General features: G+C 48.7%; 1 protein-coding gene across 1 annotated transcript; it reads right to left on the bottom strand.

Annotated features, from left to right (window-relative positions):
- Window positions 1-19266: 19266 nt before the first annotated feature.
- On the bottom strand, window positions 19267-68150 carry NMUR1 (neuromedin U receptor 1). Its single transcript, XM_053304675.1, has 3 exons — window positions 67993-68150; window positions 48113-49034; window positions 19267-19793 (listed from the first exon to the last, which is right to left on the bottom strand). The coding sequence occupies exons 2-3, from the start codon at window positions 49023-49025 to the stop codon at window positions 19381-19383; spliced, it is 1326 nt and encodes a 441-aa protein (XP_053160650.1). The 5' UTR covers window positions 49026-49034; window positions 67993-68150; the 3' UTR covers window positions 19267-19380.
- Window positions 68151-71595: the final 3445 nt, after the last annotated feature.

The raw sequence follows: 71595 nt of genomic DNA, 5'->3' as shown, positions 1-71595 counted from the left end.
GTCCCCGCGGGCCAGATCCGGTCCCTGGGCCTTATGTTGTGCAGGCCTGCTTTACACTCTCACATCAGCCTCTACCATCAGATGCAAGATACTGTATTTACCTGAATAAAAGGTAAATAAAAGGTCTGAATTTAAGACACCACCTGTAAGGAACATTATTTATTTATTTAACATATTTTTATACTGCCCACAACCTACATCTCTGGGCAGTTTACTACAAAACAAAATAAACGAGAACAGAAAAATTAAAACATTCGTTAAAATAAACAACAGCAAAAAAGTTAAAACATTACAATTTAAAATTTTAAAAGTGTTAAAACTATTAAAAGAGTATTTAATTAAAAGCCTGGGTGAACAGATGCATCTCTAAAGATTTTTTTTTTTTAATTGTCAGAGATGGAGAGGCTCTAATTTCAGGAGGGAGCGCATTCCAAAACCTCGGGGCAGCAACAGAGAAGGCCTTTCTCCGTAGAAAGGCCAATAGCCTTTCCACTTAGACCAGTTCACATGAGGGGCATGATCACTGAGTCATCCCCGCTGAGCTTCCTGGGTGGGCTCCTCATAAGACTATTCTATATATTTCTGGTAGATTACTTCGCTGCCACCAAGCACTCCAAATTTTTAGAGATTGGACTGCCTGGGCTAGAGTGCTGTAGTCCAGGGTTCTCTCTTTACCTTATTAGTGGGTAAACATATGTGTTGCAGAAAAAGTTGCAACAACTAAACTCTGCACTCTGTAACTGGAGTGGTCGCATCCTTGGTGCTTTGCTAGATAATCACAAAACCCCAACAACAGCTCTACCTGGCCAGCCTGCAGGCAGCATGGCTCTTGGTGTGTGTGTGTTTGGGGGGAGGGACAGAAAGAAGTAAACTGAGCTGCTTCTGAGAAGCAAAGGCAGCTGCTGTCTCTTCTGCCACCCAGTCCCCCTCTTTAGGGTGAGCTGTTCCTGGGCTAAGGCAATACCCGCGCATGTTGTTCACAGAGAGTGCAGGCAGGCGTACTGTCCCACTGGCTGCAGTGTGCTAAATATCACATTGAGGGGTGCACATGTGCAGCCACTGCATATCCACTCTGGTCAGCCAACGTGCTTGGAGACTGAACAGCAGCTGACACATGTCATTGGCTAATCGTCCAGGAGGCCAGAGAAGGTCTCTTTAAGAAAGCAAGTGGGAGAGACAGGCCATTGCTCATCAGTATTTCCGGTGGCACTACAGATTTGTTTGGAAAGGTGACTAGTTCATTCTTTCAGGGGAATGCAGGCTGCAGATCCCCCGGGAGAACCTCTTGTCCCTCCCACGCTCAGCTCTGCATGGCTGCTTGAATAGCAACTCTTGACATTTCACTGACATTTCAAAGCACACCTGCTGAATCGGCACTTGCTGTAGTGTGTGAGGGAGCAACCCGTAACTTGGGAAGCTGCAGTAGACAGAGCTGAATGGAGCTGATGCGGAGGGAGGTGCTTGTCTCCTAGGCCCACTTCTAATATCCCAGCCACCCAACTCTGCCTGCCTCACTATAGCTCTTACACTCCCCACTTCAGAAGCCCTTGAATACACATATCGGACTGGGCGTACGTGGGTGTACACAGCTTTTGGAAACCACAGGGATTAAGGAACTGCCCATATGGCACAGTGGGAAAATGATTTGATTAGCAAGCCTGAGGTTGCCAGTTCAAATCCCTGCTGGTATGGGAAACACCTATATCAGGCAGCAGCGATATAGGAAGATGCTGAAAGGCATCATCTCATGCTGAAGGTTCCACACACCTTCATTTTCATTCTCTTGTAATTTAATCTTTCCTGTTTTCTTTTCCTTCCCCTTTTTTCTGTTTTCTTTCATCTTTTCTTTTTCTTTCTTTTGATTCCTTTTCTTTTTTCCTTCATTTTCTCTCTCTCATTTTCTTCCCCCCTCTTTCACATTTTTCTTTTTGAAGATTTTCCTTCTAGAAATTCAAGGATTTGCCATTGCCTCAAGGGAGGAGGCAATGGTAAACCCCTCCTCCTGTATTCTACCAAAGACAACCACATTGCTCTGTGGTCACCAGGAGTCGACACCAATGGCACACTTTACCTTGTGGTAGCAAGCATGACTTGTCCCCTTAGCTAAGCAGGGTCCACCCTGGTTGCATATGAAAGAAAGACTAGAAGTGTGAGCACTGTAAGATATTCCCCTTAAGGGATGGAGCCACTCTGGGAAGAGCATCTAGGTTCCAAGTTCCCTCCCTGGCAGCATCTCCAAGATAGGGCTGAGAGAGATTCCTGCCTGCCACCTTGGAGAAGCCCCTGCCAGTCTGTGTAGATGATACTGAGCTAGATGGACCTATGGTGATATGGCAGCTTCCTATGGTCCTATAAAGTAAATTGTTCTGGCCTCACTCTGGTAACCCCTACGGCAGGTGGAGGGCTGGTTGACACACACACAATTCTGGCAGCCCTAGATATTGAGGGGACCCAGGAGAAGCAAGGCAGCTCCAGAGGTGGGCAGTGATGGAGAAATTCCGGGAATTCTGTTTAATGAGCAGAGGCCCTCACCATCCATTAGGTTCAAGCGTTATTGATCATGGCATGCCGGGTGTCTCTCTTCCAAGAGCACACACTCAGGCTTTTATACTGTTTACATACAGGCTATAGGACCTATCAGAAGCCAAAGTTTCATGGGATACACACCAATCATACTAGTTCAAGCAGAATAAAGCTTAGCCATTGGTAGACAAGGAGGTCATTCACACAACTGAAGACTGTGTTCTACCTGGATTTTGGAGCTGTGTGTACTCCCAATTTTTGGTTGTGTGGAAGCAAGGTTAGAGGAAAACCTGGGTAGAAGTGTTGTGTGGAAGCAAGGTAGGAGGAAAAGCTACCCATGTTTTCCTCCTACCTTGCTTCTACACTATCACTTCTACTCAGGCTTTCCTCCTATCTTGCTTCCACACAACCAAAAATTGGGGGCACACACAGCTTCCAAACCCATGTAGATGAACACAGTTTTCGATTGTATGAATGACCTCAAGGTGAACCAATTACAAGGCAGAAACCAGCAATAATGCACCCATCAGCTTTAGCTATGCTTATGCCTAGTAAGGCAAGGCAAGCTGTGGTCAACAGGTGTCTGTCTCTACTCAGGCGGGGCAGAGTATGGTTTCCAAGAAAAGGGGCCCTTGTAACAGCAGGGCGCAGAAACCTGTGACCTTTAGGACTTATGTAGGCCACACAGCTGGAGTTTTCCTTCATCAACAGGCATAGGACACAGGAAGCTGCCTTATACTGAGTCAGACCATTGGTCCATCTAGCTCAGTATTGTCAGTATTGCCTACCCAGACTGGCTGTGGCTTCTCCAAGGTTGCAGGCAGGAGTTTCTCCCAGCCCTGTCATGGAGATGCTGCCAGGGAGGGGACTTGGAGCTTTCTGCATGCAGGTGCTCTTCGCTGAGTGGCCCCATCCCTAAGGGGAATATCTTGCAGTGCTCTCATGTAGTCTCCCATTCAGATGCAAACAAAGGTGGACCCTGCTTAGCAAAGGGGACAAGTCATGCTTGCTACCACAAAGCCAGCTCTCCCCCAAGACCACTTGCCTCTCACCTACTCCCCCCCCCCATTTCTGTTTCAGAAATCTAACAGGTGGGACAGAGCTCACTCACCTAGAAATGCTCTTAGCCCTTTCTGTGTTCTCCTCCATTGGCTTTCTGGTGGTGCCGCCACTGAGGAGAAGGCCTGTTTTTTCTCCAGTTGCTGCAGCCTCAGATACGGAAAGAACGTGGTTGCATTGCCCTTGCTCTCTTCCTCTTCCTCCTTCCTGGCTCCCTCATTCAAAGCAGAGAAAACAAGGATCCCCCTCCTCATCAGCTGCTTCACTCCCCCCTTATGAAGACAGCAGGTTGTGCATGCACTCAGGAGTTCTCATGCCAAGCTGTACATGTGTAACCCCCACCATTACTACCAGTACTATTGGTAGGTTTCCTGAACCGGCAGCTAAAGGGTCCTTAGAATCTTCAAGAGTGTTCAAGCCCAGCAGAAAGCTCCTGAGCAGAGAAGGAAAGAGAGGTTTTGGAGATCTTCTATTCTTTTATGAACTTGCTTATATATTGCAGTTCTTCTTTGGGCAAAATTTGCACGTTGGTTTGATATTCTGGATGGGCCCACCTGACCTCTTTGCACCAGGTCTTCCGTCATTTCAGCTGCTCACCCACAGGAACGGGGGCTCTGCAGGAGCACTGAACTATAGTATGGGGACTATGCAGGAGTACTGTTGGGAGTGACTTTAGAAGAAAGAGACTGGGGTTTGGTTTGGGTTTTATTTAGTGGCCCTATGATGGTACTGTATGTATGTATGTTTTATGATTTTCTATTAATTTGTAATTGGGTATTTTAGGTTTACCTCTATGCATGCTTGGCAAATTCGGTTCTACAACGAAAACAAATGTAAATGTTTATAAACCCTTGAGTTTGGCATAAGAAATGATTTGTGTGTGTGTTCTCTTTCTCTTTCTTGCAACCACTGGGAAATACACTGTCTCAAAATATACAGATATATAAATATTTATTTATTTATTTATTTATTTATTTAATTGTTGCATTTATATACCGCCTTTCGTTAAGAAACAACCCCAAGGCGGTTTACAAAAGTTAAGACATACAATAAAAAGACAATAAAAATATTAAGCTAAAAAATATAAAAACAAACCAAACTTAAAATCTATAAAATACAAGCATAAAAACAATACAACAGGTAAAAACACATAGAAGCAGCAGTAAAAATGATTATGTAAAAGCCTGGGTAAAAAGCCAAATTTTAACAAGCTTCCTAAAAGCCATGATGGAGTCCAAGGAGCGAATGGCCACTGGGAGAGCATTCCAAAGTCTGGGGGCAGCAACAGAGAAGGCCCTGTCCCGAGTGCACGACAGCCGGGTCTCTCTCATTGTCGGCACCCGGAGCAGGGCCCCCTCAGATGAATAGAGACTTGAACCCCCAAACCCCATTTCCTGAGTAAGAGGGGGTTACATGTGCACTAGGTAGCTCTCATGGCAAGCTGTGCATTACGGGTGTGCATGGACCATGTGCGACAGTGCAACTGATGAACCAGCTCAAACCGGTTTGGAGTGGTTCACAATCAAACTGCTCGAACCAGTCCATGCTCAACCCTACTATCTATGTGCTCATAGCTCTTGTGACAAGCTGTACATGTGCTCAGTAGCTCTCATGGCAAGCTGTGCATGGGCTCAGTAGCTCTCCCAACTCCCTTGAGACTTTCAGAACTCATGGAGAGTCATCATGTGAACATAGGAACATAGGAAGCTGCCATATGCTGAGTCAGACCATTGGTCCATCTAGCTCACTATTGTCTTCACAGACTGACAGCAGCTTCTCCAAGGTTGCAGGCAGGAATCTCTCTCAGCCCTATCTTGGAGATGCTGCCAGGGAGGGAACTTGGAACCTTCTGCTCTTCCCTGAGAGGAAGATCTTGCAGTGCTCACACTTCTAGTCTCCCTTTCATATGCAACCAGGGTGGACCCTGCTTAGCTAAGGGGACAAGTCATGCTTGCTACCACCAGACCAGCTCTTTTCTGGTCTTGTGATTGCCATGGAAGCAGAGGCACCACCAGCCTTTGTGCCTGCAGGCAAGCAGCAGTTCCAAACAGAATTCCTTGAGTTTCCTCTCACTTGCACAAAACAGGAACTTGTGCATGCATGTGCACACACACACACACACACACACACACACACACACACACACACAGTGGTATTGCCCATACAAACCTGCAGTTCTCACTCTCCCAAGCCATCCCATGACGCCAAGCTCTGCTCTCTGGTTTGCACCTTCAATTTTCCTTCCCTTACAGTCTGTGGAGGATCTCTCAGCTTCTTGATTTGCAGTTGTGTCAGCTCTTCCCGCTATCAGGGATTTGAGACAAATCTTTCCCTTTCAAGCCTTCTTGAGGACTACTGGCAGGGTTAAGCACCATAAACCTCTTTCCCCAAGAGACCCTGCAGGCAGCTCCCATCACTGATTTCTCCACCTGCAATGCAAAAAGCAAGCTCCAAATCCCTCCCCCTGAACTGCCAACGGTTAGGTCAGCCTGAAAACCAGCCCAGTGCTGCTGCCAGCGGTAAGTAACTCAGAGACTCTGCCCTGCTCAGAGTTATCGCTGGCAGCAGCACTGGGCTGGTTTTCAGGCTGACCTAACCGTTGGCAGTTCAGGGGGAGGGCTTTGGAGCTTGCTTTTTGCAGCTCCAAACGGGGCCGCATGGCTCCGTTCGGGACCGAAATAATGCCACACACACACACACATACCCCCGCACACCTGATGTCAGATGGGGGGATTTCTGCAGCTGCACTCGCGGCCCCTGACTCGGCGTGGCCCGGGTTCTTTGAACCCATTCGCTCAATGCTGGCTCTGCCCCTGCCTCCGTCCCGGCTGGTTGAGTGAGACAGGTGATGGCTTTTCCAACTCTTGGGCCCTTAAAAGAAGGAAGGCTGTGCTGCAGCTGCAGCCATTGGGGCAGCCAAACCCGGCCGCCTTTGGGAGTGGCCTTCAGGGGTGGTGGGACTGAGGTCTATTTGTTTACCCTCTTGGACTCCTTCCTTATAGTGTCAGCTTCTCTGTATTGAACATAAGAACAGCCCTGCTGGATCAGGCCCAAGGCCCATCTAGTCCAGCATCCTGTTTCACACAGTGGGCCACCAGATGCCACTGGAAGCCTACAGGCCGGAGTTGAGGGCATGCCCTCTCTCCTGCTGTTACTCCCCTGCAACTGGTACCCAGAGGCATCCTGCCTTTGAGGTTGGAGGTGGCTTATAGCCCTCCAGCTAGTAGCCATTGATAGACCTCTCCTCCATGAAGTTATCCAAATCCCTCTTAAAGCCATCCAGCATGCTGGCTGTCACCACATCTTGTGGCAGAGAATTCCACAAGTTGAAGATGCATTGTGTGAAAAAGTACTTCAATTTTTGGCCCTAGATTTCCTGGCAACCAATTTCTAGTGTTATGTGAGAGGGAGAAGAATTTCTATCCTCTTTCTCCACAGCATGCATGATTTTATAGACCTCTGTCATGTCTCCCCTCAGTCTTCTGTTTTCTAAACTAAAAAGCCCCAGGTGTTGTAGCCTTGCCTCATAAGGAAGGTGCTCCAGGCCCTTGATCATCTTGGTTGCCCTCTTCTGCACCTTTTCCCAGTTCTACAATGATAGCACACTTGCACTCAGTCATGTTTTTCTACATCTCCTTAACCAAAACAAAACACGCCATCCTGCCTCTTGAAACCAAGGGAGGACAGACTATGGCATACACAGTCCAAGCTCCAAATGCAGATCGATTTAAGGATTTTAGAAGGGGCAGGGGAGGGGGGAAGAGTTATTAATCTCTCTTTGCAGTAGCAATAAAGAAGGAGGAATAGATAATGCCCCTGGAGACATATTTCACTTAGATCTGGAATAGTGGGCTGAGCCACTGGCATTTTTCAAAATGTGTTTAGATGAAACCAGAAAATTCCCTACTGACAGGATAAGTATTGCAGCAAATCTATATATTTTTAATGAAACCAAGACCATAACAAAGATATTGTGGCATGCACACCCGTCAGTCTCATCAATGAGGTTAAAGATGTATACCAAATGTATGTTTTGAAATAGATATTAATCTGGAGGGGGAAATAACATAGTGGTGGTGGACGGCCAAGCTGGTTTGAGTGAATGCACTTTTAACTTTAAAGAACTCCTCAATCCTCAATCATTTTGTATGCAGCTATACTATGAAAGGGGCCATAACTCAGTGGTTGAGCATTTGCTTTGCATTAGGGGTATGCACGAGCCATTTGGTGTGGTTCAAATTCAAATCTGACTTGGACTGAACCATAGGTATGTGAACCAGTTCAGTCAAACTGATCAGCTGGATCGGTTGGTTCGCCAAACTAGCTCAATCCAATTCAGAATCGAACCGCTCAAACCAGACTGGTTCGTGGAAGTCTGGTTCGCAGTCGAATCGGTTCTGCACATCCCGACTTTGCATGCAAAAGGTCCCAGGTTCAATCCCTGGCATCTCTTGCAAAATGGATCACAGGGAGCAGAAAAGATTTGCTTTGCCTGGGACTCTGGAGCACTGCTGTCAGCCAGAGCAGACAATACAGGGCTGGTGGGCTAAAGGTCTGAGACAGTAAGAGGCAGCTGTGTATTGTATACTTCTCCCAGGTGAAGCAAAATATTCGCAGAGTGCCATTAACGGGAAAGCAGTGTGATTTAATTGGCAGAGATCAACTTGGATCTAAAGCAGGGCTTCCTAATTTGCTACTCGTTCAGCCTGACACAGGTCAGTAATAGTATGGTACTCACTAAACCTCAGATTTTTGCTAATTGCCTGGGCTAGGATTACAAAACGGGGGGTGAGGGGGACATACTGAGGCTCTCCACACAAGCAATGTGGAAAACCTTACTGAGCTCTCTCCGCAGGCGAGCAGGAGCCGTCCCTGGGCGGCCGGATTGGCCACCCACATGATCACCGGCTCTATCACAGAACAAGTAGGGGGCAGCAGGGATAGGGGGCTGCCTGGCCCCCGGAAATCCCAGGATGCCCCACACGAGTGTGCGGGGCATCCTGGGGAGACCTCCAAGGCTGGGAGGCTTGTTTTAGCCTCCTGGCGTGGGTCTCCTTGTGAGTTGCTGCAGCGTGGAGCCACACCGTGGTGTCTCACAGTTGGGTAAATGGGGTGACCATGCTCCGCTAACCTCATTTAAGGGGTTCATTCTCAAGCACCTGGCAGCCCAGAAGACATAGCCCATTGACCGAATTTGGCTGGCTTGGTTTCAGCTTGGGTCTACAACAGGGGTTCCCAACCTGTGGTCCTCCAGATGTTGCTGAACTACAACTCCCATTGTCCCAGCCACAATAAAGAACCTCTGGTCTACAACGATGGACTCACCATTTGGACCCTTCAGGATCCAATGAACTCACCTAGATATGTGCATCCTGCAGAACATCTGATTTCATGCCTGATGAAAACAGGAAATGTCTTACCCATGTTTACGCTGATGTGTATGCACCTCTGTTGCCAGATTTGGCTTTTTAAAAGCCAAATTTTGGGTTATGGCCCATTTGGCTCACGAGTATACCCCTGAGGTTCTGGCCACCCAGGTATGCACTAGCGTTAGGTTTCTGCCCGATACTCAAGCAGGAATTGCATTACATATCAATGGCCTGGCTCCAGGGGCGTAGCTATAATTGAGCGAAAGGGTTCAAAGAACATGGGCCCCAGCTCCTGAGGGCCCTTCAGCTCCACCCCTTCCTATTTCCTTCACTATCTCCCTCACTCTAGGGGGCCGCTAGAGAGAGGGATGAACACAGGCCCCCTCTCCCCTAGCTACGCCCCTGCCTGGCTCACACCATTGTTCAAATCTAGTATTTGATCTAGATTTTCAAGCACATTCGCCCCAGCCCCACATTTGCAGCGAGGCCGGGAGAGGCTCTCCCTACTTTAAAAGACAGGGAGCTGCGTTCCCGGACGGGATGGGAAGCCAATGGGATGGAAAGCCAGGGACGCCCCCTGCTCCCTCCCTTGCTGCAAAAGCAGTGCTGGGGCGAATATGCTTGAAAATGGGGTGCATGGCTCCATTTGTGAGCATGCCACGCCCTCCTGCATCTGATGTCAGATGCAGGGGTGTGGCTGGAGGGGGGGGCACCCCAGCGAGCTGAACCAGGGCCACCGCCGGCTTCCCTACGCTCCTGAACAAACGTGTAGTTCTGTCTCAGATACCGAGCTTCTGAAGACAGGAGGGACCAGGACCTGAAGAACTACATGAACTGGGCTTCATTCTTTTTCAGCTGTTACATGAAGATCACAAAGTAATCTACATGACCTCTGTTAACTGAGCAAAGAGGCACCTTTTAAAAGTGGTAATATATTATTTATTTAATTGATTTATTTATAGGCAGTGTACATAATCCAAATACAATATAAAAATAAAATAAAAACAATCAGAACACGTTCACAGAAAAACAATTAAACCTAATTCACAGAATAAAACAGTTAAAGCAATTTCACAGAGTAAACAATCAAACAATTTAAAATTAGTTATAATTAAAAGCCTGAGAAAACAGGTGTGTCTTAAGGGTCTTTTTAAAAACACTCAGAGGTGAAGAACCTCTTATTTTGACAGGGAGTGCATTCCAAAGCCTTGGGGCAGCCACCAAGAAGGCCCAGCCAACCATAACTGGACCTCCCCAGATGATCGTAATGGGCAGCAGGGTTCATGACAAAGGAAATGCTCTCTTAAGTATCCTGGACCTAAGCTGTTCAGGGCTTTATAGGTAATAACCAGCACTTTGTATTTCACTCGGGCATATATTGGCAGCCAGTGCAATTATTTAAAAATTGATGTTATATGGTCCCTATGGGTTGTCCCAGAAACCATCCTGGCTGCTGCAGTCTGTACCAGTTGTAGTTTCTGGATTACGGACTAAAGCAGCCCCATGTAGAGTGCATTACAATAGTAAAGGCTGGAGATTACCAGCATGTGTACTACTGTTTCAAGGTCATTTACCTCCAGAAATGGGTGTAGCTGACATATCAGCCGAAGCTGATAAAAAGTGCTCCTGGCCACTGCCTCAATCTGAGAAACTAGAGAGAGTTTTGGATCCAGGAGCACGCTCAAGCTATGTACCTGATCTTTCATGTAACCCCACCGAGAACAGGCAGATCTAAACCAGCTCTAGGGTCTTGACCCCCGACAATCAGTACGTCTGCCTTACTTGGATTCAACTTCAGTTTGTTATCCCTCTTCCAGCCCATTACCGCCTCCAGGCAGGCATTTAGGGACTTTGTGCCATTTCCTGATACAGGGAGAAATAGATTTAGGTATCATCAGCATATTGATAACACCCTGCACCAATCCTCATGATCTCTCCCTGTGGTTGCATGTATATGTGAAAGAGCACTGGAGACAGTATGGAGCCTTGTGGAGCTCCACACTTTAGTTCTTGCTTTGCATTCCATTAGGCATCAGGTTGCACATGTGCCTCTCATTGGATCTCCAGCTTCCATGGTGCTGGGAAGTTAGCCTCTTTCCTCATTTGAGAGAGGAGAGAAGCGACCGAACTTCCCAGCGCCATGGGAGCTGGATACTAAATGAGAGGCAAGCACTTCTCATTTAGTATCCAGTTTGCACAGCACTGGGGAATTTGGTCACCACTCTCATCACTGGAAGGAGGGAAGCGACTGAACTTCTTGCTGCAAGTGCTGGATACCCAGCTGTGGTGTTTTGGGTTAATCCATTCCTTGATCCAGGCCAGCTTTTGAATGGGGCTTTAGTTACTTGTATTCCAGTCCTGGAGTACAGGCGGGGCTAACTAACAGCCAGCAGCAAGAGCACGGAAAAACAGTCTGCACTTGCCTCTCTGCACATCATATCTATTTCATTAAATATTAACACTCCTGATTCCACTCCACTGCCTTGTTCTTGCATACCACAACTCTTTCCCTAGGATTCCACACCAGTGGGGCAGGGGGTGGGGAGGAGTGGCAGAGGCAGCGAAGGAGGAGTATTGCTCACCCCCGGCCCTGAACCCTTTTAGGGACAGCCCTGCCAGAAGGATAACTTGGTCGATGGTATTGAATGCCATCGAGAGATCCAAAAGGATCAGCAGAGTAACACTCCTTCTGTCAATTTCTAATTGGAGATCATCCATCAGGCCGGACAAGGCATTCTCCACCCTCGAAAGCCAGATTGAAATGGGTCTAGATAATCTGTTTCTTCCAGGACTGTCGAGCTGGGAGGCAACCATCCTCTCAATCACCTTGCCTAACCATGGGAGATTAGAGACGGGCCTATAGTTGCCTAACTCTGAGGGGTTGTTGTTGTCATTTTCGCTGTCGTCAAAGCATCACAATTTGGTACCTGGTGGCGATTGTCTGGGTGGGTGATCCGTCCACCCAGAGGGAAGGACGTGCTCGTCTGCTGGGAGATAAGCTGTTTGAGTCTCCTCTCTACTAACCCTCTTGCCTTTTCTCACTGGTTGTGAGAAAGGGCTCCTTGTTTTACACAAGATGGAACTCATTTTAGCAATATATAAAGAGAGAGGTAAAGACCCTAAGTAGCTCAGTGGGGAAATGCTTGACTAAGAAGCAGAAGGTTGCCGGTTCGAATCCCTACTGCTACTATATCGGGCAGCAGTGATATAGGAAGATGCTGAAAGGCATCATCTCATACTGCACGGGAGGAGGCAATGGAAAACCCCTCCTGTATTCTACCAAAGACAACCACAGGGCTCTGTGGGCGCCAAGAGTCGAAATTGACTTGACGGCACACTTTACTGTTAAAGACCCTATACACAATTCTGGCTCCCTGAACTAATATTTATGCATGGTAATGGAGAGATTTTAAATAATGTTTTGAAAAGAAAACTTATGAATGTTTCAAATATCTATAACATGTGTCATTCATCTGGCAGGGTTCTTTCCCCCCCCTTTTCCCCTTCATACTTTGGAATTACCTGAAAATACTGCTACTACTTTGTATTATCTATATGCTGTATATAATTCTCTTAAACGCACCCATTGCTAATCCCATGTGTGGCAGCTCTCGCGAGAGTTTGCGAGTGAGCTGTCGGGGAAAAGAGAACAGGCAAGCTAATGGCCGGCCAGCCGGCCCAGAGAAAGTGGTGCTGGGGAAAGCAGGGGGAGACAGGAAAGCAGCGGCTGGAATGGGCTGAGAACGGAGGAAGAGCTGAGGGGGAGGGAAGGGGAGAAGATGGGGAGGGCCGAGAACAAGGGAGGGGGGCTGAGAAGGGAGGCGGAGAGCCAAGACGGATGGGGGAGGGCAAGAACGAGGGGGAGAACTAGAGGCACAGATGTTCTGCACCCGAGCCAGCTAGTACTATTATATTTTGTTGAATGTTTATTGTTTTGCAAAGTTTAATAAAAATGGGGGGGGGAACCCTGACCCTTTCATGCTTCAGAAGTGGAGCTGGGGGTGCAAAGAGGAGGGAAGTTTGCCAGCAGCCTCCTCTTCTCTCCTTGTGCTTCCTGCAAGCTTTGCAAGGAGTGTGAAGAAAGGCACTCCTTGCAAAGCTGGCCAGGGTTAAATCAGTCCAAAAGATCTGCTCTGATAGCAGAGGAGGGAGGCATTTTGCCACTCCCCTGGAGCCCCAGCAACCTGCTGCCTGAGGCAACTGCTTCACTTTGCCTCATGAAAGGGCCGCCCTGGGTCTTGCCCATCGTCCAGTTCTTGTCTTTCGGCAGCATCCCCCCTTCCTTCTTCCCCTCCCCCTGGAAGAAACGTGGACTCTGTCAATCAAAAGAAGATCCAGTCTCCCACCTGCAAACCAACATATCCCTAATCATACTGTAGGGAGATTTTAACTGCAAGCTGTCTTAGCTGAACCCATCTTGGTTGAAAAGTGGGGTGTGAATATAATAAATACATACATTGTTGGAGCATGAATGGGGGTATGACTGAGTAGGTTTCATCTGTCTAATAGTTGGACGGGACCTTCTCTGAATCTGGCAACTTGGTCTATTCACGGCTCAGCTGCTCCGAGGAGAAGAGGACTCTTCATCTAATCAAACTTCACACCACTTTAGGGAGAGAACAGAATGGATACAGCACCTAAGACCTTTACAGCAGAAGTACTGGCCAATATTAAATGTGGTGCTGAAATCTGAGGTGCACAAAAACCAACTTACTAAAGCCAGGAGAGAAAAAAGAAGCACATTTCTAAGGAAATTGTGCAGAGGGTCAAGAAAGACCATGATCAGCAACAGATTGCAAAGAAATTGTGGTGGATAGAACTGCCGTTCGGGAGCTCTCTAAACAATGTAGAGTTAGAGCCACTTCCTCAAATGGCACTCTGTGGAGAAAATGTCCTTTCAAAATCCATTCCACGAAATCCAATTTCAGTGGATATGGATATTCTTGGTTGTAGCAAAGATTATTTAGTCTTGCTATCTAAATCCAAATTTAACCGTGAAATAAACAAAGGCTTAGAGACATCATGAAGCAAGGGAAGATAACTCCACTTGGCATTTCAAAATATCCAGCATCACTAAGAGCCTGTTTAGTCTCAAGCAGTAAAGCTTGGCTTGGATTTTGCTACCTTGGGCTGCCGGTGGAGGGTTTGCATGTTATCTACAGAAGCATCACACACCTCAAACCCAGCATGCAATGCTTAGCATTTGTATAGCACTTTTTTGAATGTCCAAAGTGCTTCACATATTATACAATACTTATGGCAATCCTGTAATGCAGGGCTTCTCAGATTTGGATCCCCCAACTCATCCCCCGAAGAGGAGAGCTGATCTTGCAGTAGCAAGCATGAATTGTCCCCTTTGCTAAGCAGGGTTTGCCTTGGTTTGCATTTGGATGGGCAACTAAAATGTGAGTGTGGTAAGACATCCTCCTTAGGGGATGGCACCATAACTCAGTGGAAGAGCATCTGCATGCTTGCATGCAGAAGGTCCCAAGTTCACTCTCTGGCAGCATCTCCAGGGAGGCTTCAGAGAGACTCCTGCCTGGAACCTTGGAGAGCCACTGCCAGTCAGTGTAGCTAACATTGAGCTAGATGGGCCAAGGGCCTGACTCAGGATATGGCAGCTTCCTATAGTGCTTCAATGTTGTTGGACTACAGCTTCTGTCATCTTGGCCTTTTGACCGTCATGGCTGGGGATGGTGGGAGTTGCAGTCCAACAACATCTGGCGACCCACATTTGAGAGCCCCTGGGATAAGGCCAGTAAATAGTATTGACCTCACAGCTGAGGCTGGGAGGAAGCGGCTTGCTGACCTAGGTGCTCTCCAGATTACACGCTACAATAGGGGTAAAATGCTTCCGCTTGGCAGGACTGTATTGACAACGACCCCACCAGAATCTCAAACTCCTACAACGGGACAATACAACTATTTTTCAGCAACGGACTTGCAACGTTGTGGCACTATAATGCCAAAGTAAAACCCGAAAGAAGGCATCGGAAATGTGAACGGCACAATGCTGACAGCGTAGGGACTGCAGTGTCACGAAACGGGAAGTACGGAAGCACCCTGAGCAGTTCCGTCGTGACACTGTGGTAGGGTTTAATCTGGAAAGTGCCCTAGTGAATTCATAGTAGAGTGGGATTGAAACCATGCACAATCTGGCTTGTCGCTCAGTTTCTTAGCAGCTACATTTATACTGTTCCAGCCCTGGCAAGGATAGGCTTGGCAGAATACTTACCCAAGACATACTAATTTTCTACTTGCAGGGAATTATTTTTCTAATGGGGGGACATTCAAATTTAACCCACTTCTTATCCCAAAGTAGTAGTGCCTAGGAAGAGCTTTACTGCTTGATTCTGTTAATTATATAAATTGGCAGAGGCGCTCTTACCCGTGATTACTTAGGTGCACCTCTGTAAATTGGCACCAAGGTGCTCTAAAAAAAAACAACCTAAATTGAATTTATATATTTCTTCTTGCCTTACTGAGAACTGCTTACCAGATTCAGGCGTTCTGTTATGAAATTCACAATTTTGACTGGTAAGTAAATTCGATTCTCGGAGTATCTGCCTGAATAGAGAAGGAATTATAAAATATCTTTTGCATTATTTATTGTCAACACTGGCAGAGGCTCTCCAGGGTTACAGGCAGAAGCATCTCCCTACCTAGAGATGCCAGGAAGTGAACCTGGGACCTTTTGCAAGTAAAGCAGACGCTCTTCTACTGAGCTATAGCCCCAGCCCCAAAATCAAGTAGATCTTTTCCCTTCACCTTGGTCCATCTAGTTCAGTATTTTGTCTAAGGCCAGTGACAGGTTTCAGGCAGGAGTCTTTCCCAGCCTAACTGGAGATGCTGCTACCCTGCTACCTGGGCAAAGAGGCACCTTTTAGAAGTGGTGATTCTCTTTAATAAGCAGGGGGAGAGCAACTGGCCCTATCCACCCCACCCCAGCACAGCATCCCTCCAGTAGCTGTTGCTGGTATCTATATATTTTTCTTTTAAGATCGTGAGCTTTTGGGGGACAGGAAGCTATCTATATATTTAATTCTCTAAGGTGTACCCGTGGCTAATCCAGTGTGTGGCAGCTCTCGCAAGAGTCCGCAAGCAGAAGCACCTGATTGGGCAGTGGGGATTCCATATGCAGATAGGGAGGAGGAGCCTGCGATGATTAAGGTCAGTTGGAATGCAACTGTAACTGGGGGGAAGATGTTCTTGATTGTAGAGGAGAGAAGGATCTCTATGTATAAAAGGATAGTGGGCAGGGGTCTGTGAAGAGAGGGGTCGTGAGGGAGGAAAAAGCCCCTTCAGGAGAAGGAGGCTGCCACTGTGTGAATTAGATGAGCAAACAAGATGAACAAGATCTGGAATAACAGGAAGGGGGAGAGAGGGGAGAGCGGGAGGGAAAGAAAGACTGGGTGAAGAGTGAGTGGAAGAGAGAGAAAAAGAAGGGAGGGGAAGAGAGAAAGAAGAAAGGGCAAAGGATGGGCCCGAGCCTGTCAGAGTCCTGAGGGGAACAAGCAGCCATAACAGTTCCTACTGGCAGAGCAAGGAAAGGCCTAATCAACCACGGCTGCTGTTGGGGGCTACCGAGGCCACTAGCAAAGGGAGGCAGGCAAGGGACAGGCCCGGGCCTGTCAACGGCCTGAGGGGACAAGCGGCCATAGTGGTGGCGGCAGCAAGGAAGGGCCCAGTCAACCACTGCTGCCGCTGCTCCTGTGGGAAGGAGAAGCGGGGCTCGGATGAGGGTGGGGAGGTCTCTGGGGGTAGGGGGCTGCAGCTTGGCCAATAGGTGCCAGCAACGCTGCAGCCACGACCAAGAGGGGTGGGGGGGTGGAGTAAAGGGGTGATGGAGGAGGAGCAGGAGTGAGGCTCAGGTGAGGGTGGAAAGAAATCGGAGGTGAGGGGGGCTGTGGCAGGGGGCGAGGGGAGCAGTCAAGTACTAGCGCGCAGATGCTCTGCATGGGTTAAGCTAGTTTTATTTATTATATCTATGTAAACCGCTTTAGGAACTTTTGTTGAAAAGTGGTATATAAATATTTGTCATATTCAAATATTTGTCAGTTTTTAGGAGGGAAAAGTAAAGCTGTGGCTCTTCACACAGGCTTTTGAATGAGAGGGTTTTTTTTTTTTTTACTGCTGCTGATGCTTTGTGTTAATACCAACAACAGCCACTGTGTTAATACCAGTGTTAGATCCCAGCAACAGCCCCTGGAATGATGCTGTGCTGGGGGTGGATAGGACCAGTTGCTCTCCCCCCGCTAAATATAAGAGACTCGCCACTTTTTAAAGGTGCCTCTTTTCTCAGTTAAAATTATTATTTTATGGGTTATTAAATTTTTATATTTATATTATCTGTACTATTGTATTACATATTTTAACTCTGAGATCATCTGTACCTTTGTATTTTAATTATGTATTGTTTTAATTATACTGTAAACCGCTTTGATATTATTTTAATGAAAAGCAACATGTAAATTGAATGAATGAATGAATGAATGAATGAATGAATATTCGTATTTTTTATTTACTGTGGCAGCAACTCTCCAAGGTTTCAGGCAGGAGGAGTCTTTCCCAGCCCTCCCTGGAGATGCTGCCAGGGACGGAACCTGGGACCTTCCTCATGCCAACGAGCAGATGCTCTTCCCCTGAGCTACCACCCCATCCCCTGCATTTAGAAAATGAGCACTTCATGGAGAGAGCCATTCACTGATCTGCTAGTTTTCTTTTCACATGGAAGTTTTCCTTTTTTCTGGGGGAGCATTCAAACTTCAATCCCTCATCTATAGGTTGAATCGGTACAGCTGAGGAAGGGCTCTACCACATGGTTTTCCTGTGCACACATAGCTCAGCTTTAAAATCAAAGACCCCAAATACTCAAGTCCTTCATCCATGTTGTATCCCAAATGGGATGGGGAGAGATCACCCAGCCCTTTTACATCCACTCTGCAGCAGGGTTCCTATTCTTAACCTTGGGTCCTCAGATGTTGTTGGACTACAACTCCCATCATCCTCATCCACAATAGCCAAAGGGTGATAGGAGTTGCAGAGGAATGGTAGTCCAGGAGCAGAGCATCAGCTTTGCATGCGGACAGCGGAAGATTTAAGAAGAACCAAAGTAGGCACTTGCCAGTGGCGCCAAAATTTGAGGAGTGGCAAATTTTGCTGCCCCTCTTTGGGGGCAAGGGGAAAGTCCCCCTATTTTCTTCTAAAAATAAAAAAGCGATGGGGGCAGCGACGGAATCTTCATTTAATCTTTCTCCACAAGTGCGGAGAAAGGCCCATAACGAACTGCAGATGGGGGTGTGCAGTAATTTGGGAGGGAGGAGGGGAGCTGGAAGGAGGTCTCACTCACCGCCCCACCGCACAACAGCGTTGCTTTAAAGGTAAAAGGGGGAAATTTCCCCTCGCCCCACCACCAATCTTCCCACTGCAGCTGCTGCTGCCCCATCCCGCCACGTAGTGGCATTTTAAAGTAAAAGGGGGAAATTTCCCTTGCCCCTCCCGCAGCTGCTGCTATGAGGCCTTTGCTACCCCCAGGGGACTTTCCCCTCACCACCCCTTCCCTCGCTGCGGCAAATCCATGGCCGCTTATGGGCAGCAAAAGGCTTAATCTGCCCCTGCATGCAGAAGGTCCCAGGTTCAATCCCTGATGACATCTCCAGGTAGGGCTAGGAGAGACTCCCACCTGAAACCTTAGTGGGCCGCTGCCAGTCTGGGTAGACAATCCTGAATTAGATGGACCAGTGGCCTGACTCTGTATAAGGCCTATGTTCCTGTTCCTACCAACCAGCTTTTGATTACAATTACTAGGATGTCCCTTTACCACTTTTTTTTTTACCCTGATACAAGAAAAGCAATCTTTTGTACTGCTTACAACATAACATGGAGCCCTTGGTTCATAAAACCGTTGGCTCCATCAGGTTTGTGAGAGTGAAGCTTAAACATCTTGGCACTTTCCAGATTACACAGTAATACAGCCGTAGTATACTTTGGCTTGGCAGAATCGCACTGAAACCGTAAATAAAGGATGTTGTGCAAAGCCACCAGCAGGGGGAGCATTTTTTTCTAAACTCCTACAATGGGAAAATACAGCAATTTTTTTTATAGTGTTGTAGGACTGTAACGCAGCAATAAAACCCGAAAGAAGGCATTGGCAATGTGAACAGCACCTTGCTGACAGCGCAGGGACTGCGATGTCGATACACAGGCAATACGGAAGCACACTTAACGGACACAGAGCGACACTGTTGTGGTGTCCAATCTGGAAAGTGCCCAGGTGCGAAAAGCAACTTGGAATGAATGCAGACGGAGACCTTCCTCATCAGCAGCAAAGACCATTTATTCTTTACACAGCGCCATTCATGTACAAGGCCTTTACTCCTGGCTGCAAGAAGCTGTCGCTTCCCATGAGTCGGGCCAGTTGGGAATGTCCTCAGAGGAATGGGGCCTCCCGCTCCTCAGCATCCTCCTCCTCCTCCTCCTCCTCAGGGTCCATCTCGTACTCCTCCATGTCGGAGAGAGGCTGCCCATTGCCTCCGGTGATGTGCTCCGAGACGGTGCTCCGGGTAGTGGCACGGGTACTGCTCGGGGAGCACTTGCGGGAGCCCAGCTTCTGGAAGCGTCTGCGGCACATGACCTCCTTGAACATCTCACGGAAGCGCGTGGACATCAGGTTGTAGAGGATGGGGTTGGCGGCAGAGCTCAGGTAGAAGAAGACACCCGAGATGATGTGGATGTATTGGAACATGTTTTGCATCTGGTCGGTCCAGTGGGTGATGAAGCTCCAGACCAGGCGGTCAGTGTGGAAGGGAGCCCAGCAGATGCCAAAGACCACCACCAGCGCAACTGGGAGGCAAAGACAGAACATGGCGGTTACAGAGAGGGCCTTTCTGCCTAGCTCAGGGGTTTGCAACCCTGGATCCCCAGATGTTGTTGGACTACAGCTCCCATCATCCCAGCCACCACAGCCATTGGCCATTGTGGCTGGGGATTATGGGAGTTGAAGTCCAACAACATCTGGAGATCCAAGGTTGAGAAGCCCTGTTCTAGCCAGTTTGTCTTAGCTTAATTTGGAAGATAATTTCCCCATCTTGAGCACAATGTTCTTGATAATGGGGACTCCCAGATGTTGTTGATTACAGCACTCATGATCCCCAGTCAAAGGTCACTGCAACTGGGGATTATGGGAGTTGTAGTCAACAACATCTGGAAATCCCTGTTATAAGAAATCCTGTTTGAGAGGCACAGAAGATCAGACTTTTGGGTGCATGCTGTGGAGAAAGTGGATGGAGACACCGCTTTCCTTCCTCTCTCATAACGCTAGAACGGTGGTTCCCAATCTGGGGGCCTCCAGACATTGCATAACTACAACAGCCCCAGCTACAATTTATTGTGGCTGGGGATTATGGGAGTTGTAGCTCAGCAACATCTGGAGGCCCTCAGGTTAGGAACAACTGCACTAGAATGTGGGGCCAGCCAATCAAGTGAAGAGGGAATAGCTGGTCTTGGGTTAGTAAGCATGACTTGTCCCCTTAGCTAAGCATGGTCTGCCCTGGTTGCATATGAATGGGAGACTAGAAGTGTGAGCACTGGAAGATATTCCCCTTAAGGGATCGAGCTGCTCTGGGAAGAGCAGAAGGTTCCAAGTTCCCTCCCTGGCAGCATCTCCAAGACAGGGCTGAGAGAGACTCCTGCCTGCCACTTTGGAGAAGGCGCTGCCAGGTCTGTGTAGACAATACTGAGGTAGAGGGACCAATGGTCTGACTCAGTATATGTCAGCTTCCTATGTTCCTATGACTGGCAGTAGATTTAGGCAAAAAAAAAAAAAAAAAAAAGGAAGGTCATCTTCACACAATGTAGAATTAATCTGTGGAATTTGCTGCCCCAAGGTGTGGAGATGGTCACTAGATTAGAAGGCTTTAAAAGGGGGGTATGCAGAGAATGTCTCTCAGCTGCTGGTAGCCATAATGGCTAAGTGGGACCTCCAAATTCAGAGACACTATATCCCTGAATAGGGGTCCATGATTCTGCTTACCTCTACTCTGGATGAATGGTTCCCCTTTCTATCTGAAGATATAGAGAAGAACCACAACAAGCACTCTTCACGCACACACTGACTCTGCTGAAACTGGGGGTGATGGGGGCTGTAGCTCAACGAGCGCTGGGGAGTAGTCTGAGAAACCCTTTGGGGTCTAATCCCATGGACATTCACTCAGAAGGAAGCCCCATGGAGTCCAACAGGGCTTACTTCTAGGTAGGTAACTAGGTGTGCAGGACTGCACTACATTATAGTCTACCTTTCTTCCTTGATAGAATTCACAACAGCAATCATGGGGGTCCCAAGCGGTCTCCCAACCAGACACTGCCACACCCAGACTAGCTTAGATTCAGCAAGGGTGTTGTATTATCCAGGCGCGGAGCCATCCGAGCGGCGCCTGGGTCCAGCCCCGCCCGGCGGCCCCTCTGACAATGACCTGTGCGTGTGACGTCACATGCACAGGGCATGCCGGAACCCTGAGATAAATCCCCTCCCCGCCCACGAGTGAGTGCTTGCTCATCCTTTCCAGGCATTTGCTGCCTGAAAACATCTATTCCCCTTTCTCTCCCTCCAGCAAGCGCTGCCTGAAATGACAGGGAAGGGCTCGTTCGCTGCCTGAAAAGGATGGACAAGCTCTGCTTGGGGCTCTTAGTAGCCCGGGCATTTGTTCAGGGCTCTTATGGAGCCCAGCCATCCTCCCCTGGGGGCTTCAGTGGACCCTACCATTGGCACCTCAGGTTCTTTGAACCTGTTGGCACAATAGTAGCTACGCCTCTGGTATTATCTTTCTCCAGACCATGCCCTGCTGGAACCTTAACTATGAATATAAAAAGGCCTTTCCAGCTTTACATTGATTGATGAAATCTTTCCCCCACGTGCCACCAGCCCAGGAAACCTAAATGGTGCTTCTGGAACTCAGGCTCATGTGAAGATAAAGCAAATCTCATTCATGGGATCCGTGCACTATGGAAAGTGGTAGTAGTGTGCACGGACCGGTTCGGAGGCCATTCTACTGGCCTCCGAACCAGTCCGGACAAGGGGTGGTTTTGGTTCGGGAGGGTTAGGGTGGGGGGTCCCATTAAGGGCGGGGGGGGGCTTTACTCACCCCTCACGCGCTTTGCAGCTTTGGCGCCGTAAATATCAAAAAAAATCCGGGCGGCAGAATTGCTCTCCGCCCGCTCCTATGGCTCCGGGGCTCCTTCTTGTTTAAAAATCGGGCGGCAGGATATTTCCCTGCCGCCCCCCTTCCTGCACTTCGCAGACGGCAGGGAAGGGGGCGGGCGGGCAGAAGGACATCTCGCTGCCGCCCGCCCGAGCGTGGACGGACTCGGTCCAGGCGAGATTTAAAGAAGCGAAATGGCTTGAGGGGGCTTCGGGGGCGGCAGGGAAATATCCTGCCGCCCGATTTTTAAAACAAGAAGGAGCCCCGGAGCCATAGGAGCGGGCGGAGAGCGATTCTGCCGCCCGGATTTTTTTTGATATTTACGGCGCCAAAGCTGCAAAGCGCGGGAGGGGTGAGTAAAGCCCCCCCGCCCTTAATGGGACCCCCCACCCCAGTGCTGGACCGCTAGAAAGTGGGGTGAGGTGATTGCATTAATGGGGCCAAAGCTTCTAAGTCTCGGTTCATATTAAAAGTTATATGCATCATGGGAAATGAGGTATGAGTCTGGATCTTGCTCCCATGCATGGCTAACCAGGACTCTGGGGTCATGTGTGATCAGGCCATAAACCAGATTGGAACACCCAGTCCGCTCATAAGCATAATTGAAAGTGCAAAGGAGGAAACAAATCTCCTGTCCTGCTTGTGAGGACAAGAAAGTGATTGACATGTATTAAAGGGAAATTAAATCTCTGTCATGGGCTTTTGAGAATTATCTCTTTCATGTTTTATTTATGCATTTCACTTTTGCAATGCTCAGCCCACACAGCGCTAATAAAAATATAAAAATCAAACAATAAAACAGCTTAAAAATCAGCTACAGCATATCCAGTTGCGAATTCCTATGGCTTCCAAGTTTTGCCAGAACGGACTAACACAGCTACTCTACATAGGAACATAGGAAGCTGCCATATACCGAGTCAGACCATGGTCCATCTCACTCAGTATTGTCTACCCAGACTGGAAGCGGCTTCTCCAAGGTTGCAGGCAGGAATTTCTCTCAGCCCTATCTTGGAGATGCCAGGGAAGGAACTTGGAGCCTAGATGCTCTTCCCAGGGCAGCTCCATGAGGGGAATATCTTCCAGTGCTCACACTTCTAGTCCCCCATTCAGATGCAACCAGGGCAGACCCTGCTTAGGTTAAGGGGACAAGTCATGCTTGCTACCACCAGCCCAGCCCTCCTCTCCATAGACCTGGGCTCTTCTGCATACGAAGCAAGGACTCTGCCACTGAGCTGTGGCCGCATCCCCAGTTGGCGCCCGCTGGAGGCTTTACAGACAGGGCTCTTACCCTAAGCAGGGTGGGAGCAGCATCCACCCAGGGCTGAGGCACGCATGCACCCAATCAGAGGTTGTGTGTTTGCAAAGATTAAGATAGGAGGGAAGAATTACTCTGTGGGCACATGGAAGGATGCCTTTTTGTCCAACATTGATATAATGCTGGGGACAGGATGTGAGATAGTCATGCTTGTCCTAAGAACATAGGAAGCTAGACCATTGGTCCATCTACAGGTGAAACTTGGAAAATTAGAATATCGTGCAAAAGTCCATTAATTTCAGTAATGCAAATTAAAAGGTGAAACTGATATATGAGACAGACGCATTACATGCAAAGAGAGATAAGTCAAGCCTTAATTTGTTATAATTGTGATGATCATGGCGTACAGCTCATGAAAACCCCAAATCCACAATCTCAGAAAATTAGAATATTACATGGAACCAAGAAGACAAGGATTGAAGAATAGAACAATATTGGACCTCTGAAAAGTATACAGTGTACTGTGCTTGATTGGCCAGCAAACTCGCCTGACCTGACCCCATAGAGAATCTATGGGGCACTGCCAAGAGAAGGATGAGAGACATGAGACCAAACAATGCAGAATTGCTGAAGGCCGCTAATGAAGCATCCTGGTCTTCCATAAAACCTCATCAGTGCCACAGGCTGATAGCATTCATGCCACGCCGCATTGAGGCAGTAATTGCTGCAAAAGGGGCCCAAACCAAGTACTGAATACTTATGCATGCTTATACTTTTCAGAGGTCTGATATAGTTCTATTCTTCAATCCTTGTCTTCTTGGTTCCATGTAATATTCTAATTTTCTGAGATTGTGGATTTGGGGTTTTCATGAGCTGTACGCCATGATCATCACAATTATAACAAATTAAGGCTTGACTTATCTCGCTTTGCATGTAATGCGTCTGTCTCATATATTAGTTTCACCTTTTAATTTGCATTACTGAAATTAATGGACTTTTGCACGATATTCTAATTTTCCGAGTTTCATCTGTAGTTCAGTATTGTCTTCACAGACTGGCAGCGGTTTCTCCAAGGTTGCAGGCAGGAATCTCTCTCAGCCCTGTCTTGGAAATGCTGCCAGGGAGGGAAGTTGGAACCTTCTGTTCTTCCCAGAGTGGCTCCGTCGCTTAAGGGGAATATCTTAAATGTCTATGTCTAGAAATGGTTGGAAAATGTTGTTGGTGTGAGTTAGTGGAGTTGCCACTTTTAGGCCTCCCCTCGCCCAGCTCTTCAGAAATTAAATAGATGGGGTAGGTGTAATGGATGAGGGGGAGGAACTGCATCTTGTCTCTAGCACACATCAGCGGCATCATGAGAAACTGACCCCTCGGGCACACAGGCCCCCAATGAATTTCTTGTTAGTGAGCTTGGAGGGGAGATTTCTTTATCTACCCCATCTTCAGCAGAAATGCACAGGTAAGGAGAGCACTGCTAATTAATATTGTCAGGAGGCTTTGCAGACAGGGCTTTTAGTTCGAATCTCCTCCGGAATGGAGCGTGCCAGTCCACATATTAGCCTCATTTACACCAAAGTGGCTGTGGTCTATCAGGGACCAGTACAGACAGGACTCTGTTTCCCCCTGAATCGAGGTTGCACATTCTGGCTTCGCCCAAAGTATGTCCAGCTTTTAAAAATCCTGTATTTCCAGCAGCTTTTGAAAAAACCCCGACGTTTTTCTTTGATGTGTGGAGAGGCCATTGCCGATAAGGGTTACTCATACTTTCATTTTTTTAAAAAATGTCTGCTGGGTGGACTTCCATAACACCAAGTGTCAGCAGAGGAGAGTTTGACAGCTCAGTCCGGTGTGTTCTTTGAGTGATTTGCAATTGCAAGCAAGCGGGCTCTATCTCTCTCTCTCTCTCTCTCTCTCTCTCTCTCTCTCTCTCTCTCTCTCTCTGTGGCAGATTGATGCAATTCTGTGAAGGGAGTCCAGAAGGGGAGGGAGAAGGAGAAATTCTGGACTTAAATGCAAGCCCAAGCACAAGGCGTGTCTTCCTATGCTTTCAAGTTTGGTCACCATAGGAACACAGCTTTCATATGCAGATGTTTGGATACGCAGATGTTTGGAAGCTTAAGGGCCAGTTGTTCTCCGGCTGCTCAATAAAGAGAATCAGCCCTTTAAAAAGGTGCCTCTTTGCTCAGCTAGCAGGGGTTATAAATTATTTTCTAGCTCAGATTTCAATCCAAGCCAGGGAAGAATGTGGAGCTTCAAAGCCTGCCTTTATACCGAGGCACAGCCTTTTCTGAGCTCAAGTTTGGAGAGGTTTCTGATGTCCCTAGACAATTTTTGCTTGTTTTCCATCAGGGCTATTAAACTGTATTTCAGCAAGCAGTTGGTGAATTTATGAGTGCTCAGGCTGTCTTTATCATTATTGTTTGCTGTTTTGTTTGATTACTCTCTCTTGTTGTGGTGGCTTTAAATGTCATTCATCACTTTGAATGTTCAAAAAGCAGGTTATGCATATTTTAATTACACAAATGTGTACCATAATTATCCAATTCCAGAACATTTGCATTAGTTACCTGTAGATAGGGATGTATGAACTGATTCAGGTACAAAATGATTTCTACCCAAATCTGGCTGATTCAGGTGATTTGTAGACAGAACAAATCACCCCCGTGCTCAATTGCCCAGGTTTGGGTACAAAGCAAATCTCCCCATGTGGGGTGCACCAGTGTGGCCCAAAGCAGGCTGTGGTGGGTGGTAGTGCCAAATGGGTGGTGCCCAATGGATTTTCAATGTCTGAGGTATTCTGAAAGTAGATAGGAAATGTAGGAAATGAGAAAGAGAATCAACTCTCAGAACACCTCAGACATTGAAAACAACAAAGCCCAGTACCCCATGGGCTTGTCATACTGGGGGTGGTTGGTACCCTATGTGCACTATACCACAAACTGCTCTGGGCCACCCTGGTGCCCCCCCCAAAAAATGGAGTTATGGGGCTGCTGAAATTCCTCATTATTCCCTATGGGGGAAAGCCTAAAGACATGCAAACTTCAGGGGAAACAAAATTAAAATCACCCCTTTCACCAATTTATTTGAAATCTGGGTGGTAGCAGGCACCCATTGGGGCACTACCATCTGATCCACTCTTCTGCCCCCAAATCCCTTTTCTGCCCCAAAGACATGCCAACTTCAAAAAAAGGGGGGGAGCACCTCTTTGCCCAATTTCTTTGAAATCTGGATGGTAGCTTCCTTGCACCCACTGGGCACTACCACCCACCACAACCCACTCTGAGCCACCCTGGTGCCCCCACATGGAGCTATAAGGTTGCTGAAATCCCCATTATTCCCTGTGGGCTTCCACCCATTCAGCACTACCACCCACCCCACTCTTTTGCCCCCGGAACACCCCTTTTTGCCCCAAATTGATTCAGATTCAGAAAATTCGGGTACAAATTGAATCTAGGGTGATTCAGGGGGGCAGATTCAGACCCAACACAAATCAGAGGTGATTCAATTTGGGTACAAATCAAATCAAAAAAATCAATTTGTGCACATCCCTACCTATATGTTTGGGGGCTCCATTGAAAGTGCCAATTCTAACGTTTAACACTCTGAATGGTCTGGGCCCACGGTCTCTAGAGGAATGCCTCCTCCCATGTTGGCACTTGAGGCCTTTCAGCCTCCCTCATTTTTTGGAGTGTGGACTGGGGAGGCTATTTCTCAGACCTTGGCCCAGATGATACCTCCCTAGCCCACCTGATTAAAAGGGGGAAGTGCCGAGTGCACACCCCACCATGACATCTTTCAAGGACATCCTGAGGCCCTTGCCCTCTCAGCATTGAGTGAGATGCCCTCTCCCTCCACAACTGAAAACAGGGGTGCTCTTCTCTACTTGTAACACTCCTCAAACGAGGGCTTGCTGCTTGAGTGCCCCCCCCCCGCATGCATACAATTCCACACTGCTGGATGCTCTTCTCCGCATGCTGCGCAAAATGCATTCAGTGACTGCTGTAGAGCCTGTCCTGCCGTAATCAGAAAACAAGGAGAGTGTTGGTTCTCTGAGTTAAAAATATGCGAGAAACACAGGCTTGTCGTACAGTACACTGCCAGTGGTTCGGAATGAACCTCAGCAGCCCTGGCATGTGGCACAGCAGGCTGTGGGTGGCGCCTGAAAGCTCATGCCCATCCATCTGCACGCCTGTGTGTCAGGGGCATTGCTGGATCATTAAGAGATCCAGGCCTCGGGCCCACAGCCCCCCTTTTGATCATTAAACTCACTCCTACCCCACCCCCAAGAATACTTATGCATGCTTTTTCCATCTCTAATATTATAATGCAGGACCTCTGTAGGTGGATGCATCAGAGAGGCTGGTGAGCCCAGGAGTTATCTCCCAGGCTCTGTCCACTAATGCACTCCCTTACCAGAAAAGGCCATGGGGAAGGGAGGGGCTGATGAGGGTCTTGGCTCTGAGAAATGTTGGAGATGCAACTCCGGAGGGCATCAACTCTTAGCACCAGCAACCCTATTGACCACTAGGGGTATAACGGGTAGAGACCACCAGTAAGGGCATTTCCCCTCTGACCAAGCTTTCTCTACTCTGATTCCCCTTTGTTGGTCTCAGGTTTCATTCTCTCACCGGAGAGACTAGCTTCCTTCTTCTCCCTTCCCCACCTCTTGTATGCAGCAACCAGGCAGGCATGTAGGCTTATCTATCTCCCTGATGGATATCCTATATAAATTACTTTATTTAGAACTTTAACTCCATGTCTCCAGGGAGTTATTCTCACATGGCTCTATGCCACGGGGTATCCGAGGACTGAATCTACTTTGCAGTAGATTCGAGACAGTTTAATTTGGGGGATTAGATGGACAGTTCGCATAGCTGTAGGCTCCTCCCCGCACTCCCTGTGATTTTTCTCCTGTGTGCGTTCCCACTACTTGCTCCAGTTTTTTCCTCCAACCAATCACATCCCAGGAGGAGGCAAGAGATGCCTCCCTTCAGTATTACTTTTTTTTTGTTTGATGGCCAGCCGGATTTCCGCAAAAGTGGCAAGTCAAAACAACAGAACGCTTAACCCCAACCTGCAGTCTCCATTGTCCCCAGCACAGCATCCCTCCAATGGCTGTTGCTGATGTCTATTTTATGTGTCTTTTTAAGACAGTGAGCCCTTTGGGGACAGGGAGCCATCTATATATATAATTCTCTAAGGCACACCTGTGGCTAATCCCATGTGTGACAACTCTCGCGAGAGTTCGTGAGCAGAAGCACTGTGGTGATTGGGCAGTGGAGATTTCATATTTATTTATTTATTTTATTCTATGTTTATTCTGCCCTTCCAGAATGTTTCAGATGGGGGGAGGAGCCTGTGGTACCTTGGTGACTGGGCAGTGGGGATTCCATTTGCAGATAGGTAGGAGGAGCCTCGGATGGTTAAGGTAAGTTGGAATGCAACTGTTACTGTGGGGTGTGTGTTCTTGATTGTAGAGGAGAGGAATCTATCTATCTATCTATCTATCTATCTATCTATCTATCTAAGAGGATAGTGGGCAGGGGTCTGTGAAGAGAGGGATTGTGAGGGAGGAAAGAGCCCCTTCAGGAGAAGGAGGCTGCCACTGTGTGAATTAGATGAGCAAACAAGATGAACAAGATCTGGAAGAACGGGAAGGGGGAGAGAAAAAGATAGAGAAAGAAAAAAAGAAGGGAGGAGAAGAAAGAGGGGAAGAGCGAGTGGGGGAGAGAGAAAGAGAGAAAAAGAAGGGAGGCGAAGAGAGAAAGAAGGAAGGGCAAGGGATGGGCCCAAGCCTGTCAGAGTCCTGAGGGGAACAAGCAGCCATAGCAGCGCCTATTGGCAGCAAGGAAGAGCCCAGTCAACCACTGCTGCTGTTTGGGGCAACCGAGGCCATTGGCAGAGGGAGGCAGGCAGGCAAGGGATGGGCCTGGGCCTGTCAACAGCCTGAGGGGAATAAGCGGCCATGGCAGTGGTGGCAGTGAGGAAGGGCCCAGTCAACTGCTGCTGCTGCTGCTGCTGCTGCTGGGGGAGGAGAAGCAGTGGGGTTTGAGTGGGGAGGTCTCTGTGGATAGGGGACTGCAGCTTGGCCAATGGGCACCAGCAACGCTGCAGCCGCAACCAAGAGGGGTGAGGGGGATGGAAGCAATTGGATGGAGGAGAAGGAGCAGGAGTGCGGCTCAGGTGAGGGTGGCGAGATCTCAGAGGTGAGGGGGGCTATGGCAGGGGGTGAGGGGAGCAATCTGTTGGAAGTGAAGGACTCTGTGCTGTCTCATGTCTTAATGACAGAGGGGGACAGACTAGTGAGTCAGAGGGCTAGAGAGGTCAAGACATTGGTCATTCCTTCTCTACTGCTCTGACACTATCCCTTTGATATGTAGATTGCTACTCTTAGGGACTAACCTCCTTCCTTCCTGCCACTTCCTCTTCCTCCTTCCCTTCCTTCTCCCTTGCAACATGCAAGCTCCTCTCTCCCTGCACCATGTGTGCAGAGATGCATCCATCTGCATCCAGCTAGCTAGCTAGATTAGAGATCCTATCTCTCCACTTTACTATCTAGAATGGAGTTCACTAATAAATACTCCTTATATTGATTTGAAACTATGAACTGGCTCCAAGTTATTTTGCTCTCAGCACACACGCATGCCTAACCAAATTCTGCTGTGTTGTGCCTCTGTGCACTCTGCTATATTAGAAGGGTATCTCTTACCAGAGAGAATTCCCAACACAATCAAGTACTAGTGCGCAGATGCTCTGCGCGGATTAAGCTCATTTTATCTATCTATTTCTATCTACATAAACCGCTTTAGGAACTTTTGTTGAAAAGTGGTATATAAATATTCTTCGCCGTCATTGTAGTTGTCGTCCCTCCCCCTTCCATTTAATGGAGCGACTTTACTGCTGCTCAGTTAAACTGGACAGGAGGACAGGCAGGTGAAGCTGTGCAGCCCCATTTTCCAGCCCCTGCAGTTTCCAGGTACTTTCCAAAGGCCAAGCAGAGCACATGACAGAGCTGAGCCTTGAGGTCACCATGTCATGTATCACGGTGCCAGGTCCTCGGTTTCCAGAAAGGAGCCCAGCTAGCACATCCAGAGTAACCGGACAACAGACTTGGGGACCGAAGCAGAGAAACTGGTCCCGGGGAAAAAAAAAACCCCCAATGTTTGCACCCTTCTGCACCAGAATGGAATTTCTGCATAACATGAGGAATGCCCCCAAACACACCTGCAAACAGTTAAGGCCCTGGCGGGCTGAGCAGTGACACTGCAGGCAAATGCTATGGAGGTGCAGTACAAGCTCCCCCCCCCCCCAAAAGCTGAGCTGCAGTTTAGAGAGTGTTGATTTCTTGGACAGGAGCTTTTTTGCTGAGATATTTGCATCCCTTCCTCAGTGGATGGGGAGAAAGAATAGGGAACGCTCTTTTCTGATGCACAAGTCCAATGAAGCCTGTCCTCAAAACCTCTGGGAGGCTTCTGCCCCGAATCTCCTTCAGAAGAGAGCGTGTGCGTTCACACTACTTTTTTCCGAAAACATCGGAGCAAACAGGGAGAAGCACTGAGGAAGAATCATTAGCTTGATAAGGGGAATGTTCTCTTGAGAAATGCAGATATAGCTCTTTAGGAATCCCCCCCCTTCTAAAAAGGGTATAATGGGAACTCAAACCAGTCCATTATTCCCTGAGGATGCCCCATCCCCCCCTTTGGGGGGTGCCTGGGCACCCCAAATTGGGTCTGGGGGCATAGCAAGTTGTGACAGAACTCCCCCCCCCGGCAGCCCCAAGTCTGTGGGATGTACAAGGTTCCTCCCCCCCCCCCAATTTTTTTAGTTCTGGCCTCTCTTAACAGTCTATCTCAGAGTGGATTCTCTGGTTTGTATATAATATTACAAAAAGCTCTTCAAAAGGGCTGCCTGGGGGGAGTTCTACCACAAGGTGCTCTGCCACCAGATCCACTCTGAGGTGCCTAGGCACCCCCCAAAGTGGGGGATTGGGCTGGATGGGCCACCTCAAACCCCCATTGTTCCCAATGGGAGAAATGGGGAGGGGGGGCAGTTTTAAAAAATCACAGGAGTGCCCATTGCTTGGGGGTTCGGTGGATGGTGGGCACCCATGGGTGCCCACCACCCATTCCAGGTCTGTGCCCCTAGCAGGCCACACTACCAATACACAGTGACACAACTAAAAAGTCACCCAGCTAAGAACCAAAAAACCACCACAGAAACACCTGCTGCTGCGCCTGCACAACTGCAAAGCCAAGGGAACCAAACCAAACAGCACAGACTACACAACAGCCTCACAAACCAACAAGAGACCTATCAAGGCGGCAGCGCAAGGCAGTAAAACCAACCTGGCACCATGCAAACTGCAAAGAAAGGTGCAAGGCAAAAACACACCACAGTGAAGGAGGAAGAACTTAAAGTAACACACACACACCTTTTTTTCCTCTTGTCTTCCGGCATGTGTTTTGCAAAAATACAGCCAGGTCTGCCAAGCAGACTCTTATCAGCAGCAGGCCAGAAGGAAGCCAAGGAAGACTGCAACCAGAGTAATTTTGCTAGGCCAGAGGCTTGGCTTTAAATAGGATTTGAAACTCCCTCCTTTGGGAGCCCCCACCTTTGCCCTCCCTCCTGGCCAATAGGGTGCCAGTCCAAAGAGCCAGGCTCATCTGGCTAATCAGGAAAACATGAGCTCAGCAAAGGAAAATCGAGCAAAACAAGTGACACAAAATGGAGGATAGGACCTAAAATGGCCTCTAGAACCTTCAAACTGGCTCAAACAGGTTTGAATTTGAACTGGCTCTAAAAGGTTCTAAATTAGGGTATAATGGGGATTCGAACCAGCCCATTATTCCCTATGTGGAGTACCTAGGGGCACCAAACTGGGATGGGTAGTAGGCACCCAGGGGTGCCTACCACTCACCAAACCCCAAAGCAATTGGACACTCCTGTGATTATTAATGATTTTCTTAAGATATTTTCACTTTTTGCATTTCTCCCATAGGGAATAATGGGGATTTGAGGATGCTCAATTTCCCACATTTGGGGAGGGGTGCCAGGGCACCCCAAAGTGGGTCTGGGGACACGGCAAGTATGGCCTCAACTCCCCGCAGGCAACCCCAAGTTTGTAGGCTTTACTGGGTTTTTAAATATATATATAAAGAATTTTTCCTTTCATTGCAATGCATAGGAGTCTCTCTCCATTCATAAGTAGAACTGTGTGTGACCTTAATTGGTGTGCACACTGAGTAACTCTGAGTAGCTGGACCGGCACTGCCAATTCAATGCCCTGTTTGGTTCACATTTGAACCGGTTTGCACATCCCTAGGACAGACTCTGCTTAGTAAAGGGCACAATTGCTACCACAAGACCAGCTAGATGGACCAAGGGTCTGATTTGGTATAAGGCAGCTTCCCAAGTTCCTATCTTCTAAAAGAGTCTAGATTACTCACGTTACTTTTCTCATTGTTATCAGTCACATTTGACATCATTTAACATCTTTTGCTTGACTTGGATTTCTGAACTGCACAGTTCTTCTGGAACTGCTCTCCCTGCCCCCCGGCGGGGGATAGCTGCTATGTGTCTAGATGGACATTTTTAAAAGCCCTGTTGAAGCGCCTCAAGTTGCCCACCCCAATCTGGTTAATGGCTGAACTGAGACCACGGCAGCAGTGATTGGCATAGAAATTTGATGGGTAACAAAACCAGAGGGAAAACCATTCCTGGGTGTGCATCAGGTTCCAAAGAAGGCAAGTCTGCTGATGTGGATCTGGAGCTGGGTGTCTCTCACCAACTGCCCTACAGAAAGCTCCCTGCCTGCAACACATGCCAATTGCTTCTTGCTAACAAGAGCCAGTCAATCAGAGCTCTCTGGGGTCATAGCTGTCTACTTCCATGAGCATCTCAGAGCTGCCAACCTAAAAAAAAGTTAGTCTCCTTTCCTTGATCTTAAGTCTCTCCCCCTTCTTCTCCCCCAGCCATTTGGGGCCCGCTGAGATTAAGGTAAATAAATCAAGTAATGCGGCATTTTTGGCACTTGTTCAGAATGCTTTGATGGCGGGGCACTTTGTTCAGTCCTGCTGTGTCCAGGCTGAGCAGGAGATGCAACTAAGCCTGTGCTGTTCTGCTCATCAGTAATCTCTCGCCTACAGTTGATTTGCTCATCTCGCTTGCAGATAAAATGAGGTTGCCTACCAAAAACACAACCACCCCAAAAAACATTATTATTTGAGTGGCAGAGCTGCTTGGGAAGCACACTCCCTCTGCCCAGTCTGGTCAAACAAACAATTTCTCTTCTAATCAAAATCAGCTTTGAAACTTTGCAGGATGAACCAGGGCGCTTTCCAGGCTAACTGCTGGAACAGGAGCAAAATGCCTCCGTTCGGGCAAGTCGCATTCAGAACATAAATGGCAGGGGCAGCGATCTCACAGCAACTCAAAGAAACAGCAACTTTTTCACGCCAGATATACAATGTCCTTGCTCTATATCGCAGCGATTAAATTCGCAACAAGGCATTGGAAATGTGAACGGCAACCTGCTGTCCGCATAGGGACTGTGGTGTCACGATGCAGGAAGTGTGGAAGCCCACTTCCGAGATACGCCGTGACCCCGTTGCAGGGTCTAGTCTGGAAAGCGCCCAGCTGTGCACAGTGCTGACTGGCTAGCACCTGTGAAACCACAATCTCATCTTTTCTCCCATTATTGGATCAGTTTTCCAATTTATTTGTTTTTTAAGGTTGGTGTTGCTTTAAAAAAATATCAATAAATAAGCAAGCAAACAAATAAAGATGATGAATCAATCTAATTTTTGAAGATTTATTTATTGAATCAATTTATTGAATCAATAATTTATTGAATCAATCTAATTTATTGAAGTTTTTTGGAGAGGAGAGCTGGTCTTGTGGCAGCAAGCATGACTTGTCCCCATAGCTAAGCAGGGTCTGCCCTGGTTGCATATGAATGGGAGACTAGAAGTGTGAGCACTGCAAGATCTTCCCCTCAGGGGATGGAGCCGCTGTGGGAAGAGCAGAAGGTTTCAAGTTCCCTCCCTGGCAGCATCTCCAAGACAGGGCTGAGAGAGATTCCTGCCTGCAACCTTGGAGAAGCCGCTGCCAGTCTGTGAAGATAATACTGAGCTAGATAGACCAAGGGCCTGACTCAGTATATGGCAGTTTCCTATGTTCCTATGTATATCTGTAAACAGGGCCATCCCTTGGGCTGGGTGAGCAGGTTGATCTCCCTCAGCCCCAGGCTCTCCCAGGCCCCGTGACCAGGCCCAACCACCCCCACACTCCCCATCAGCCATCGCTCCTTGCCTCCCCGCACCTGGCTCCCTGCACCAGCTCCTCGCCTCCCCGCACATGCATAGCATCAAAGTGTTCCATTGCCTCCCTCCTCGTTCGAGAAAAGAGAGAGGTGATCAAACTTTCCAATGTCGCATAAACTGGCGACTAAATCTGAGGCAGGTGTGCGCCCTCATTAAGCATCAGGGTGCACACGTGCCTCTCATTTAGTATCCAGCTTGTGCGGCGCTGGGAAGTTCACCTCTCTCCATGCAGGAAAGAGGTGAACTTCCCAGTGCCTTGAAAGCTGGATACTAAATTAGAGGCCCATGTGTGCCCTGATTAGGTATAAGTGCGCATGCGCGTCACTCATTTAGTATCCATCTTGTGCGGTGCTGGGAAGTTTGGTTGCTTGTTGGTATGGCTGATGGAAAATGCCACCCACCCCCAGCCCCACACCCTCCTAGGAGCAGACTGGTCTATAAATGTTTATGTGATGCTTTAACAATATCTTATTGTTCCTGCAATTTCTACCCCACCTTATCACAAAAAAAGATTAAAGTCTAGGAGCAGCAAGACTGATGATTGAACCAATGTTGAAATCACTGGTCTGGCAAGCACACCTGACTTTGATCCAGCAAAGAAAAAAGGAAGCTCAGCTCACTGTCTGGGTGTGGGGGCAATACACTCACTGTTGTTTTAATGTGTTTGCATAATGCAACCCAAGTCATCGAAAGAAATCTTTCTTCTCATCTCATGGATCGTAAAGGCTTCTCTTAATCAATTTGCAGAAGAGCCAAAGCCTTTAAAAGAGCGCAGCAGTCTGGGATTTGCAAAGCTGTTTTTGCTTTATCTCACTGTCTTATCCTATGCACGTTTACTGGAAAGAAATCTCAGCGGCTTACCTACAGGGCAGCGAGTTCTGCACTCAAGAGGGATGCAAGTTTGCTGGCTGCGTGGGACTCACCATTCCGTCCCTGCTTCTAGCGAAGGTGTGTGGGGTGTGTGTATGTGGTGAAATGATACCCTGTGTCATCACTGCTGTGCCTGGCTGACTCCCAGTGGGAATGCTGGGACTCAGGGGTGGGAGAGCTGCAAAGATGCACACTGTCATTTGCACGGAGCCTCTTCCACCTTCACTAGAAGCAGGGGGGAGGAGTGGCGAGTCCCATGAAGCCCGCAAGCTCACATCTCTCTTGGGTGCACAGCTCACTCAGTTGTAGGGAAGCCACTTCATTCTATACAACTTACTTCCTAGGAGAGGAGAGGAGAGGAGAGGAGAGGAGAGCTGGTCTCCTGGTAGCAAGCATGACTTGCTCCCTTAGCTGAGCAGGGTCTGCCCTGGTTGCATTTGAATGGGAGACTTGATGTGTGAGCACTGTAAGATATTCCCCTCAGGGGATGGAGCTGCTCTGGGAAGAGCAGAAGGTTCCAAGTTCCCTCCATGGCTTCTCCAAGATCGGGCTGAGAGAGACTCCTGCCTGCAAGCTTGGAGGAGCCACTGCCAGTCTGTGAAGACAATACTGAGCTAGATAGACCAATGGTCTGATTCAGTATATGGCAGCTTCCTATGTTCCTAAATGTGAATAGTTGTGTATCCTTAATGCAGAAGGTCCCAAGTTCCATCTCTGGTAGCATCTCCAGGGAGTTATTCGCACATGGCTTCATGCTGCAAGGTAAATGTTGAGCAAAGCCACTTTGAATCACACTCGTGGCATTGAGGGAAGCAGCTCCTTCCCTCTGCTCCTGGGGTTTGTTTTGGTGCAAGTTCACATGGCATGCCTCCGTGCTTCCTTCTAGCCAATGGGGCAGGGGAGAGATCTCTACAGAGCTACATCTGCATTTCTAAAGAGAGTATCCCTCTTATCATGCTAATGATTCTACATCAGTGCCTCTTCCTATTTGCTCCTGCATTTTCAGAAAAAGTCATTTAAAACCAGCATTTTAAAAACCCGGAAATACACCAAGATAAGCTAGAATTCGCAAGAAAAAGCCCAATTTGTGTGTGGAGTGCTTCCAAGGATCGCAAATGGACTTCGGGGTATGTCCGGCTGGTGTCTGAACGCACACACTCTCTTCCAGAGGAGATCTGGGGTAACAGCCCTGTCCGTAAAGCCTCCAGGTAGGTCTGGGAAAGACTGTGGTAAACAGGAGGCAGGACTAGATGGACCCACGTTGGTCAGTTCCAGCAGGAAGTTCTTGTGGTTAAATAAACAAACAATACACTAACAAGCCCCAGAGCAGCTTTGAAACTATTTAAATGTGCCACTTTGTAATAATGATAATGGCTGGCATGGCAAGCAGCGCAGAGTGGACACTGGGAACCCACCAGGGCTGCTGTGGAACGACTTGAAAGCACTCCAGGCAGCCGAACAGTCCATTAAGGAGGGCTGCACTGCTGCCCCGATGCGATTCAGTCATTCTGCAGCAGCAGAGGAGAGCTGGTCTTGTGGTAAAGTAAAGGTAAAGTGTGCCGTCGGGTCAATGTTGACTCCTGGTGCCCACAGAGCCCTGTGGTTGTCTTTGGTAGAATGCAGGAGGGGTTGACCACTGCCTCCTCCCGCACAGTATGAGATGATGCCTTTCAGCATCTTTCCTATATCGCTGCTGCCTGATATAGGTGTGTTTCCCATAGTCTGGGAAACACACTAGCGGAGATTCGAACCAGCAACCTCTGGCTTGCTAGTCAAGTCATTTCCCCACTGCACCATTAGGTGGCTGGTCTTGTGGTAGCAAGCATGAATTCTTCTCTTTGCTAAACAGGGTCTGCCCTGGTCTGCCTTTGAATGAGAGACTACATGTGCGAGCACTGCGAGATATTCCCATTAGGACAGGGCTTCTTAATCTTGGGTCCCCAGATGTGGCTGGACTGCAACTCCCATCATCCCCACCCTGCAATTAGGGGACGGGGCTGCTCTGGGAAGAGCATCTATATACTTGCATGCAGGAGGTCCCAGATTCTTGCCCTGGCATCTCCCAGATTCCCTCCCTGGTGTCAAAGAGAGCTTTAGAGGAGCCGCTGCCAGTCTGTGTAGACAATATTGAGCTAGATGGACCAAGGGTCTGACTCGGTGGAAGGCCGTTTCCTATGTTCCAGCCCTGTCATGCTACAACAACAAGGCTGCCTTTCAAGTTGAGCTGCAGCCACCCGGGAGGTCCCCAACAGCAACGGATGGCTGCCTGTCATGTCAGCCAACAACAACAGCACGGAGACCAGGGGAGCCACACTGTGGTCAACAACTCCCATCCTGCCCGGCTACTGGTGATGATGGGAGTTGTAGGCCAACAACAGCTGCAGGGCCGCAGTTTGACACCCCGATGTAGACAGTTTGCCTGAAGCATGAAGGGCTCAGCAAGACTGGGGGCAGCTGACGCTGTGTCTGAGCTGCCGGGTCCAAGTTCGCCGCTACGCGGAATGCTGTGAATGCCGCCGAGAACGTGGCATGATCTGCCTTCGCCTTCACTTGCGGGAAGCATTGCAGCCTGATTAGGGTTGCCATATTCAAGCTTCCCAAATCCGGGTGGCCTGATTTGCATATGCTGCAAATTATGCGGCAACCAATTTGGGTTTTATTTCATTCATTCATTCATTCATTCATTTGGCAGATTTGTATACTTTCCCCTCCTCCTCTGCCCTCCCATGTGATCAGATCCAGAGTAAAATCCAGGCAATCTGGGCAGTGCATCTGAAATCCGTATAAATCCGGGTGGAATTTAGCAGCCGGGTGGAAGAGCCAAAACCCAGGGGGGCTCCCCTAAATTCTGGGGGACATGGCAACCCCTAACCGGATGGCTTTGGTCTTTGCACAGCATAAGCTCCAACTGATGTTATACAAGAGTAAGCCCTTTGTGAACAATGGGCTTACCCTTGTGTAACAGCATTTGTGCAACTTGCATACACACACATATGATTATTGGGCTGACGTGCCCTTACTTGGTCTGTCATCCCCCCGCCCCCTCTCTCCTATTTAGCAGGGGGAGAGCAACTGCTCCTCTTCAACCCCGAAGTTACTGCTGGTGTCCACTGTGTGCTACTCTTTCGATTGTGAGCCTGTTTGGAGTCAGGGGGCCACCACCTTATCCTTTTGCTATGCAAACCACATTGGGAGCTTTTTTGTTGAGAAGCACTATATAAAGAGAATACATACTGAGGCTGCTTGTGTGGGCTGCTGGGATCCACACAGATCCCGGCACTCCTGCCCAGCCTAACCCCACCCGTTAGCCCAGCTATTAGCCGAGGTTAAAGGCGCGAGCAGGATCCCGGCATGCAGCCCAAGAAGACACAGAGACGGGTGCCTAGAGCACCCATCTGACGGGAGAATCCTCCAAGGCACCGCACTCACTGCACAGTGCCTTGTGGGATATCCAGAGGCCAAGAAAATGAGTCCCAGCCTCTGTTGATCCATGCCGCTGGGAGCAGCGTGGATAGTGACACTGCGGGTCATTTATGCGGACGGCTCGTCTGGGGGGAAGGTAGGTTGAACTCTGCCTTCTCCCCCACCCATCCTCCCCACCCTGACACTGGTTGCGAGAATGACCTTAATCTATCTTATATTTTGAAGAGTTTGTGGGTGTGTTGGTGTAACAAAAAGTCATACTTCCCCATTACCTAGAGATGCCACCTTTTTTCATGCACAGTCCTGTCACTGGAATTAGGTGAATGAACTACCTTTTACACTGGAATATGCACCGGTGGGGGGGGAGGTGTTGTTTTTGGTATATTTTAGAAGGAATTCTAAATACAACTAGCAGATTTTAACCTATTGTTTTTGATAATCAGATCAATAATTCAAAAGGGGAGCAGAACATATTTTTCAGATTCAGATTCAAATTTATCATAAATGGAAAATTATTCAATAAAATGAATGCTGTTTAAAGTTGACATTCTACAAATTTCAAATGGTTTTTACTTCCCTTTTGCAAGCACATTAATAAATTTTTTTTTTACATTAAATAAAACTCTCTGAGGGGGGTCTCACGATCTGCGAGACCCGCTTTCGCTGAAACTGCGGGGAGAGCAGGCTAAGCCCCTCTCCCCACAGATGACCAGGCAGGGAGCCCTGGGTGGCCGGATCGGCTATTTACACGATTGCCGGCTCTGTGACAGAGTCGGCCGGGGCTGGCGGGGAGCAGTGGCCGCGTGGCCCCCGGAAGCCCCAGTGTGCCCTGCGTGAGCGCACAGGGCATCCTGGGGAGACCCCCGGAGCCGGGATGCAGCTTTTCACCTCCCGGTCGGGGGTCTACTTGCAAGTAGCCGCGGCATGAAATTGTGCCGTGGCTACTCATGAGCAGATAGCCCGGGTTTGCGGAGCACTCGCTCCACAAACCCGGGCTAAGGGCAGGGGTTCTCGAGTGGGTTACCCACTCTAGAACCACCGGGCTTGCAGCTGAGCCCGGTGGTTTTGACGATCGACAAAAATCGGGCTAGGCTTTCCTAGCCCGATTTTTGCGATCGTCAGAATAGCCCCTCTTATGTTTTCAAGAGTGTTGGAAATTCTCTGTGGTGAGAGAATCCCTTTCTCATTATAGCAGAGTGCACAGAGGCACAACACAGCGGTAGATTAGTTAGGCATGCGTGTGTGCTGAGAGTAAAGTAACTTGGAGCCAATTCATAGTTTCAAATCAATATAAAAGGCATTTATTAAGGAACTCCATTCTAGATAGGAAAGTGAGGATTTAGGATCTCTAATCTATCTATCTAAGTGGATGCAGATGGATTCTCCATCTTCTCTGCACATATGGTGCAGGGCAAGAGACTTGCCATGTTGCAAGGTAAACAGCCAGGTAGCAAGAGAGAGAGGAAGTAAGTAAATTTGAATCCCTGAGATTAGCAATCTACATATCAAAAGGGATAGCATCAGAGCAGTGGAGAAGTGATGACCAATGTCTTTGACCCTCTAGCCCTCTGATTTACTAGTCTGTCCTCCACTGTCTGAAGCAAGAGACAGCGCAAAGTCCTTTATCTTCCAACAAAGAGTTTGTGGGTTTCTTTGTGCAAAATATAATCACACTTCCCGACTACCTACAAATACCAAATTTTGCATAAACAATCCCACCAGTTAAAGTAGCTCAATGTATTATTTCTTATACTGGAGTATGCTCTTTTGAATTTTTTTTAACTTCAACTGAAAAAAGCAACAAAATAATATACACTTTGAATACGTTGGGGGAAAGCTGTAAATAACTTTTTAAAAAAAATTAAGCAAAATGACTTTGCCTGGTAAACAACAGGCCTCATCTACTAGTAGAAAATATTTCTTCCCAGCCAAAAGATAATAATATTATTTATCCGGGACAGTCCCTATGTTCTGGCTCCTGTCCATGGTTAATCACTAACCCTGTCTTTGAACTTGGTGGATGAGTGCCTTCTTCTTCCTCTTCCTCCTACATATTATTTATTATTATTAACATCAACAAACATTTCTTAGTGTGGGAGTTGTTTTGCAGGGTTCACCACCACCCTCACCCTCCTCCTCCTCCAAAAGTTGAATCCTGGAATGGGGAGTGGATGTATCTCGTTTCTAGCACATGGTCCCGTCAGAACACATGCATGAGCACTAATGCCTGCACGCACATGATCCTCAGCGCATAGTGGCGGCTCACTGCTGCTTCACAGACTGCAGCTGCTGCAATGTAGTTTGAATGGTTGATTACAGATTGCAGAACCGTGATGCTGTTCTGGTATCTCTTTTATTCAAAGGACAAGTGCCACCGGCGCATTTCAAATGCGAGAGGACAGGCTATTGCCCGGTGAGTGAATGCAGCCTGCGACAGCAAAGAGCAGCAGCTATGTGCAGGGATAGCAGAGGGGGTGGCTCTCCACTTTTTGTTGGACTACAACTCCCATCGTCCTCAGTTGCAATCCAATGACAGCTGGAGAGCCTCAAGTTGTTCATGGTATTTTATTTTATTTTATGACATGTATATCCCAAGTTTCCTCCAAGCAGCCCAGAGCAGTGTACATGTTTACATTTGTCCTCACAACCACCCTGTGAGGAAGGTTAGGCTGAGGGCAAAGTGATTGGCCCAGAGTCACCCAGTGATTTGAACTCGGGTCTCCTCAATTCTGCAGCCACCTAATGGCACAGCGGGGAAATGCTTGACTAACGAGCAGAAGGTTGCCAGTTCGAATCCCCGCTATATTGGGCAGCAGCGATATAGGAAGATGCTGAAAGGCATCATCTCATCCTGCGCGGGAGGAGGCAATGGTACACCCCTCCTGTATTCTACCAAAGGAAACTACAGGGCTCTGTGGACGCCAGGAGTCGAAACTGACTTGACAGCACACTTTTACACCTCAATTCTAGTCCAGAAGGTGGGTTGTAATAGGATCAGGAGCTGAGCAGGCTCAGCTCTAGCAAAGCTTAAGTGAAATATCCATCATGCCTTTAGGAGCCTCAGTGGAGAAATAAAGCTCAAATGGCAGCCAGTGAGAACAAAAGCAAGTGTGGAACTTTTTAATATTCATCATCTTTTTTTCTTCTTCCTGCGGGGAAAGTGAAAGGTAGACCATAAGACGTGCCACAAGAGCAGCAGGAGGCAACAGTTTGGAATGGTCGTGCTGGCAAGAGTGGCGCCGGCGTCTCTGGAACACGGCACACTGCAGCGCATATTTGCTCAGGCACTCCTGTCAGTGATTTCCCCCCAGAAAGGCTTCCTGAAAAGGATGTTATCAGCGCCAAAGCCCAGCCTGCTCCAGCGAGCAGTGGCCTTTTTGGTACCCAGCCAGTTTGATTAGCCAAATTAAATGCTCTTCCATTAATGGAGTCATCAGAGTGGTGACCCTTTGCACCTGTGGCAGATTAACGAGCATCTGCCTCCAGGCAAATTTGGTTTTCGCATAGCTAAGTGCCAGCCAGTCAGCCCTTTCCTAATGAACAGCCATTTCCTCCTGCTTGCCACCTCCTTGGATCTATTAACTGTGCCGAAGGCTTGTTAACGCTCGGCTCGCAGATTTCTGCACAGCTGAAGCTTCTCTGATTTGTCGGTCTGCATTTTTAGTCCACCTAATTCTGGAGGCTCGGAGTGGATAGACAGCAGTCTACTGGTGACATCCACATCCCCTTCTTTCTTGGCAGAGCTTAGGGTACACACGAGTCTCCCCTTTCATGGTCCTCCCTCTTTATCCTCACAACAACCTGATGAGGTAGGCTAGGGTGAGAGAGAGGGCCGACAAGGCGATTGTGCTGAATGGAGTTGAGCGAAGTCTCGCGCTTGTGTTCCAGATGAACGTTGCGCTAGTGCAACATGTTTGTAGTGTTTGTACTTGTGCAACAACCTGTGCAGCCTATGGCACACCTCACATGTTTCACAGGCAAGATTTGCACAATAGTGCAGTTTTTAAAATCTCCATGACGTAGCACCACAACATGATCTTATTGCCCTCGCACAGCTTTGCTGCCCAAGCACAGCATTAGTCTGGATGTGAGCCAGTGACTGGCTAAAGGCCATCTGGTCAGCTTGGTGACAGCAGTGGGATTGAGCCCAGCTTTCGAACTACAACTCCCATCAATAGAGCCCCTGGTGGCGCAGTGGTAAAACTGCCGCACTGTAACCAGAAGGTTACAAGTTCGATCCTGACCAGGGGCTCAAGGTTGACTCAGCCTTCCATCCTTCCGAGGTCGGTAAAATGAGTACCCAGAATGTTGGGGGCAATATGCTAAAAAATCATTGTAAACCGCTTAGAGAGCTCCGGCTATAGAGCGGTATATAAATGTAAGTGCTATTGCTATCAATTCCCATTATTGTGGCTGGGGATGATGGGAGTTGTAGTTCAACAACCGGCTCCTGAGCTATCCACTACCCAACCACATAGAGTCACTTAAAGATTTTTCTTTGACCCTCCTCTGCATCTGGGTCCAATTCAGCGAAGATGATCTTTGCCTGTAAGCAGGTTCTGCATCCATATCTCATGCTGGATCAGGAGCTTTGGGTATAAATGTCATGTGCATTGAAGCGCAGCTGCCATACTTGATGGACAAGACATTTAGTCACGCAGCATTCCTAGCGATGGAGTGTGCATTGGAATGCACATCTCCATTCATATTCTTAAAAACTAGTCATAGTTAATGCCCTTTTGAAACCTTGGGGACAGTCAGCAGACCCCATCTCAGTCTGAGACAAAAGTGTGCATTCAAGAACTTTCACTTTGCATGGGATGGGATTGAGGGTGAAAGTGGGGGGCCAAACCCCCATCAGTTGTTGATTCCCCACCGGGGTAGCTGGGGGAAAAATAATTATGGGAAGAGAGCTGGTCTTGTGGTAGCAAGCATGACTTGTCCCCTTAACCTAAGCAGGATCTGCCCTGGTTGCATACAAAAGGGAGACTAGAAGTGTGAGCACTGTAAGATATTCCCCTTAGGGGATGGAGCCGCTCTGGGAAGAGCATCTAGGCTCCAAGTTCCTTCCCTGGCATCTCCAAGATAGAGCAGAGAGAGATTCCTGCCTGCAACCTTGGAGAAGCTGCTGCCAGTCTGTGTAGACAATACTGAGTGAGATGGACCAAGGGTCTGACTGGTATGATATGGCAGCTTCCTATGTTCCTATGAGGGTGAAGGGGTGACAGGGAGATGGGAGGGGATGAAACTCAATGGCAACTCCAGTGCTCCCCCTGGTGGCTGGCAGCTGCTATTTTTCTTACCCAGAAGCCCCACCCCACCCCCCCACATCACTACAGGAGGATGTAGCATTGCTCCCATGGGAGTGTCTGGATTATTATTATTTTTTAAAGGAGGGGGTGGGGAGATAGACACTAACTAACTACCAGGCCAAATGCTGCAGCTAATGCAAGTGAGCTTTAAGTCCACTTTGCACACACCCCACCACCCAAAATGCCTTCTGATTTTTTCTCCTGAAAGTAGAGCAACAAAATTGGAGGGGAGCATTTTGACCCAGCCCTTGACGGACGCCAGAGCCGTGGTTTCCAATCTGGGTACCCCCAGATGTTGCTGCACTACAACTCCCACCATCCACAGCCATAATAACTAATGCTGCAGCTAATGCAAGTGAGCTTTAAGCCCACTTTGCACACACCCCACCACCCAAAATGCCTTCTGATTTTTTCTGTAGTTCAGCAATATCTGGGGGTCCCAGGTTGGAAACCACTACTCTAGAGCATAAAAACATATACAACTCCCACCCACCCCCGCCCCCACTTCTTCAACTTCCTACTCCGTGGCTGTCATCCTGACTAATGGTGTGCACCTGCTTCTAACAAAAGCACACATGTGGCGCTAGCCTCTGTGTTTCCGAAGCAAGGACACACTTGCACAAGAGCACAACTATTTTTCTCACCCTCCGCTGACTGCAGGGAGTAAGAGATGGGAGGAAAGCTGAACTTGTGAATAGGAGGAGATCTGGTCTTGCAGTAGCAAATCTGAATTGTCCTCTTTGCAAAGCACGGTCTGCCCTGGTTTGCATTTGAATAGGAGACTACATGAGTGAGTGAGCCCTGTAAGATATTCCCTTTAAGGGATGGGGCCTCTCTGGGAAGAGCAACTACATCCCCTCCCTGGCATCTCCAGATAGGGCTGAGAGAGACTCCTTCCTGTAACCTTGGAGAAGCCGCTGCCAGTCTGTGTAGACAATACTGAACTAGGTGGACCAATGGTCGGACTCTGTATAAGACAGCTACCTATATTCCTATGTTCCAAAAATGCTCCTTATTTAATTTGTATTTAGTATATTTGTACACCACCCCAAACTCAAGTCTCTGGCTGGTTTACATCAAACATAAAACAGAAACAGAAATTAAAACATCAAGACAGTTTAAAACCACAATTGTAGTTAAAACCCTTGGGTGAATAAAGAGAGTCTTAAAAAGAAAAAAAAACAACTGCCAGAGATGGAGAAGGTCTGATTTCAGCTGGAAGCACAATCCAGAACTTCGGGCTTTGACAGCAGAAACACTGAGGGCCACATAGCGGCTTGCTCCCTTGCAATGGGGACGGAAGAGAAAGACTAGGGCCTTTCCCCACTCACCCCTGCCAGTCCTGGTAATTAGTTTGAGAGGTGGGGAGGCACCCAGTGGAGGGTGTGGCCCAGTTTCCTTTGCTCCCACCTCGCTTTGGCTCCGCAGATTAGTGCTTCACTTTCGGCCAATGGGGGTGGGTGGGATTTAATTTATTTATTAGAAACATTTAATATGCCACCCACTCCAAAGACTCTGGGATGCATCTGAATAGCTCCCCTCCACCCAACACAGCTTCGCTGAGTCATGACGGACTGAATCAGGGCCCTGCTCTAACTTTCTGTGCTTTCGGACAGGGCTGCACAAATATATATTTGGTAATACAGGAGAACCTCGTTATTTGTGGAACTGCTATTTGCAGTTCTGCATATCTGTGGGGTGTCTCATTGACACCCATTTTCAGTGCCCACAGATACGAATGGGTTAAAACCTACATATCCACAGTTCCTAGAGGGCCGGAAGTGGCTACGGAGTTGGGTTGTCATGCCCCCCAGAATTCCGGGGATCACCTGGATTTTAAGCATCTCACCCAGATTTCTTAGCCCACCCAGATTCGCCCAGATTTCAGCTTTAATTTTTTTTTAAAAAAAGCTAAGCTCTAGACCTTGTAGAAGCGGAATCATGGAGCAAAACGTGCAGTCACTATTCTGCTCAACTGCTGGACTTAGATTAAGAGAGGAAGAGCCCAGGAGGCTAGCTGGGAGGGTTTCACTTTCATAAGTACAGTAATCCCCTGAGGAATGTTGCCTTGTTTGTTATCAGCAGGGGATCTCTATAGGCCGGTTGGGAGGATAGCTTGCTCTTGATGTGAATCACTACCTGCCTACCAGGCTGTGTATTGTAATGTTTAAGGACTTTCTTGGCTTTACATTCAATGCATGCCTAGTTAGACGTAAGTACCGTTGGTTTCAATCAGATCTTCTCTCAAATAAGTGTGTGCAGAATTGCAGCCTTAATTTAAAAGCTGTGCATTTTTGTTGTTGTTCTATTGCTACTGTTAATGTGTCAAGGAAAATAGTCAGGCAAAGATATCTTCCCCAACTATTGTCGGTAGATATCCAGAGCAAATACAAGCCAACTGGAATGTGCATCTGTATATGTGAATTATTTAATTATTAATCTGCATATGCAAATTATTTGCAGGCCAATTTACATATTATGCAAATTGGGCACCAGGATTTGGAGAGCCAGAATATGGCAACCCTATCACGAAGGTACTTCTGCTCACTATTTTGTCTTCAAGAGCCATTTTGAGACTCCTTTCTTTTTAAAAATAGACTTCCCCCCACTGTTTTCCCTGGCTTGGGGGGGGGGGGCATTTGTGGGCATTCCAAGGCACATGGGGGAATTCCTGGACACATACAGACCTTGCGGAGCACACCACAGTGAGTTATTTCACGTTATTTTGCTGGTTTTTTGCCGTTTTCTCTCTCGTTTTCCCTCCACTTTGGAACCTAACCCCCCCTTTCCCATAGCAATATTGCCTCATTACTGTTCTGTTAAGCCACCTAATGGTGCAGCAGGGAAATGACTAGATTCTCAAGCCAGAGGTTGCTGGTTCGTATCCCCGCCGGTATCTTTCCCAGACTATGGGAAACACCTCTATCGGGCAGCAGCCATATAGGAAAGATGCGGAAAGGCATCATCTCACACTGCGCGGGAGATGGCCATCGTATACCCCTCCTGTAGACAACCACAGGGCTCTGTGGTCACCAGGAGTCAACACCGTCTTGACAGCACACTTTACCTTACTGTTCTGTTACTCGCAGTAGTAGGTGAGAAACAGAACCCCCGTGAGTAACCAGGTTCTCCTGTACTAACAAAAGGGACAATGACAATAGAAATAATAAAGCTTTGATTTTACTTGGCAAAGATTCAACAAAAAATAATCTTCTAATGACTAATGAAAAAGAAATAATCAAATAGGCAATAGGCCTATTTGCATTAGAAACAACTTTAATGGAAGATACCTTATATAAAATTTGAAATTTAGTCTTTAAAAAAACAAAACAAATTTAGAGTTCCTTAATAATGTGAGGCTACACCTTAAGTGGCACAGTGGGGAAATGCTTGACTAACAAGCAGAAGGCTGCCAGTTCAAATCCTCACTGCTACTATATCAGGCAGCAGCAATATAGGAAGGTGCTGAAAGGCATCATCTCATACTGCGTGGGAGGAGGCAATGGTCAACCCCTCCTGTATTTCTTCCAAAGAAAACCACATGGCTCTGTGGGCACCAGCAGTCGAAATCGACTTGACGGCACACTTTATTTACCTTTAATAATGTGAGGCCCCTGAACTGTAGCTTGTGCCTAAATCCGGCACTGAGTCAGGGATTGTGGGAGTTGTAGTCCAAGATTTGCAGGTGGGCCTGAGTAGTTGGGCAAGACTGCCCGAGAAGGCCCATGAGCTCTCATCACACTCTGTGAGGATGCCGCGCTCCCGGGGCGCCTCCTTGTCAACTTACATAGCATATTAGTCACCTGCCTCCTTCGGATCTTCTTCTGCTGGAGGCGGATGTTGTGGTAATCGCAGCTGCTGCCCGCCTTGGCCTCCAGCGCCTCCAGCATCTTCTCCTTCCTCAGCTGCAGGCCGATGAGGAGGTAGAGCACGCTGATGACGCCCATGGGCACGAAGAAGAAGACGATGGTGGTGACCTGGATGACAAGGTTGTACATCCAGCGAGGCTTCACCAGCGTGCAGGTGGCCGAGTCCGGGACCACGCCCCAGTAGGGCACATAGAGGGTCTGGATGCCGTGCAGGCTGGTGTTGGGGATGGAGCAGACCACGGACAGGGCCCAGACCGCCAGGATGACCCTCTTGGCGTGGTTCTTTGTCACCACGTACTTCGCCTTGAGGGGGTGGACCACCGCGATGTAGCGCTCCACACTGAGCGCCGTCACGTTGAGGATGGAGGCGAAGCAGACGGCCTCGAAGAGCAGGGTCTTGAAGCAGCAGCCGCCAGCGCCCAAGAGGAAAGGGTAGTTGCTCCACATCTCGTAGAGCTCCAGGGGCATCCCCAAGAGGAGCACCAGCAGGTCCGAGACGGCCAAGCTGAACAGGTAGTAGTTGGTGGGCGTCCTCATGAACCGATGCTGGATGATGACCAGGCAGGTCAGCGCGTTGCCCATGGCACCCACCACAAAGATCAGGAGGTACGTCGTACAGATGGGGACAAAGAAACTGGACTGACGGGGACCCAAGAATTTTATCCGGAGCTCTTCTGCTGTCATGTTGAAGATCTCGGGGTCAATGTGATTCAGCCTTCCCTCCTGGCGGCGGCTGCTGCTGTTGCTTTCGTCCTGGTAGGCCAGCTTCCCAAGTACCTCCTGGCTGAACAAGGTTAGTTCCAGATTTGGAGAGTTGACGGAGGAATTCATGATCTTGACCTGGAAAGAGAAGAGCAGGTGAGTAGCAGCAGCCGCCGCCACCAGAATGTGGCCCAGGGGGGCAGAGAAGGGGCCAGCCTGGGGGTTCGGCTGCTCTTTGCTACAGACCTGCTTGCCCACATGTCCATGGATGTATAAACTATTCGTGCAAATTAAGACTTGCTGTATTTTTTCTCCATTTTGCTGCAAATTAGGGCTTGCTTGCAAGTAGTGCAGGACGGGCTACTGTAGGACAAAATACCGCAGGCAGAGTGGAGCCTTGAGAGAGTGACTGTATTTGGGGTGGGGCAGTGATTCTCTGCTGAGAGTTGGCAGGGGAGGGTCCCCTTAGGAACATAGGAAGCTGCCTTATGTGGAGTCAAACCATTGGCCCATCTAGTTCTGTACTGTCTACACTGGCTGGCAGCAGTTCTCTAAGGTTTCAGGCAAGAGACTCTCCCAGTCCTACCAGGAGATGATGATGATGATGATTCACATTTTATATCCCGCTCTTCCTCCAAGGATCCCAGAGTGGTGTACCACATACTTAAGTTTCTCCTCACAACCATGTGAAGTAGGTTAGGCTGAGACAGAGGTGACTGGCCCAGAGTCACCCAGCTAATATCATGGCTGAGTGGGGATTTGAACTCGGGTCTCCCCGGTCCTAGTCCAGCACTCTAACCACTATACCACGCTGGCTGCATGGGAGAAGGCATGGTAAACCCCTCCTGAATTCTACCAAGAAAACCACATGGCTCTGTGGTTGTCAGGAGTCGACACCAACTTGACGGCACAACCTTTCCTTCCCCTTCCCCCTCCCCCGGAACATAGGAAGCTGCTTTCTACTGAGTCAGACCCTTGGCCCATCTAGCTCAGTATTGCCTACACAGTGGGCTATAAACGTAAAAATAAATTTAAAAAGGAGTATCAGGAGAGGCACTCCTTGAGAAGCTTGAAGAGACCAGGTTGCATCATAGGAACACAGGAAGCTGCCATATACGGAGTCAGACCATTGGTCTATCTAGCTCAGTATTGTCTTCACAGACTGGCAGCAGCTTCTCCAAGGTTGCAGGTGGGAATCTCTCTCAGCCCTTTCTTGGAGATGCTGCCAGGGAGAGAACCTGAAACCTTCTGCTCTTCCCAAAGAGCTGCTCCAAAGAGCTGCTCAAGATCCAAAGAGCTGCTCAAATGGTGGCAACAGGAGACCTATTTGGTGCCTTAATAATCGGCCACCCAAAGCAACCGCCTCACCTTGCCTCATGAAAGGGCTGCCCCTGAATCTACATGCATCTCAAATGAATTATGAAGGCAGGAGTAGTCAGGCTTGAGTGGCTGGAGAAAACGGTGAACTGCCCTGGGATTCTATATAGGGCAGTATGTAATTATGATGAATAAAATAAAATAAATAAAAGGCACAACAATTGGGCCAGTCCAGGGTCCCAGAAAATTGGTATTCCCCCTGGTAAATAGAGACAACAGGGGTATATGAAGCAGGTCTTCATTCTCTGTTTGCGTTTGGTTTGATCTTTAAGACATGCAAAAATAGACTTTTAATCTATTTTTGTCTCTAGGAGATAGCTTTCACTAGACTTTTTTTTCTTTAAAGTCAGGTGAAGCATGCAAGCTTTTGAGTCACACAGAATTATCCATCAGCACAAATAAAAAGTTGGAGACAACTTTTGGGGACAACTCATGTGTTGTTCTCACTCATGTTCTCAGCTCGAAAGAGCATAATTGGCGATAATTGCGGAGTGGGATGGAGCTGGGGAAGAATATATATTTACAGCCTGAAAGGAAGCTTCAACAGTTCCAGAACTCAACTCTAGAGAAAAAAATGGGTAGTGCTGTAAGCCTGAAATGCTCAAGAGGATCAAGTGCCAGCAAATTTATGATGAGGAGAACTGGCTCCTTCCAGCTTTTCATTGATTTGGGGAGAATTTGCAATCCATCTTGCAGCTCTGGCTTATCAAAAGGAGCCCCCAAATCAAATGAAGAAAAGAGGTTTCAGGCCTCTTCCTGCCTTAGCAACACTACAAAAAACAACAACACCCTGGTCTCGGTCAGTTTCTCTTCTGGATTGGTTTTAGGGATGTGAACGAACCATGGTTCGAGCACTGGTTCGGCGCCAAACCAGTTCGGTGCCATGGGGAGGGGAGCAGGAGCTTTAAGAAAGAGGAGACGAGGGCTTATCTGCTGCCCCATCCATCTTCCTGTTGGGGTGGCGCTCCTCCCAAGTACCCCCATGTGGCACCAGCATGCACATGACACCGAACCGGTGCTCGGACCGTGGTTCATGCACACCCCTAGCTGGTTTGCATTTCCTTCCCACCCACCATGTGAAGTCCCTTGGCCCACACAGCTCATCTGCTGAGGAACCTTGCAGCTTAGACACTTAAGGGTGGAATGCTATGGACACTTACCTGGAATAAACCCACCAAACATGGGAGGATTTCATTCGAGTAAGCAAGCATAGGATTAGGCTGCACACCTGGCCACCAGGAGCTCAGAATAACAGGAAAGATGGGCCCTCACAACTACTGGCTGGCCTTTGTTGACATCCATTCGTACCCACAATCTACTAGTGTGAAACTGAGGTGCATCTTCCATGAACTGGAAGATTCATGGAACCTTCCTTATGAGGCAAGGCTACAGCATCTGGGGCTCTTTAGTTTGGAAAAGAGGCGACTAAGGGGAGACATGATAGAAGTGTATAAAATTATGCATGGAGTGGAGAGAGTGGACAAAGAAATGTTTCTCCCTCTCTCAGAACACTAGAACCAGGGGTCATCCCATGAAACGGAAGGTCAGGAATTTTAGCACCAACAAAAGGAAGTACTTCTTCACACAATGCATAATTAATCTATGGAATTCTCTGCCACGGGATGTGGTGATGGCCACTAGCTTGGATGGCTTTAAAAGGGGCTTAGACTAATTCATGGAGAACAGGTCTATCAATGGCTACTAGTCTGGTGGCTATAGGCCATCTCTAGCCTCAGAGGCAAGATGCCTCTAAATACCAGCTGCAGGGGAGCAACAGCAGGAGAGAGGGCATGCCCTCTGATCTTGCCTGTGGGCTTTCCAGAGGCATCTTGTGGGCCACTGTGTGAAACAGGATGCTGGACTAGATGGGCCTTGTTGGGCCTGATCCAGCAGGGCAAACTTGCAATCTTAAATGCTGGACTAGATGGGCCTTGTTGGGTCTGATCCAGCGGGGCTGTTCTTAAGTTTAAAAGGCAAACTTGCAATCTTTTAAAAAAAACCAGTCCCATGAGCTTGCATGCCTTCATGGCCCCAGTGCTCTACTGCTCATGCAAGTCCATCATGTGCACAAGCAGAGGTGTCAGTAGCTTGGGATGACCTGGGCATCACGTGCCCCGGCTCCTCTGTACTGCCTGACAAATGTAAGCAATTATTTACTGGGTATAAGTCGCAGGAGCTGACTCCCAGAATCAGAGACCTAGAAAGCACCAGACTTGCCCAATCCCCTGCTTATAACCACAAATAACAATTAAGGCTCTGCTGCATCATGTCAGGCCCAACAGGCATGTTGGATCTAATATGCCGTCCTCTGTCAGACGTTATTGGAATGAGTTCTGCAATGACAGGAGGGACCCCTGACAGCCAGAACTCTGTCAACATTCCCTCCTGCTATCACGGAGTCGACATGCCTGTTGGACTTCTCTTCAAATAAGATTTCTCTCTTCCTTGGCTCCAAGGGTGGCTTTGAAGGGCTGCATCCAGGAAGCTGGGAGAAGGGGGGACCTTGTGACCTCCCTGCTCAGGGAACAGAAGGACTATCTGAAAAATCCTTTTCCTTCAGCAGGGCTTGAAGTTCAAAGGAAAAAAAACCCACCAGGATTTCCCCCAAGCAGGTGAACACAAAGCAGCTGGCTGCCTGGCTCTGCATTCCAGCAGTGAAGATGGTCCCAGGTAAGGCAAGGGTGCAGCAGAATGTCGGAGAAGTGTTGGAGTTCCAACCCAATCTAACCAGACCAGTAGCTTTGGCCCTCCCAGCAATCTCCCTGCTAGGTCAGGTTGGATCGAATCCAACATTTTCCAGCATGCATAGGCTGAAAAATAAATAATACACCACAACAATATTATTGTTTATTAACAAGAATAAATCCTAGACTGTAGCTGTGGGGCAGTGGGGGTATCTTTGGGGACCTGCTCACCCCAAGGGGGATTCCATACCCATTTTGAATGCTCAGTTTTCTTTCTCTCTTTCACAAACTGGCTACAGATTTACTTGTGGAGATGAAAGACAAAATGTGCAAGCAACATTCTACTCAGTTCCTCACTGAGATGTAAATCTGTGGCCACCTTCCAATATTCTGGCTAACAGAACAGAACAGAAACTGCGTAATGGGGACAGACGGACGGGCGGACACACACACACTCCTTATTTTTTTGTTTTTAGGCAAAGGCCAAAATGTCTCTCCCCAATTTCACAGCCTCATTCACAGGCCATGAAAGTTGGCAGGTGGGGATGGATTTTGTTAATTTCCAGAGAGGAGAGTTGTTGACATAACATTGTTGTGGTGCATTGTGGTGGTTGCCAGTTAGCAGAGGAAGCAATTGGTTTCCCTGTCCCTGAAAATTCCCTCCAAAAGGGCAGAAACGTCCCCCACCCGCGCCGCTCCTGAACTCTGCCAAAATTCAGCCGAAAGTTCCCATCAGAACTGCTGGCCCTGCCCTAGGTTGCTTAACATTACATTTTATTTTATTAATACCCGATATATTTTACATTCTCTTAGACCTTCCCCATCATAAACCTTCTGGCTACAGGCCTGGATAAATACACCCCCGTCCCTCAAAAAATCAAGTTTTCTTTCTTTCCACAAAAATACCAAAACAAATAAAAATTACACTAACACATACTGTTCATACAATACCCATTATAAACTACTTATTAAATGTGACCAGATGCAATACAGAATCTTTTTTCCACACAGCTATGTCAATCATTGCTTTTATCATTATTCTACTAAGAAATATTGGCATTTCTCAATAGTCCTTTGATGTTCTGTTTCCATGTCTAGCGGTATAAGGTCCTGTAGAGAGTATTGGCGGCTGGGGGGGGGGCAGTGTTCCCTCTAAGGTGTGCACATGTGTGCACGCTCACAAGTTATAAAATATCAGCTCAGTTAATTTTAGATCCCGCTCAGGTTGAATCAGAAAGGCCCCATTCTGGATGCACGTGCGTGCACACCGCCTTGATACTGCCCACCCCCCAGAACAAAACTCATTCTGCACAGAGATTAGAAAAATTAGAGGGACCATGGAGGGGTGGGTGGGGTGTGATGGGTAGAGTCAGAAACCAAAGGGAGGAAAAGGAGATGGAGAAAATGGAGTGGTTACTGGAATAAAGTCTTAGTTAAACAAACAGAAGATTACTTTGTGCTTATGAAGGAGACCGCTATAAAGCATAAAGCCATGATTAAAAAAAACATTTCCCCCCCTAGAAAACCCCTGAATATTTTTGGGGAAACTGAAATCCATTCATACTTGCTTTCTTATTGTACTTAAATTCTCTCTTAATACCTCAAGAACATGAAATACATTAACTGTAAATTAGTTTGTGCAAAAAATTGCTACTTTTATGAAACATAAGAGTGCGAATGCCTTTGTTTTATTAAGATAATTATTATAAAGTGTGCCTTTGATAGAGATGGAACTGCAATCTGTTGCACCCTAAGGTATCCTGTGCATTTCTTAGTTTTTGCCAGCTGGGAAATTAGAAGGAAACAAGCCACCTAATGGTGCAGCGGGGAATGACTTGACTAGCAAGCCAGTGGTTGGCAGTTTGAATCCCTGCTGGTATGTTTCCCAGACGATGGGAAACACCTGTATCGGGCAGCAGCGATATAGGAAGATGCTGAAAGGCATCATCTCATACTGCACTGGAGGAGGCAATGGTCAATCCCTCCTGTATTCTACCAAAGACAACCACGGGGCTCTGTGGTCACCAGGAGTCGACACCGACTCGATGGTACACTTTACTTTTAAACCCTAAAAACGGGAACTATTAACACTGCTGCAAACCAGTGATCTTCACTATATTAAAGCAGGGGTCACTTTGACCAAAAATCCCTTTCAGTGCAAGAGCCATTTCCCACTCCAGTGCACTGGAGAGCATTTGAGGAGGCCAGAACCACACCACTGGAGCACCGGTCCCGGTCTGGAGGAGCCACACCAAAACCTTGGATTACCGGTGCCTCCCCGATGCCCCATTTAGGATTTTTTTTTTAAGGCAGGCAGGATTCCCGCCTTTGCTTGTAAAGGGGAATCTTCGGAGAGGAGAGCTGGTCTTGTGGTAGCAAGCATGACTTGTCCCCTTAGCTAAGCAGGGCCTGCCCTGGTTGCATCTGAATGGGAGACTTGATGTGTGAGCACTGCAAGATATTCCCCTCAGCAGGGGATGGAGCCACTCTGGGAAGAGCAGAAGGTTCCAAGTTCCCTCCCTGGCTTCTCCAAGATAGGGCTGAGAGAGATTCCTGCCTGCAACCTTGGAGAAGCCGCTGCCAGTCTGTGAAGGCAATACTGAGCTAGATAGACCAAGGGTCTGACTCAGTATATGGCAGTTTCCTATGTTCCTATGTTCACTGGATTCCCCTTTACAAGTATGCCACCTCGAACCACCAAACTAGTTCTGAACCGGTTCGTCCCGGTTTGACACTCTGACTGGGGACCAGTTCAACTCGAACCGGCTCATGGTCTGGTTCGGGTTCAGCTCAAACTCAAACTGAATCACTAGAATCGGTTTCGTGCACACCCCTACCCGGAACCTTCTGCATACGAAACAGAAGCTCTACCACGGCGCTTTGGCCCCATCTCATCCTTGCCAGAAACAAAAGACTTAGGCAGAGATTCATTGGGATGTAATGAGGAGGAGATGGAGCAAGGGATGACAACAAGGCTATAGATGGCTTCGAAGGCAAATTTACTGCTACCCTAGGAAAGGAGGACATAAAATTATCCCGTTGACCTTCTCTTTCCTTTTTCCCCTCCAGCTGACACCCGACATTGGGTAAAAACAGAGTCTTGTGGCACCTTAAAGACTAAGATTTATGGTTGCATTAACTTTTATGGTCTACCACCCGCTTCATCAGATGAACTGAAGTGTTCCTTATCTGACAAGCAGCCTGCACAAGTTTAAGTTACACTAAATCTTTCCGAGAAGAAGCTTGTTAGTTTGTTGCAGCAAAAGCAGCAGAGTGTTTTGTGGCACCTTAAATACCAACTGTATTATTATTATTACTACTACTACTACTACTACTACTGACCCATATAAGGAAGAAAATTACTCAAAGTAGTCCCCTTTGAAATTAAAAGGACAAGTTAGGCAATGCCTAATTTGTCCTTTTAATTTCAGTGGGACTGCTTTGGTAATTTTCTCTGGAACTCCCTTCCCCTTCAGAGTCGTTTAGCTCCTTCCTTATTGATTTTTAAATCTCTATTGAAGACTTTTCTTTTTTTGCCAGGCTTTTACCCTGTAGTTTACCTATTTGGTTTTTTCTTTTTGTTAAGTTACTTTCGTTTTTAATTTAGAATGTAATTTTAATGCTGTCTTGCTCTGTAAGCTTTTGTACACAGCCCAGAGTCTTCGGAGTGGGTGGTATATTAAATGTTTCTAATAATAAATAAATACAATTATGTCTTATTATTTATATACCATACCACTTTTCAGCAAAGATGTTCTCAAAGCGAAATGGGAAGATGGCTTCCTGTTCCAAAGGGGCTCAGGGTCTAAGAAGACACAAGGGAGACCCCTGCAACAAACCCAGGCAGGGATGCTATGCTGGGATGAACAGCTATCACCCCGCCCCCTGCAAAAATATAAGAGCCCCATCACTTGAAAAGGTGCCTCTTTGCTCAGTTAGCAGGGGCAGTTCCCAACCTGTGTGCCACAGCAATGCCTGAAGATGGTTCTCTGTTCCAAAAAGGTCCTCGATACAACAAGCAACTTAAGGCAGCTTGCAAATGCCACTGGGGAGGGTGCTGTGCTGGGGCGGAAGGAATAGCACTGATGCTCTCCCCTTGCTCTTTGTAAAAGAGCCACCACTGTGAAAAGTTGCCTTGTTAGCAGGAATGACTGGTTTCTCCTCTCAAAGGGGCTCGCCACCATCTCAAAAGAAAAAGGACGGGAGGGATATGTCATTCGCTGGAGGGATGCTGGCTTGAAAAGGGACAATTGCACTCCCCTGCTAAATAGAATCTCTTTGTGTTAGTTTGTTTTTGCATCAACAGGCTAACACTGCGGCCTCTCAGGAAGCTGTCATTCACTGGACAGTCTACCTTGTGGTATTTTTAACTGTATATTTATAACCACAACTACTGTCTACCCTGGAGGGAGGCACCCTGCACTTTCCCTTCAACTGGGTACTAACAGAAAATTAGAAAGGGAGTGATTTATCAAAGGAGAGGGAGTAGTGATCCAGTCTCCCCAGAAGTGACCCTATATCCAAAAATCTGAAGCCCGCCTCTGATTATGTACTTGTGAGAACGAAAGAGGCACTCTTCGCTTCCTCAGGAGCCCTTTGCTTTCTTACTTCACACATTATCCAAAAGGGGACCTCTCCTTCCTCTACAGACAGGCCTGACAATGTCTTAGAAAGCATTACCCCAAAGCATCCATTTTTAGAAAGGTATTCTGAAGCTTACACCTGCCTGAAACTTGCGCCCATTATCCAGGCTGTCCTGTCACCTTGCCTATCTCAGTTGGGGCTGGCTGCAGCCTGCTAACCGGGTGACAGGAAAGCACTCTGCACATGCTCAGAGACCCTGGGCAATGGTACTGCTATGCACATACAAGAGTTCCGTGTCTGGCTCAGATGAAAGCTTTGATGCAGAGTGTCTAAGTATGGTAACTTGGCTCAAGGCCTTGGAGACCTGCAGCTAAGGAGCAGCCAGCCAGGACCCTGGAACAGCAGAGGGATGACATTATGCTCAGCAGTGAGCTGTGATTAGAGCTCAGTTTTGAATTGTCCTTCACATCCAGCAATCAGTTAATGTCACACTGATTAATCCATTAAGTCAGTTTCTAGCAGAATCTGTGGTTGCCAGGAGTTGACACTGACTCCAGGGCACAACCTTTCCTTTCCACTTGATAGATGCTTGCCCAGGCTTTCTGATTAAGGCGGAGAGGGCGGCAACCCAATGCTCTCCAGCTGTTGTCGGACAAGAACTGTCATCACCCCCAGGCACACCTGGGGATGATGGGAGTTGTAGTCCAAATACACAGCTGGAGAGCCTCAGGTTGGTCACCCCTGTGTGTGGGCAATCCTTTCCCCCGTGGTATCCCCTTGCCCTACCTCGGTCCTCTGCCTCTGCTGAGTCACGTCTCTCCTTGACGAGATGATATGACCCATAAATGGAGGCTGCCTTGTTACTCCGAGCCAGATCATTGGTTCACTTTGCTCACCCACTGCTGTCTGCTCCAGGGAGTTATGCGCACATGGCTTCATGCTGCAGGGTAAGTGTTGAGTGAAGCCACTGAGAATCACACCCGTGGCATTGAGGGAAGGAGCCCCTCCCCTCTGCTCTCGGGTTTTGTTTTGGTGCAAGTTCACATGCCATGCCTCCGTGTTTTCCTTCTAGCCAATGGGGAGGCGGGGAGAGAGAGAGATTACAAAAGAGAGATTACTAATCTGCATTTCTAGAGAGAGCATCCCTCTTATCATGCTAATGGTTCTATGTCAGCCCCTCTCCCGATTTGCTCCAGTGTTTTCAGATAAAGTTGCTTTAAAACCAGCATTTTAAACACGTGGAAATACACCGAGATAAGTTAGAATTTGCAAGACAAAGCCCGATTTGTGTGTGGAGTGGGTCCAAGGATCTCGAAGGGACTTCAGGGTAGGTTTGGCTGGCGTGTGAACACACACACACTCTGCGGAAGGAGATTCGGGGTAAGAGCCCTGTCTGTAAAGCCTCCAGCGGACGCCAACTGGGGATGCGGCCACAGCTCAGTGGCAGAGTCCTTGCTTCGTATGCAGAAGAGCCCAGGTCTACGGAGAGGAGGGCTGGGCTGGTGGTAGCAAGCATGACTTGTCCCCTTAGCTAAGCAGGGTCTGCCCTGGTTGCATATGAATGGGAGACTAGACGTGTGAGCACTGTAAGATATTCCCCCTCAAAGGATGGAGCCGCTCTGGGAAGAGCATCTAGGCTCCAAGTTCCCTCCTTGGATTCTCCAGGGCTGAGAGAGACTCTCTCAGAAGCTGACAGACAGAGCTGGGCAGACTCTCTCAGAAGCTGAGAGAAACTCCTGCCTGCAACCTTGGCGAAGCCGCTGCCAGTTTGTGTAGACAATACTAGGCTAGATAGACCAATGGTCTGACTCAGTATATGGCAGCTTCCTATGTTCCTACTACAGGGCTTCCCAATCATGGGCTGCCAAATTTGTTGAACTACAACTCCCATCATTCCCAGTCAATCTGCAAGACAGCAAAAGGCAGACCATTCTTCTCCCTGTTTCCCCTGACCGTTTCACCCGGGGCCAAGTTCCCTCCCTGGCGGCATCTCCAAGATAGGGCTGAGAGAGACTCCTGCTGGCTGAAACCTTGGAGATGCTGCTGCCAGTCTGTGAAGACAATACTGAGTTGACTCAGTACTGAGTCATGGTCTGACTCAGTAGAAGGCAGCTTCCTATGTACTCCCTGGCATCTCCAGGTAGTGCTGGGAGAGATTCTAGCCTGAAACCTTGGAGAAGCCACTGCCAGTCGGTGTATCTCAACACGGAGCTAGGTGGACCAATGGGCCGACTCGGGATAAGGCAGCTTCCTAGGTTCCTTCCTAGGTTCCCTTCCAAGACCAAAGGGCCGAGCTCGATGCAGCACAAGAAGTCTCCGATTAGAACTCCTGAGGTCCGGTTTCTTTTTTCAGAAAGCCACTGGGGGCGGGGCAGGCATATCTCAAAAAGCCCTGTGGAGGGCTGGGCGGGGGCGGCGGTGATGTGGGGGTGATTAACCCTTTGCCCCCATGTTGATTTCTTGATTTAAATCATACCTCCTGCCCCAGAAGCGATTAGAAGCTGGGGAGGGGGAAAGGGGCATTTCCCCCCCTCTGTGTGGCTAATAGCCACTTGGGGGGGGATTGGGGGGGGATCATGCTGTGAGGGGAAGGGCTAGGCACAGAAACACAGAAACCCACCCCAAACTGGTTCCCGCCTCCACAGATATTTTTTGAAAAAGACTTTAGCGAGTTCCAAACCTGAAACTCCGACATAGAGAGTAATCTGGCACTCCAACATGCTGTGCAGCCTGGGATTCCTTGGGGAGGAACTGCTGGGGCTGGAGCCTGGGGTCTTCTCTGCATGCAAAGAAGACTCTGATCTCTGGCTACCCGTCCCCCTCCCCTCCCTACTTGGGTTTCCCATTTCCTTCCTCATCCAGAAGATCTCTCTCTCTCTCTCTCTCTCTCTCTCTCTTTCTTTTCTTTCTTTCTTTCTCTGTCTCTCTCTCTCTCTCTCACACACACACACACACACACTTGATTTATTTCTATGCATTTTTTATCCCGCTCTTGTCCAACAAATGCACTCAAAATGGCTTATGAAAGAATGAAAATAAACATTAAAATCAATGTAAAAATCACAAACAATGACTCAGTGGAACAAGCACAGGGGGGGAAATTAGAACTGCAGAAGAGATCATCTATTAAGGGCCTGTCTGAATAAAACGGTATTTACAGCCCATGTACAAGGAAACTGGGAGGGAGCCTGTTGCATGATCTCGAGAGAGAACTGTACAAGTGTGAGGTCACCACTGAGAAGGAGGCCTGACCCGCCAATCATTTTCGGTAGAGACAGGCCAGAGAAAGGGACCCATGGCCACTTTTAAGTATGGAGTCAGCATGGTGTAGTGGTTAGAGTGCTGGACTAGGACCTGGGAGACCCGAGTTCAAATCTCCATCCAACCGTGATACTAGCTGGGTGACTCTGGGCCAGTCACTTCTCTCTCAGCCTAACCTACTTCACAGGGTTGTTGTGAGGAGAAACTTAACTATGTAGTACACTGCTCTGGGCTCCTGGGAGGAAGAGCAGGATATAAAAAAGAAAAAAAGGGGGGAGGGAGAAAAAAGAAAGAAAAATATTGGTAAAGAGGATACTTAAGGTAACCCTTTCCCCAAACTATTAAGACAGGGGTGGGCAACTTGGGTGGGCAATAAACTGTGGCTGGGTGTGATGGGAGTTGTAGTTCAGCAACAGTGGGAGAACCAAGGTTGCCTAAACCAGTATTAAGGGCTTTACAGACTAATTAATACCATCAATTTACTTTAAATTGGGCCTGGAAACAAATATGCAGCCAGTGTAGCTAGTAGCTGAGGTACTGGCCAACCTGAGGTTCTCCTGCTGTTGTTCTCCTGAGGTTCTCCTGCTGCAACTGGGGGTGATGGGAGTTGTAGTCCAACAGCAGCAGGAGAGCCTCAGGTTGGCCAGTCCCTCAGCTACTTTGGTACAGGATTGGTGTGATCTGCTGCAGTCAGCACTCACGCATATCTTAGATTTGGAGGGAGAGCAGAGCACCTGAAGCATTTGCATACATTGGCATGAGAAAGAACTCCACGAGTAGGTCGATATCTCTTTAAGGGTATTTCATTTCCCATGTCTTGTTTAGAAGCTTCTATACAAAGGAAGATTTTTCCACACATCTTCTATGTTTCCACTTCATAAAGAATAATACTGGAAACCGAGGTCACTGTCGTGAACATCTTATGGATTTTATCATATTTGATGGACTTGGTACACATGTGGATCTACTGCTACCAGCTACTAATAGGAGTTGTAACAACTGTACAAACTCAGTTGAGCCTAATATAATGGTACACTAAATGTGGCACCGGTGCCTAGTGGGAATCCAATTTGTATTCACAGGCAACTAGTTTTACATTCCCTGCTATGCAACATCACTACCTCATGACCTTTTTGTTCAAAACAGGTATATAACTATTCTAAACCAGAGGTTCCCAACTCCAGATGTTGCTGAATGACAAACCCATCATCCCCAGCCACATGTGGCTGTGGATGATGGGAGTTGTAGTTCAGCAACATCTGGAGTACCACAGATTAGGAAAGCCCTGTAAACTAAACAAAATTAAACTTTAAAGGGCTCTCTGCACAGAACAGAACAGAAGATCTGAGGGAGCTTGAGAGAATTTTTAGCTTTGTGTCTCTGAAATTAAGAGAACTGCAAGGAGAGGGCCTTTGTCAGAGAGTCCCCCAACTCCTGGAACTAGTCTTGATGGGCTGCCCACATTGTCTTTGGAGTCTCCAGGGCTGTGGTTCCCATTTTTTATTCGTTTAAACTTCACTGTTTAAAGCAACCAATTTAACAGCCCGACAGGCTCATCCATCAAGAATCCAGCAAAAGTGAACCCGGTTTGCGTCTCCCGCCAAACGTTCTACCTGCCTATTGACAAATCCGCATTAATATTCATGATTTTATACAGCCCTTCCAACTCGTTTAATGATCTGCAATCTTTCCATCCAGCGACAAAATAGACCCTTCTTGGTCTCTCCATCTCCGAGGGGACCGGTCGTGCTATTGTTACGGAATGGGCTTGATTTGCCTGTCTATAATCACTCAGCATCAGCCTGGCCACCCTTGGGGTGTCTAATTGCATCCTCTTCTACCACTGCCCAGACAATTACACCTGGTCCACTCCAGCAGGAGCTAAGCCACATCCTGGCTGTGCATCCTGGAAGGCCAGAGAAGAGCCTTGCCACAGGGAACAGCTGCACCTCCCACCAGCAGGCTCTTTGGAGGCCAGAGATGCCTTCATTAAGGAACAGAGAGTGAGTCAAAGCTATTCGCCACCCTCCACATTGCCTGTCTTTTCCTTTCTCTGGAAACTGAAGGGTTTTATTTTATTTGTTCCCCTCTGGCCAGCTGCTGGAATTTCTATATAAAACTCAGAATTGTGGACAGGTGACCAGAACTTCTTGAGCAAAACCCAGCAGTACTGTTGCCAGTAGGTGTGCATGCATGCTTGAGCTAGGGACTCCGTGAGACCGCACCTGTTTTGCATGCAGAAGGACCCAGGTTCCATCCCTGGTAGAGCTGGGGAAGATTCTGGCCTGAACCCTTGGAGAGCTGCTGCTGCTGCCAGTCAGTGTAGGCAATGCTAAGCGAAATGGACCGATGGTCTGGCTCCGCGTGTGGCAGTTTCCTGTGTTCTTGTGTTATGTCCATGCACATGCACCGAGGAGCCAGGCTGATGAAGACAGGGCCCGGGGCACTATGCTCCATGCTGCTGTGGGAGAGACTGCAAGCTCACTGCCAGGTATGAGCTTCATCCCTGGCTGACCCAGTCTCGGTGGAGCTAAAGGGGGCCGGTGGGCGAGGACAGGGTATGGAGACTTGGAATCAGCAGCATTAGCAGGAGGGGTGGGTGGGGGGCGCAGATCTCATCCCAATCTTGCCGAGGGGATTCGTGCACTTAAGTAGTGTTCCTAGCACCTGCTGGATCATCCCAGCCAGGGAGGCAGTGCTAGAAGCGGGCACTTAAGTCCCCCAACCTTGGAATCCTAAGTTTAGTGGAAATTCTAAACATACTGATTTTCTCTTTTTTTGGCTGGACATCATAAACCAATCAAAGCAGCATCAGGTCTAACATCCGCTTTTCCCTGCAGTCAAGACAGATAATAAATCCTGTGTAAAAGCAGCCCTGGCTTGAATTGGGTCTGACTCCTGTTTTAAGGCAGGTCTCTCAATGTTCCTGCTCTAAGGTTATTAAACGGACAAATTATAGCTGTCTGTCTACAGCCCAAGGACCAAGCTTCATGAGACTTTAATCACATCACTGGTCCTGTGGAACCTGTCCTTCCCCCTGCAAAGAGCATGCATGGGACCTAGACTGGGATCACACTTGGGGCGGGGAGGACAGGGGAGGGGGCTTTAACCCTACTCTGCCGTGGTCCCAATCCTGACTCCTCCCCCCCCAACTCCCCACTTCTGGTTTGCTGCAAAAAAGCTTCCGTTGGCTCAGATGGGAACTCTCTCCCAAGAGCAAATAGGACACATGGTGGAGTCCAAACCTGGATTGGGACCACAACAGGTGGCCAGTCAAAGCCCCCCACCCTCCGTAGTCCAGATCTTGATGGGGGTGGGTGGAGGGCTACATATGTTATTTACAAAGGAGAAGCAAACATACCAAGGAAGTGAGAAGTCTTGTTTGGTCTTACTGTGTAAATGGGCCTATTTTAAACCACTAACAAATGCCAGTCGATCTGACTTTCAGAGGCATCTTGCGTTTGGTAGCCACCGGACTAGTAGCCCTTGACAGACCTGTCCTCCGTGAATTTGTCCAAGCCCCTTTTAAAGCCTCCAAATTAGTGGCCATCACCTCAAAGCATTCTCACCATCATCAATGGACATTTGCTGTGCATTTTCTGTTGTACTCTTACACGCACCCAGTCCTCTTTTAAAGCCATATCCACAAGCTTTGTGCCTTGTGCTTCGTTTCTAAGAATTGAGAAATCAGCACACAAATATTTGAGGGGGGGGGATCCTTTCATCTGGAAGGCCATTGACCAGCGGGAATAACCTCTGTTCACTGAATGGCGAGGGGAGGGGCTTGCTTGGGACATATTCAGGGGCACTCTCTCTATTCTTACTTCACATTTGAACTTAGGTGTGGCCTTGAAAATAGAATACTTTGGCTTAAAATAAAAAACTAAGTCCATAGGAAGCTGCCATATACTGAGACAGACCCTTGGTCTATCTAGCTCAGTATTGTCTTCACAGACTGGCAGCAGCTTCTCCAAGGTTGCAGGCAGGAGTCTCTCTCAACCCCTTTCTTGGAGATGCTGCCAGGGAACCTTCTGCTCTTCCCAGAGCGGCTCCATCCCCTGCTGAAGTGAATATCTTCCAGTGCTCACACTTCTAGTCTCCCATTCATATGCAACCAGGGCAGACTCTGCTTAGCTAAGGGGACAAGTCATGCTTGTTACCACAAGACCAGCTCTCCTCTTCCGTCTGTGATCTACCGCATCGAACAAGGAGGGCTGGAAATGCCCTAGAACAGGAGTTCCCAACCTCGAGTCAACAGATTCAGTTGGACTACAACTCCCATCACCCACTGTCACCGTGGTCTTGCTGTGGATGATGGGGGTTGTAGTCCAACAACATCTAGGGACCTGTTTGAGAACCCCCTGTCTTATTAAAAGCGGAGGTCCTTTTCCTCCCAGGGGCAAAGCAGGGAGCCCGGCTGTTCAAACAGCACAATCCATCCGCACTATTTTCACCAGCTGTGTGCCGGATGCACAGCCAGCACTGGCAGGCATACTCAAACGTAGATTTATTCAGCAATAAATCCGACTTTGTCTTCACACACACACACTTATACATCATGCATCTAGATTAGGGATGCAAGGGGCTGTCCCAAGGCATTTTGCCAACCTAAGAGGAGGACGTCACCCCCCACCCCAAAATCTCTTGCAATGATGCAGAGGCTGTGGTGCTCCATGGGAACCTAGGAAGCGGCCATATACTGAGTCAGACCATTGGCCTATCTAGCTCAGTACTGTCTTCACCGACTGGCAGCAGCATCTCCAAGGTTGTAGGCAGAAGTCTCTCTCAGCCCTATCTGGAGATGCTGCCTGCCAGGGAGGGAACTTGGACCCTTCTGCATGAAGCATGCAGGTGCTCTTCCCAGAGCAGCCCCATCCCCTATGGGGAATCTCTCCCAGTGCTCACACATGTAGCCTCCCATTCAAGTACAAACTAGGGCAGACCCTAATTAGCAAAGGGGACCATTCATGCTTGCTACCACAAGACCAGCTCTCCGCCTATGAGGAGAGCTGGTCCTTCAACAGCCCATGGCAGGGTGGGAGGTTGCATGAGCATAAGAAGAGCTCTGCTGGGTCCACCTTGTCTCCAAAAAGGTCCACCTTGTCTCCTACAGTGGCCTACCAGAGGCCTCCAAGGAGCCCACAAGGCAGGCGTTGCTCGAACTCTGAGGGGCCACGTTGCTCGAACTCTGAGGCAGACCTTGAAGGCAACAGTCCTCTTCTGCTCTTGCTCCCTGGCAGCTCATATTTGGTGGCATCCTGCTGCTGCTGCTGAACATGGAGGCTCTCTACCTAGCCACATGGCTAACAACCATGGGTACAATGGCAGGCAGAAAGCAGATCCAGATCTACTGGCAGATCTGCAGTAGATCAGCAAGGATTTCTGCTGCTGACCGAGAGCAAAAGGATTTCCCCTGCCTGCTCCCCCTAAATTAAGCTGCTAAATTGAAGAAACCTGGGGCAGGAGTAGATTTTTATGGGGAAGGAAGGAAGGACTCTGAGCTCAGCTCTGGTGCTGAAAGCAAGTTTCTGGGGCTGGACATATGCAAAGATACCAAAGAGGTGCCCTTCTCCTTAATTTGAAGTGCACACATGCACCCCAAGCCACTGTTTTGCATCTGGTTCCAGAGGGGAGATCTCAAGTTTCCAGCAAAATACACACACACAGACTCAAAACTTGCAAGCCTGCAGCTTGCCGGGTCCCCTGCATCAACGGACCTCTCCTCCTTTTCACCCCTTTAAAGTCTTCTAATCCAGCGGCCATCACCACCACATTTTATGGCCCTAAATTCCAGGTGAAGTGCCACCTTTTTGGGATCTGTGCTGTGTGCTGCACCCGATTTCGAGTCCCAGCATCACAAAGAGGAAGGAAAACTCCTCTCTGCCTGCTTTCTTCGTCCCTAATCTTAGAAACTTGGATCATGCCTGCCTCATGAGCCTTTTGCTGCCCACCTCTTAGGTTCAAAACTGGACATTGCTTTAAGCGCACGTTGGGGGCTAGCATTCGGGTTTTTATTCAGGATAAGCAAGGGGCTGGATTGGGAGCACACAGCAAATGTGTGCAGGTTGCAATCTGTCCGGTCTTGTGACCCCCGTCCCAGCAGTGGGGAGCTCCTATCTGCACCAACATAATGGAATGAGAACTATAGAGAGATTCAGAGCTAAGAGCAGAAGGGATCTGGCCCGGTCTACCTTCTGGGGGGCGTGCAGAGAGAGGGAAAACTTGAGGAGCTCCTTGCTTAAATTTGGGGGAGGAGGAAAAACATTTTTGTGGGGAGAAGATATCTTTTTGGGAGAGTTCAGCAGCATGAGGAGGGAACTCCTCCAATGCCTGGGTGGGGGTGGATGTTAACCCCTGCCCCTTTCTACCCAGATAAGCACTGCCACCTTTCCTTATACGAGCCCATTTTCCAGCATCGGCTCCTGAGCTTGGGTTCCCCAAATGTGGTGGGACTACAACTCCCATCATACCCAGGCAGGGGCGATGGGCATTGTAGTCCATCAACATCTGGAGTCCACCCATGAAGGTTGGAAGCTCCAGCTTTGCCAGTCTGGTGATTCCTGGACTTGGAGTCTAACTGCCCATCTTCCATCCAGTCTTTTCTGCCCATCTTTTTGGTCCAGAAGTGCTTGCAACTGTCTGCCAACCCACCCTAGGAGTTGGAAAACCCTCCCCCCCCGCCACCACCCACGTACCCCTGCAAAGGGGCGCATTCATCCGGGACAGGGCTGCTGGGTCCCCCAAACTCCTGCCCAAGTACTAGGGCTACGTGCCAGAATGTAACCCAGAAGAGTACTCCTGAGCACGTGCAGAAGGCGTTCTAGTCCTCAGGCACTCAGTAAGCGTAGACGGCGGCCGCCTCCCCCCGCCCTCCAGTTTAGGATCGGCAAGCACGGCTTCGGGGACAGATGGCGGGGTCCCGGGCGGCAGCGTCAGCCCCGGCACCTCTTTCCAGACGTTCAAGCCTGCCTGCGCGGTCCACGCCCCGGCTTCCCTGCAGCCCGCCTCCGTCCCCGGCTCTTCATCTGTCCGCCAAGGCAGCCGCTGGAGCCCCCGGCCTGGCCCCGACCCGCCAATTCCGCCCGAGCCTCTCGCGCATTGCTCGGCCTTGGGCTGCTGCGCCTCGACGGACCCGAGACACCGACGGGTCTCGCCCCGAGCCTCGCGCGCGCCGCCGTTCCGCTGCTCACCTCGTTGCGGCGATCACCCGGCAGCCCGGCGCGTGTCCCGCCGCGATTCCGGGAGGAATTATTGCCCCGCGGCGGCAGCGGCGGCGACTAAGCTCGCCTCAGCATCTTCCCCGGCTCGCCCCACACGCCGCCGTCGAGGACGCCCCGCAGCCGCAAGGAAAGTGCCGCCGCCGCCGCCGCCCGCCTGTCTTTTAAAGCGCCGCCAGAGGGCGTGCCCGCCCGCCCGCACACCGGGACCGCCTCCCCCGGTCCCAGCCCGACGGGGCGGCGGCGAGCTGCGCTCCGCTGTCCAGTGGGAGGGAGGAGGAGAGCTGGCTCGGCGACTTAGTGGAGATGGGGGGAGCACACTGCACATGCTCAGAGGCACGCTTCTTCTTTTGTCATCGCGTTGTGGCCGGGCTACCCGTGCTGCGGCAGAGAGAAGCGGTAGAGGGGACTGCCCCCCACTTCTGACCCCACTGCTACTGCTAGTACGCATATTTCCATATGCCGCCCTTCAGCCAAAGTTCTCAAACCGGTTTCCATAGAAAAATAAATAATACATAAATCAGATGGTCTCCTGTCCCCAAAGGGCTCACAATCTGTTTGTCGTTTTAAACAATAGCAACGGCCACTCAAGGGTTGCTGTGCTGGGGTTGGATAGGGCCAGTTGCTCTCCCCCTGCTGAATATAAAGAGAATCGCCACTTTAAAAGGTGTCTCTCTTTGCTCAGTTAGCAGCAACTCTCCCATTCCGCCGCCCCAGCCAACTCACTGCCTGCAGGCTGGCCAATCGTCAGGTATCGCTGTGCAGGTCGCATGCAGCTCTACCTGAAGAATGGCCACCAGCCTGTAGGCAGCACAGTGGTTATTAACGCTGGGGCGGGGCAGGTTGGGATGGGATGGGAGAGATTTTAAGCAAGAAGAACAAATAGAGCTCCAGAAAGGAGAGGGAGCTGTCCTTCCTTTGCCCCCCCCCGACATGTTTGGAAGGCCGTTCCTGTAGGGCTAGCCCTCGCTGCTCCAATTGTGCTAGTTTTCTGCTTGCAAGGATGCATTTCTGCTTCCATGTTGAGGAGCATTCGTAGATGTGACCCCACACCTACAGTCCGATGAAGTGGTACAGACTGTTCTACTACCTGGGGGAGGACTCTACCACCTCCTTCCCAGCGGCTGCCTGTGCTTTGATTTTCTCTTTGAATGCAATTTAGCCCCTTCATGTTTCCCATGTAACAAAAAGCAAGGCGATTTTTTTTTGTATGTATGAATGCTTTTTGTATGAATGATTTTTTTAAACAACATAAAATGTGACAGCAAGTCCGCAGCCAGTTATCCAATCCTGCATTTATTAAATCTGCGTCAGTCTGCAAATGAATAAAACAACATTTCTAAAGGAGGAAAAGGCACGATTTTGCTTTCAGACTGAGTAGCCCTACACGGCCAGGAGCAGTGGCAGGGAGTCCAGGGTGACGGTAGACAGAGGGACTTAGGAAACTGCCTTCTACTCCATTTAGCTCAGAATTGTCTTCTACACTGACTGGCAGCGGCTTCTCCAAGGTCCCAGGCAAGAGTCTCTCCCAGCCCTATCTGGAGATGCTGCCAGGGAGTGACCAAGTTCCCCACCAAAGGTTCCTGAGTCAACTTAGCAGTCATGGGATAAGGGGACAGGCTCATGCCATGTGTGGGCCAGTAACTGGCTGAAGGACAGGAAAGAGAGGGTCGCAGGCGCATCGCAAGCTGCCCGGCAGCCCAGAAACAAACGACGCCACCCATAATTGCAGTGCGCAGGTACACAGGCCTGAGAAAAGCAGCAGGCCGGCTGGGAGGGGGGAGTGGGGTGGCCTGCTCCCCCCAGGGTGACGATTATGGGCAGTATGAGTGGCAAGGCTGCAGTGGGACAGCAGTGGTCACGGAGGGCATCAGCAGAGCAGAGGACACTGGTGGGGGCCCTTGTGCATCCCCTGACCAATCCGGGCCCAGGGACATTTGCACCCCCTTGTCCAATGGACGCTACGCCCCAGGGGACAAGGGGGAATAAATGGACAGATTCCACAATGGAGGGAAGTCAGAAGTGGGGTCCCTCTGGGACGGGTTCTGGGACCGGTGCTCTTTAACTGGTTCATAGATGACCCAGAAGCTGGGGTAAGCAGCGAGGGGGCCAAATTTGCAGATAAACTATTTAGGGTTGTGAAATCCACAACAGATTGTGAGGAGCTCCAGAAAGACCTCTCCAAACTGGGATGACAAAATGGCAGATACGGTTCAGTGTTGGCAAGTGTAAAGTGATGCACATTGGGATGAAAAACCCCAACTTCAAATATACGCGATGGGACCTGAGCTGTCGGTGACAGACCAGGAGAGGGATCTTGGGGTCGTGGTGGATGGCTCATTGAAAGTCTCAACTCCATGTGCAGCAGCTGTGAAAAAGGCTAATTCCATGCTAGGGATCATTAGGAAGGGGATTGAAAATAAAACAGCTAATGTTATAATGCCCTTATACAAAACTATGGTGCAACCGCACTTGCAGTACTATGTATCACTGTTCCCTCTAACAGGGATTCCCAGATGTTTGTTCACTACAACTCCAAGCATCCCCAGCTGCAATGGCTTTTGCTTGGGGATTATGGGAGTTGTAGTCCACAACATCTGGGAATCCCTGTTAGAGGAAACAGTGCTGTGTATAGTTCTGGTCACCATATCTTAAGGAGGACATTGTAGAACTGCAAATGGTGCAGAAGAGGGCAGCCAAGATGATCAGGGGCCTGGAGCACCTTCCTTATGAGGCCAGGCTACAACACCTGGGGCTATTTCGTTTAGAAACAAGATGACTGTGGGGAGGCCTGACAGAGGTTGACAGACTCTGTTTTTGCTGCAAGAGATGAGCACAGCTGTCCCCTGGAAGTGGGGAGGAAGGGGTCACTCTGTGCTTGTTTACATTTGAGCTTGCTTTGCATGGAAATGTCACAGGGCCCCCACCCCACCCCCACGAACCCCTGCATTCCTGGCCCTATTTGTTTCTTCCCATCCATCCTTCCAAACTGAGGATAGCATTCATTTGATAAAGTGGGCTCTAGTCCTCAAAACTTTATTGACAGGGGCGTAGTCACCATTAGACAAGGTGGGGACAAATGGCACTGAGGTTTGGCATGGCACCCCTTCCCCCTGGGCACACCCTTGCCCCCTCCTGCGCCCAATCTGGGCCCTTTCCAGATTAAACCCTACCAAAGTGTCACGACGGATCTGCAAAATGTGTTTCTGTACTTCCTGTGTTGTGACACTGCAGTCCCTGCGCTGACAGAAAGATGCCTCTGTTCACATGTCCGATGCCTTACTGAGGATTTTATCTGTGTGTTATAGTGCTACAGCATTGCAAATCCTTTGCAGAAAAAATAGCTGTATTTCCCCATTATAGGAGTTTGAGATTCTGGGGATCGTTTTCAATATGCTCTTGCCAAGCTGAAGCATTTTCCGGCTGTTCTAGGGTGTCATCTGGAAAGCGCCCTGGTGAATGAAGTGCAGCAGACCTCACGGCACACCTGTTTATGTACATTTTGTTCTATTTTAAAACATTGCAGGAGCAGTTTAAGGCAGCTCACAATGACTATCATCATAAAACAGCATGACT

The sequence above is a fragment of the Hemicordylus capensis genome, chromosome 3 (genome assembly GCF_027244095.1).
Source record: "Hemicordylus capensis ecotype Gifberg chromosome 3, rHemCap1.1.pri, whole genome shotgun sequence".
Lineage (NCBI taxonomy): Eukaryota > Metazoa > Chordata > Lepidosauria > Squamata > Cordylidae > Hemicordylus > Hemicordylus capensis.
This window is presented reverse-complemented; position numbering and strand designations above follow the sequence as displayed.

Excerpts from the sequence above, each read along its gene's own strand:
- NMUR1 (XM_053304675.1), bottom strand. The coding sequence starts at position 49,025 with ATGAATTCCTCCGTCAACTCTCCAAATCTGGAACTAACCTTGTTCAGC. Across the intron at positions 19,794-48,112 it reads GCAGGTGACTAATATGCTAT|TTGCGCTGGTGGTGGTCTTT; the intron begins GTAAGTTGACAA and ends TTTGCCTCCCAG.